Source organism: Pagrus major, chromosome 3 (assembly GCF_040436345.1).
Source record: "Pagrus major chromosome 3, Pma_NU_1.0".
Lineage (NCBI taxonomy): Eukaryota > Metazoa > Chordata > Actinopteri > Spariformes > Sparidae > Pagrus > Pagrus major.
Window position 1 is genome coordinate 18,326,348 of NC_133217.1, and position 72,089 is coordinate 18,398,436.

The following is a 72,089-nucleotide window of genomic DNA, read 5'->3' on the forward strand; positions in this document are numbered from 1 at the left end:
TACAAAAAACAACTCAGTTTTGTTATTATATCTCCAATAACTACTGAGCAGTGATGAAATGTAACTATGTTGCTCTTCTGAATATTTACATCTCCTTATATACTTCCACCCCACTACATTTTAGAGGCAATTATTGTACTTTTAACTTCACTCCATTTTTAATTACTTTACATTGGCATCAGAGCCAAAGTAGTGCATTTTTAAATTAATACATTTTATTGGCAATTGGATTTTTAAAAAGCACAAATTTCAATAATCACAAAAATGCTTTTGCTTTTTTTTTGCTTTTTTCTGTGAAATGATCCTTTAAGCCCTCTACATCTAGAGGAACAGTGTGCAGACCCTTAAGTAATATGTATGAAGCAGTAGAACATATTAATCATTTTCTATTTAAGCTAAATAAAGCACTCATAGCTCACATGCACAATGAGGTCATTGCAAATTCACTGTTAAGTGTAATTATATGTCCATACAGGAGCAAACGGGAATAATAATGATTTAGTTTCACCAGAGGTAGCAGAGTGAGTAAACAGGTGTGACAAGGAAGGTCAGACACTGAGTTTAAAGCAACGGGGGGGAGAACCACCATCTGTTTGTGTCTGACCTTCACAAATACAGTGAAGGTGTTCACCCGTGAATCATCTGTGCAAAGATAAAACTGCTACTTCCCCACACCTTCAGTTTCCACCAGTCCAAACAACAGCAGGCTCATAGCATCCTCCAAGCAGAATGGTTCACTTGAGAAGAGGAATGAATTTGATGTTAATCAGGTAACAGCTTCACTGCACTGAGGGACTGGTAAAAGTGATAGATTCATAATAATCCCAGGACTTTATGTGTCTGCTTAAGAGGCTAATAATTAATAGCATTCCCAGTGCAACATGTTCTCTGTGGCTCTGAAGCCTGCTGGTGGCAGTGAGTTCACTGTGATGCATTGACAGGTTCATCAGTGGGTGAATGGCACACTGTAGTAGTTTTCATGATTTTGTAACACTAAATGATACACACAAAACTAAATGTTGAGAATGAAAACCAGTTTTGACTTTGTTATTAGTGGATCACTGTATTTCTTTGTCTATTTTAAGGTGGTTGTGTCTACAATAGGCCTACACGTGCCTTCGTTATACTATCCTTGTAATAAGAATTACATACGGAGATAAAATAAATCCTTATATTTTAAAATCGAGAAGAAATGACTGAGGGATGGGATTCTATCAAATGACAGGTGAGATGGGCGATACCATTTACATATGTGAATGTGTAGAAACAGTGCACCCCGTACTAAAGAGACATTGGTACAAACCTCTCAGCAGCCTCGGCGAGACCAAACAGCGAGAGTTCGCAAGAATTACATAGGAAGCTGTAGCACTGTGACTTCACAATAAGACAAAGCAAATCATTTCAATTATAATAATAATAGTAACAATAATAATAATGATGTACTAATAATAACTGTACCATGCAATATCATCTTTTAGGTTTCTGAATTAATGAAACTGAAACACAGGCACAATGGTATTCTTGAAGCATTACATCATATTATGGTGGTATTTTTATTGTATTTTATTTATTTATTTATTCATTTTTAGCTGTTTAGCTGTGATAGTATTGTTTTAAGACAACACAATAAGAGCCTCAGGTCAGAAAGAGAAGCCATAATGAAATTATCCAGCCCTTCGGCCTACAGGATGAAGCCTACAATAATGTTAGCCAGCAAAATGTATTTTGAGATCAGTATGCTCTGTGTCTGTAGGTCTGGGGAAAGTATCATTTCATCATTATCAACAGCTGATTATTTGTTTGTGATATCATTTATCTGTTGCTCATGTTGCATTCTGTGCATATCTTGATAGCATTTTTCTGATGTTCCACTTTTCCTCATGGGCTTTTTTTCCTCGACACCCATTCTGCTTTTACTTTGAAGGCCAAATCCCGTCGTTTCCTGTGTGCTCCGGGCTGCGTGCGTGCCGCCTGACGCTCCTCCCTGTTGCTGCTGGGTATGAGCGCACAGTGAAGCGCTCGGCTGTCCGTGTGCTATCGGCGCTGAGTGGTCCAGTATGCCTCGGGTCCGGCGGTGTCAGCTGTAATGAAGCAGTGTAACGTGTCGCACCGGACGGACCCCCTGACACCTCGCACTTTCTCCTCTTCGTCCCTGCAGAAGATGGTGGCTGGCGGCTAGTTCCAACTTCGGACTCATTGTTTTTTGTTTTAATTCCTCGGCGAAGCGCACTGAAATCAGTTGGTGAGTGTCCGTCGTTGCGCACATCCACTGTCACCTGTTCTGCTCCACAGGTAGGACACCAGGCTGGCTGCTGCACTGCACGTAGACTCAAACAGCCAGAGGAAAGACTGCTGGAGAAGAAGCAGTAGATATAGACAGGGAGGAATCAATGAGGCGTGCTGGAGCCATTATCTGCATTTAACAAAAGAAAAATAAAAACAACAGGAGCTGAAACAACAAGTCACCATGTGACCAACTTACCTGACAGCACCAGTTATATCAGGCATCAGCTGCAGCTACACTGCCCTAGAGTTATGTTAGAACCAGGCCGACAGTAGGCTGCTGCAGTCAGCTCCAGCAGTCTACCTGTCACCTCCATGTGGACTCACAGCATTGTGTGTGTCAGCTGTTCAAATCAAAATGCCACCGGCTCCCAACAGAGAGCTCTATGGCAGCTGGATTATCTGCTCCGCTTTGCTGAAAGGTGCGTGAACCGTGACCTTCAGATGAGAGCATGATATGGTGAACATGCTCACAATTCATTCAGTCTGAAGCTCATATTTAACAGTTAAAATGTTAAACGTGCAGGGAAAAATCAGTGATGAGGTGTTAAAAGCATATTTTTGGTTATTATTTCACTCCAACAGATTAATATGACATATAGACAATAAGCCTGCAGTTAAAAAGTGGTTTAGCTGGTCCAGTCAGTATCAAATCTAACAGTCTATGGAAGGTGTTTTCTGCCAGTATTCAGTGTTTTAAATGTGAAATATAAATTATTTCTAAAATTTAGGGCTGGGCAATGTATCCATATTATATCGTTATCGTTATGAAACTATACATCGTCTTAGATTTTGGATATTATTATACCGTGATATGAAATAATATGATAAGTGTTGCATTACGGTAAAGTGATGTCATTTTCTGAACTTACCAGACCGTTCTAATACTTGCTTTTACATTATATTTCATTATATCCATAGATAATATTATATACAGATGATTATTAATAAAAAATCTCATTGTGTTAAAGGAGCTCTGTGGATCTTCTGTCTTGTGCTGGAAGCCAGTCGTTACTTTATGTTATCAGAATCCATTTCTAAACTAAAGTTAGCAAGTGTTGCTCTCTGTTGGCGGCGCAGAGAGAGGCACTGGAGAACATGCACAACGTCACATCTTTTGGAACTGTCCGGGAAAATCCAACCCTGAGTCCTTCACAAAAAACTTCACAACAACTTAAACAAATCGTCCACAGGCTGGGGAAGGTCTCATTTTTCATAGCACGTCACAATCCACTCACATTTGGCCAAAACAATAGAGATTAAAACATGTGAATTGCTGCAAATTGTTACATAGAGACACTTTAATCTAATTATGTGTCTGTATGTTACTCACATATCTCAAGAACCGTTCATTCGATCTACTTCACACCTGGCAGGTTTGTTACTGATGACTCAAGGAAGTGCAGGGTTGAATTTGGTGTATTATTAATATAATTAATATTAATAAATCTTGAATAAACAGAGATAGTACTGTTGTAATCATCCAGATTTTAAATAAAAATATCAAATATTTTTGATATTATCATAGCGCCCCTGTCTGTGAGCAGTACAGGAGGTTAAAGACTGGACCTATAAAACTCTCACGTAACCAGATTAACTGTGCCGAACAGCATGTCTTAAACAGGCACTGCACTAATATTTGTCAAAGTACCAATACTCATCACTAAAATATTGTCACAATATAGATATTGAGGTATTTGGTCAAAAATATCATGATATTTGATTTTTGTATCCCAGTCCTAGCAATTATGAAGTGCTTATGAGGCGTTTTGAAAATATCAAGCTGTATATGGTGTACCAACACAGTGTGTGTGTGTTTTAGCCCTTCATGTCCTTATCCTTCGGAGAGCATCCATCTCCTTTCAGACGAGTGCCAGCTCCACATGTGTGCAGAGGCCTTGTACAAGCCTCAGTCTTTATGCTTTGCTGAATGTGGAGCAGGAAATTTTTCCGAACAAGAACAGAATTGAAACCCCTGTTAGGGCTTCTGTCTTTGTGTAGTTAGTTGTTTAAAGTCTCGAATGTGCTCTTCGGTGGATACACAATATCGAGTAAGGAAAATGAAGCCTGGGTCTGCTGGGGTAGCAGCAGCTCCTCCCTGTTTTTAATTTTCGTTTTAGCTCCGAGGCACTTGCTTTAATTCTGTGATTTCACCCTATGTTAATTACATATCCAGGAGGTCAGTTTGGGGATTTCAGTCTCATTTCTTGGTCTTGGTTCAGTGGCAGGCTGCTGTGTGATGCAGTGATCACCTGTCAATCAAACAGCGTGGCCAATACTAGGACTGATCCTGCCTTTGATTTCTTCTGTGCTTCTGTGTTGAAATGTGTATCTTGGTTTGGTGGCGCTTCTCTTCTATCATGCCGCCTCTCCACGCTAATGCTAACTTCCGAGTTCTTTTAGAAAACAAACATATAAACAGCAAAAACATGATCGTAAAACACAGCGCTTTTTCCTCTAAAATTCAGCCTAGAAATATTGTCAGAAAGGTATAGGGCTATAGGTTCAATCACAATGTTTTTTACACCAAGAGTTATCAAGTGCAAACATTTAATGTAATAACAGCGGATCATGTATTACTTTTAAGCTGCATTAAAGCAGCTACAAGGAACCTTCATTTTTGTTGATTCTGGTGGCCCCTGTGGACAGAAACGGTATGAGCACCACTTCCTCCTCTGGTATCTTGATCTACTGCTGTGTGCATTTGTTCTGGAAGCGAGGAAAAAAAAATAAGAAGATGCACCTTATTTTAAAAACTGTTTGTCTTTTTTAAACACAGCTGTTTGCAGGATGCATGGTGATGAGTTGATGTATCTGTTTGTAGCTATGTAAGACTTATAATTGTAATATGATGATGGTGAAACAATGTAAACTTTGTGTTAGTGCCGTACCACTACAGTGCAGCTTCTTACTTCAGGCTGTGAGACTCCTCAGTTCATCCTCAGCACTCCACCATTCAAAGTAGTTTAATATCAAGACTTGTCCAAACCTGGCATTAAGAATAACTACAGTAATCATATAGAAAAATTGTCGGCTTACGTAGGTCATATAAAAGCATTGGTATTAAATCGAGACTATTTCGTAACCAATTAAAAGTTCCTTGTAGTAGTTTGAAGTTATTTTTTGGTTACTTGGGGGCAGCAGAACAAGCTGTAAACACAACATTGACATACTATACAGTGTATAGTTATGCCTATTTATAGTCAAAATGCTAAATAATAGCTAAATGCTATCTCTGTTGTCTGTTTGGTGCTAGTAAATACAGTATACAGTGGGTGGACAGCTGGAAATGAGGCTAATGAGCAGCAGGACTAAACCAAAACAGCACATTTGTGGCAAATCAAAACAAAAGCTAAAAGAGGCTTAAGGCTCCATATAGCCTAGCTGAAGAGAACTGTAGAGTTGGGCAATCATTTTTAGTTGATTTGTCTCTATGAGCATCACCTTCCAACTTGCACATAACAGCTTGATCCATTATTAACCAAAAAATAATGAGCGGTGCAGCTTTAAGTTGACCTATAATATATGTTTATTTTAGAAGAATTTTAGATAAACAATGACACATATAGACTCAAATGTGCCTGTGTTATTGTTTTGAAGGTACGGGGGAAGCAGCAGTGTTGTAGTTATGGGACACAGTCATTTCTAATAATATTTAAACATCCTTAGTTAATACTTTGTTCCTTGCTCACACTGTCGGCGCAGACAGCCTGCTCTGTTCAGTCACCCCTGGCTGATTCATCTGACTTCCTATCATCTGTTCTCTTTCCGCATCCTGCTCTTTCTTGGAAATCAGGCTTCATGTCACAGCGAGTTATGCCATGATTGCAAGACAGATGATGACATCACACCGCGTGCCCCAACCCACCTATTCTGATTGTGCAGTCCCGAAGGTGCCAGACGTGACTGGCTGCTCAATCCTTTATCAGTAACCTCCTGAACAGCCTTATCCTTATCTTTTATACAGAACAAAGGCCAACACTGTAATCAGTAAACAGGTAACTGCTTTACCTATAAAAATCTGTTTAATCTCCGGAGGCATCAACGCTGCTGAGCAGCTTATCTTCATTGCTGTAGAACACTTTCCTTCATTGAAGGGCCAACATGTAAACACATACACATGAGCTGTGTATTCAAGTAGAGTTTAACCAGTTTCTATGTTTGTTTGATACATTTGTTTTTGGGCTGAAGCGGTCAGAGACAACATCCAACATCCATTTGCATTTCAAAAAGCTCCAAAAATGACAACTTTGGTGCTGACATACTACTGCGGTGACATTTAATTGATCATTGAAAAATAATCAACAACAATTCTGATCTCTGATTAATCATGCAAGTCATCTATCAAACAAAAACATTTACAGCTCTAGCTTCTCAAATACGAGGAAATGCTGCTTTTCATACTTATAACTTGAATATCAGTTTCCTGGACTGAACAGGTGTGTTCACACTGAGCACAAACAAAACTTTGCATGATTAGCATTAATTTGTTTGCAGGACTGTTGGTGTAATCCATGTGTATTCACCACAAATAGCCAGTTTACGGATTATACAGAGGCTAGCTTTAGCTTGCTAGCAATGTAAACACTAACTGTGTGTGTGTGGAGTTTGCATGTGCTGTTTACGTGATAGTCAGACACTGCCAGGTAAGACTGGTGCATCTCTAACAGACAGATCTTTGCCTCATTTGCACCGCTCACGCTTAACACTCATAGACACATGAGCAATGTGGAGACGTCACCGTAAGTGTTGGATAATTGTGATTGGCATTTTCCTCTCTTATCTGACATTTTATGGACTGAAATTTATAAAATATAAGCATTTACACCTTGTTATTTAGTTTTAGTAGTAGTTTGGTACTGGCTGAAATGTGTCCATGGTGCCAAGTATCTAAAGTGAATGCGATGGTTCCTGATCTAAGTCATAATTTGCTAGCCTGGTCCCAGACTTCTGATTATGATGATTCGATGATGATTCGTTCAGCTATTCATACAGGTCTGGAGTTGTCTTGTGTAGTGTGCACAGATCCCAAAAGCACTTACAGGTGCTGAATCAAAAGCCAAAAAGAAAACACTGTATTGATAGCTTAAATATTTCTGTATTAATAATTGTCAATTTTCAACCACCCCAGATAGAACAATGCAAGTAAGAATAATAAATGATGTCATCTTTGCACAGCCATGAGAATGTTGAATTGACTGGATGAATTAGTCGACTTCACAGAAATAGGCACATTCCTTCATCAAAGTTTCACCAGCTGCTCTTAGCAACTGCTGCTGCTCCTTCTCTGTCAAGTGAAAAAAATGACGTAGGCGATTGGAGATACTCATCCAATCACTGCTGATTTGGTTAGGGCAAACCAATCAGCAACAAAACAAAAAACAGCTGACAAAAAATGACAATTTAGTTGGATTATCAGACCATAATTTTGCTACTTTTATATATATATTTTTTTTAATTGAAGCTGTTGTACAGCAGCTTCAGACAAAAGTTTGGCTTCTTTTGTCCAGTTAAAAAAACAAAAAAAACATTAACAAATATATCACGGCATTTTGATATCAGACCACTAAGTCATCTGTTACGTCGGGCCGAAACATTTCAGGTGCTACCCAGCCCTACACGTCCCTGCTACAGACTTGTCGAGGAAACGTTTTAGCTGTTTTTATATCTGTTTTTTATGCCCGACATAAAAATGCTATTGAAGGGGAGAAAAGTGTTCTTCACTTGTGAAATCTGTCTCTTTGCGGCGAGATGAACGACAGCAGAGTGCCGCCTGTCACTTACAATTTTACCACCCGACACCAAATCCAATTCCCATTGATTGCGGGCCTGGCCACTTTGAAGATGGAAACTGTAATTTCCCGGGATAAATTCTAGTCATTCATTATTCCTCTGTATTGACCAGTGACCTATAAGAGTTTAGTTGGAGCTGGTGCGTCTATAAAGCCCATTGCCCTTTACTGTGACCTATGGCTGTCTGCCATTTGGCCACCGCTACTTTTATCTTTCTGCCATTAAAACGTGTCACTCAGTTCTTTCCCCACCTGAGTCTGGAGGACTCATAAGACACGTTCTGCAGAGATGTAGAGGACGGAGGATGATAATGGGAACAGAGGGGACCTGTTTCCTAAGAAGCTGTGTTAGACTGTTCTGACCTCAACCTCTCCGTGCCCAATTTCCCAGCAGCGCAGCCTGACGAGAGGCAGGGGGCTGGCAACATAACTCAATAGACTTCCCCCAGCATGCCTCTGCCCGGCTCTATGGGAAAGGACTGTGGTTCGTCAATGTCATGTCTCCTGCTGCCAGCCTCTCCATACTGATTAGATGGGAAAGGAACAGTAGGTGAGACGGGCTGGTTCCTCGGTGAAGACAAAGGGTGTATTGTAATTCGCAAGGCATCCATTCAATCTACAGATCAGTGACCTTTTCAGTGTATCAGACCACACAATAGAATCAGCTGCTCTGCTTTCCCCTGTAATTACCGCGTGGAATCCCGTCTGCCCTAGAAACAGGCACGGCACCTCAGAACGGTCTGTCAGACATCAACCATCTGAAGAGCTCACGCTGTTGACTGGTAAGTGGAGAGGCTGAGAGAGGGTGAAAGGTGCCATCGCTGTTTGAATTGCATTTCAATGCGAACATCAAACATGCTTTTCACTCAGGATGCCTCTCTTTAGCTGCACCTGGCAGCTTTGCACATTTGCATCTTTCAGTGACAGCAGGAGGGAATTGTTTGAAAATGTTTTAGTATCACCAGTTAGAAATCAAAATAATCTTCATTCAAGTCAGATTTACTGTAGTTGTATCCAGACTAGACATGGGAATACAAGGTCACGATTATCTTGGACAAAATATTTGAGCTTCTTGATATTATTCCAGTAATCATGAAAATATGCTTCAAACTCTGAAAGTGGAACTAAAACACACTGGTATCATTTCCATTTTTTTTTATTGCATCACAGATAGAAGACATCTTTTTTTTGGAATACATCCTTTTTAGTGAAAAATCTTAAATAAGGTTCATAAATAGAGGATGAATAAATGGTGGCTCATCTCCCTGTTGTCCTTTACTTTGGACTCCATAGTATTTAAACACATCCTATAGACACTTTTCACAGCAGACATTTTGACTTGTCAAAGCAGGAAGCCCTGGAACTGGCTCACCTAAATGGCATGCAGCCATCATTAATGTTGTGAATTCCACCTGTAGTTTTCCTGCTCTCACAAGTTCAAAATGTCTGCCGTGGAAAGATTCAGTGTAGGCTTCCTAGGCCCGCTCCACCTTAAGGCATTTCAAAATAAATCAGCAAATCATTATAGGACTGTACGTTCAACACATCCTTATACTTAAACGACTGTATAGGTGGATTGTCTGCGTTTCCCAAAATGACGTGACCGTTGCAACGAGACTACTTGGTTAGGTTTAGGAAAACATTGTGGCTTGGCTTGTTTTGTATCTTCACTCCATTAGTAAGTTAAAATAAGTCATCATTGAGGTCTGGTTTCAGGCCGGACACAGACAGTGGTCTTCTGAATGACAGTCCTGTGCTTGTCTAACCCGGCCATCCATTATCGATCTCCTCCCTATGTGGACTTTTCACTCTTTATACTTCTTCTCCTGACTTCCTCCTTTGCAGCTGTAATAATTACTACAGCCACTAGAAGTCGGCATCAACACGAAACGTAAATATGGGTTGTAATAAGCTGCTCTCGTTGTTTTTCTGATGACGACATGGCACATGATTATCTTGATACACAATTATCGTGTTAAAGGAAATTCACCAAGATGAACTTTTTAAAATCGCCGTTCATGATAAAATCCTCCACATCCCATTCCTTGTCCAGTCTGGAAGGAGTAGAGGATGATGGTTTTATTAACACTGGCACCTACAGTATATGCTGTGGCAGACATTAAAGCTGCACTAATCAATATATTTCAACAATATATCATCAAATATCATCGACAATGGTTCAAATGACTATGTGCAATGTTAATGGTGTGCCTAGTGATGACAAACCCACATAGAATTATCAACCAATTGGAGTTTCTCTTTGCTCTAGGTAGATTTTCAGTCTTGTTTAGCTCTTTGTTTTGGTTTTCTGGTACAGAACTTTTCTTTCTTCACTGAAATCAGACAAAGAAAGTTCTGATGAAGCCAGCATACGCTTATTGTCCTGCCCACCAAATGACAGACACAGTTAGCAACTAGCTGGTGAACATAGTGGAGCATTCAGCAGCTAAGGACGCAGATATTTGTCTGGTTGACAGAAACAGGACTCCAAGTGCTCCATGTGTGCTAGATGTGTAACTAGAAACCTTTTTGCAAACTTGTTTTTGAGTTTGTTCTTCTGCCTTCAAAATCAATTAATGCAGCTAAAGGTGCAGAACAAGGCAACTCTGCACAACAGTGACATGTTAACAGCTGAAACAAACAATAATAATTGATGAGTTGATAGACAGAAAAATAGAAAAAAACTAATTTGTGGGTCATTTTTTTACACAAATATGGCAGATAGTCTCTGGTTCCCAGCAATTTTGAGGATCTCCTACACTGCATCATCATTGTGTGATGATTAACTTGATATCGTTGTGTCTTAGGTCTGTTGGTCAGACACAACAAGCAATCTTCATCATCTTCATCTTTTTATTATGTTTCAACCCAAAAACGTAATTCCTTTTAGATAAATAAAAAGAAATGACCGATTAATCTACAGTGAACGTAGTTGTTAGTTGCAGTAGGATTCAAATCTGAGTGCAGGAGCTCTGATGTTGTGGAGTTCAGTCCCAGAACAGACATTTAGGACAGCACGTCCTGTCTGGTCTGGAAAAACCTTGAGATTTTCCAGGAGGAGCTGAAGGAAATGTTTTGTATGTGAATGTGAGTCCTCTGTTAATGTTGTATAGATGTGGGAAAATGGCAGGATGAATAGATGGAGCGAGAGTGGAAATTCTACGGGTGGAGATGAAATCCTCCTCTGCTGCTGCTCCTCTTTTATCCCCATTGCTGAGTGCAGCCTTAATCACAAACACAAACACAACAGCTTGACACTTGTGCTGATGCAGGGTGGCAGTGTGTGTATAGCAGTTTTATTTGTGTGTGTGTGTGTGTGTGTGTGTGTGTGTGTGTCTCAACTGATGCCCCATTTGCCAGGGTTGTTGTCGGAGAGTGCCAGAGGCCCATGGGTGGTAGCCAGCGTGCGGGAGCAGCACGTGCAACCGCAGCCACCCAGGCGGCATCGCTGTTAACACGATGGTCTGGTTCTGAGAGAGCCCCGGGTGGAGGACGGCCTCGGTTACACTCTTTCAAACAACAAGCTTCGTGCTGAAATATTGATGTGACGGCAGCCCACGCTGTCCTCCCGGTGTCACACATGTATCGGACATGTGTGACACATACAGTAGATTTATTCTCTTGGCCTTGCCGCTGATACAAGGGTGCGGTTGATCTATGGGTTCTGTAAGACGATACTGCTCGTCTGAGATGGACTACGTGCTGAATAAGACAGGAAATGATTTGTCACCATTCTGATAAAAAAGATGGCCAAACATTTTTGCTTGCAGCTACTCTAATGTCAATATTTCTGTTTTATACGGTGGTAAATTCAATATCTTTATGTTTTGGACTGTTGGTCGGACAATGTTAGCTCTTTAAAGATGTCACCTCGGGCTCTGGGAAATATTGATGGCCATTATTCACTATTTTTGAAATTTTTTGATGAAGGGATTAATAGTCAGACAGAATAGCTGTCATTTCCAATCTGAGGGACATTATCGACCCTCAATACTTGGAATGTCTGGTCAGATTGTTCCTGGATTTAATAAATAAGAATGTTTTAGGCAAAGTTCTTGTTTGGCTGCTGGCGTTTTGACATTCAACATCTGAGAACTCTGGCTTCTTTTCTTAAATGAAAGAAGCTTTTGTAGAAAAACATTTTTTTAAGTATTGTAAAGTTAGTTATCATCTTGGCACCATCATCAAAAACTTTTAAACAGCCGCCCACGCTTTCTGCCCTAGATTGAAACTTTTGCTCGCAGCCCTTTGATATTTTCAAGATTGCAATATTTTCATTATTTTTTTTTATTATACAATCAAAACAAGTATTGAGCGTTTTTCCAGTAAAGTCATTTTTGTCTTGCTACGACTTCTAAAACTAATAATAACTATTAATATTACAGGCTTTCTGTGCATGTGTGAGAGTGCAGTCAGACACAATAATGTGCGTCTATACGTAACATATTGTATAATAGGAGTGTAAATCAATTAAGATGAGCTTTCAATTTTGATTATCAAAAATCAAAAGCAGGATCCACCTCACCCCTGCCTACTTGTGTGCATCCAAAGAAAAAAAACATAAAAAATAATCCACTTCAGAGACGACACAGTTACCTTAACAGCAGCCTGCAGCTGCACTTTCAAATGCTTATCCATGAAGACAATCACCTGACTGGTTCCAGGGGTAACTCTGACGTTGTCGGAGATGTTGGCTTTATTTTTTTCTTCAGAGATCCTTTTTTTGATTTGTCTGGGAAGAGGGTTCACTCGGGACACATCTGAGAAGCCAAACTTTGTATCAAACTGACTTTCTGTCATTTATTGTTAAATCCCTGAAGGGCGATATTGTTTGTTGAACTCTGGAATCTTCATTTTTTGGGGAATATTTTTTGAACTTGTCTAACCCTAACCTGCAGGACAGGATAAAGTCAAGCTGTTATTGTAAAAGACCCCTATAAAACCTGTGCTGTGCTGTAGTCGTATGGGTTATTGAGCTTAAAGTCAAAATTCAAATCAAATGGAGGAAATGGAGAATTGTGACACCCATATGTCTAATACTTGTACTCATAGTTGGAGTTTTCTAGCTGTGTCTCACGTCACTACTTCATCTTCTGTTGCAAAATTAAAGTTGCAGTTTAAATGATTGATAGTTTGAATCACTCTTGTATGAAAGAGTGCTGCAGTGATTGAGTGTTGCACTTGGAGAACTCGCAAGAGGCAGATGAAAAAAGAACAGTCAAAAATCGAGGCAGCAGAGGCAGAGATATGGTGACTTTTATTTCCTGGTGTGGGTCAAGCTCCAATAAAGTTACATCCTACACCTCCCATAATGCATCTCAACAGTCTCACTGAGTGTAGACCCTCCCTGTCTGGTACACGGCCATGCTTTTCAAATCCCAAACTGTGGGGGCAAGAGTGAAATAACCCTGATGATTTTGATTTTTGATGCCTTAACAAAGCTCAAGTAGACATAATACAGCTGTTTCACAGCGGTACTCCTAGTGACAACTGACTTTGATATGTAAATGTTCTTCAGTTCTGAAGAAGCCTCTTGGATGAGAGGTGAGACTGAAACAAGTCCAGTTGCCTACGATACAGCACTTAGAATTACCTGTAAAGTACTCGATTGAACAAAACAGGTAAAGACGGAGTCAGAGGCCGCCGATCTACTCCCGCTTTCACTCGGTCTAATCAGCAGAGCTACATCAATGGCAGTTCTGGTGTCACGTGTACAAAAATAGGACATTCTGTATAGTTAGGACAACGTGGTGTTTCTCATACGACCTTTCTCACGGAGCAGATTCCTGTATGATTAGTTTAATCAGAGTTGAACCAGAACATTGTGAGTGTAAAAGTCGTACGTCCCCCAAAACAGACTTCTTGCTCGACATGTTCTGTTCTTCAGATCGTTCCTGAGGCCTTCTGCCAGCCATTCTTTACTGCTCTCTGTCAAGTGTGCTAATTGCTGTAAATAGCTGGGTGCTCTGTTGTTGTGATTGACCCTGATGAAAAGCGGCTCAGTCTGTCTCATATTTGACAATGTGGAGGACACTTGGTTGGCCTCATTTCGTTTAATGGCTTGTTGTTATTATTGCACATTAAACACAGTTAATTACAGAGAGGGTGGTTTGCTTTTACGTGGGTGCTGTTTGAATGGCTGTAAAGGTGCTCTTTGGACCTGTGTGCCGGCAAACTATTAAGCTCAATGACATCAGTGAGTTCTGGTAACTTCCCTCTAGTGTTGTGGGTAGTTTCTGAAAGTATGGCTTTGAAGTTCTGTAACAATACCAGTACTGAGCAGATTGAGAGCAGGTCATTGTGATACTGATGAAAAATGAAAGACAGCTGACCTTTAGCTAAGCCTGCTACACGTGTCAGACTTTCCAATCTAGCACAGCACTGTGCGCTGTGGCTGATGTACCACTTTAAAGTTGTGGTCATTTTTAAAATAATTAGGCCTTCAGTGTGAGGCAGGAGTTAACAAAAGCACCATTGATTTTGTCGACTGAAATGACAAGTGTTGCTGGCAGAGTGTAGCAGCTTTAGCTAGCTAGCTGACTGAGGCTACATGCATTGGCTAACATTGGAGAGCTAGCTCTTCAATATAAATGTACCATATATCATTGCTTTATTGTTGGGGTTTTCAAACAGGATTAATTTATTAGCAGTGTTGGGGGTAACGCGTTACAAAAGCAACACGTTACAGTAATATATTACTTTTAGCAGTAACAGAGTAATATAACGCGTTACTAATGATATTTCAGTAATCTATTACTACAGTTATGTCACGTACGTACACTTTAATTTACATTCTTGAATCACATGTGTTCCTTGTTCTGTGGACTAAAATAAAAAGGCATAGAAGAAGAGATTTTTGTCATTATAGGCTACATTATAGAAGGTATAGGTCTGTTGTGTTTCATATGACAGCCTAACATTAAAAATATTTATTCCTATCTCACAATATATCTGTGATCTGACTGTGATCCTTTGTCTGCCTGCTCATCCAAGGACATTCCTTTATTTAAAAACATCTCAGCTATTTAATTGTTCTATGAGTTTATTTTGGCTTTTTTAAAAAAAGTAACTAACTAGTAGTGTAATAAGTAATGTATTACTCTACGCAAAACATAGCATTTGTATTTTCAAACACAAGAGAAAAGGATTTAAAAAGTGAGCAGTTATCGATAAGTTTGTCAGACATAATGCTAGCACAGGTAAGAAGTGTGACTGGAGCTGCGGGAGTGTAAACTTTGTCCAAATAAATAAAGAGTGGGACAAAGCTGCTAACGTTAGCTTAAACTCTGACGTGGCAGCATTAGCTCTCACGAGGCGGAGGTTACAGCTCTGAACTGAGCTTTACTAACATAGCCACAACAAACCCCACAAAATGAACCTATGCTCCTTTGCTTTGGTAATGCATGGTTACTAGCCTCCTTCAGTAGCCTAAGCGTAGGATGCTAACATTTGAACCTTACCCGAGACCAAGCGCTTTCTAGACAACTTTATCTTGTGTTTTTGTTTTTGGAAAGAATAGAAACACCCCCCTACAAACTCCGTCTTTCTGCACGTGGAACAATCAAAAGCTTTAAAGACCTGTCATAGCCAGTTTATGGTTGCTAAGCTAGGTTTGGACTGGTGCTGATGGGGGAAGGTGTTTAGCAAACAGCCAGATGAGTGATTCCTTCAGAATTTGATCCATATTCAGATCGAAAGGCCTCTGAGACATTCATACAACCACAGAGCATTAAAAGTAATAATATTTATCATAATAATGACAAGAAAATATGAATCCATCAGATGATTTGAGAAACAGGCAACACTGACTGGTTGATTTCTAATAGACGACCTGGGGAAATCTTTCATGTGGAGATAATTCGCCCACCAAGGGAATAATCCTGGTTATACAGTACATGCACAGACCTGTAGCACAAGACCTTGACGATTGCTCTCTCAAAAGATCCCTCCCCTCCCCCCAGAGCAAATTATCTACAAAGTAAAAGCCTCTGCTGATACATTTTTTGTCTGCCAGTCCCTGGCTTCTGAAACATGAAAGCAGGCAGCCATAGCGAGAAAAAGGGCTGCACGGATCAGCAGAAAAGACGGGAAGACGTGCCCGGGATGTTTGCGAGATCTGAAGGGAGGCTGTGATCACGCTGTCTCATTAGATCAGTCTCCACTCGCTCTGCCTCTCTGTCTCTCTCTGCTGCTACTGCTGCTCAGGAAAAAAAAAAAAAACACAGCTTTTTTGCAAAATCAACTGCTGATATCAGAGTCGTGCCTCGCCTCCCAGCTTTTGTGCATATGTATGACCTCCTGTGCACCTGTTAATGTTAATGTGAATGTGACAAGGGAAGCCTGTTTCCCGTCCGCGACCTTTTTCTCAGTGGCTATACTTGCATGTAATATTATATTTTCACATCACATGCTGCAATATTTTTTCTATTTAATTCTACTGATCACATATTCCTAGTTTTTATTATATTACTGTCATTTTCATGCTTCTACCTGCAGCAACAATCCCAGTTTCCCCCCGAACACATATATTAACATCAAATCTGACATCATCATAACAAAGGACATCTCCACGAGCAGAAAACAACAAAGCCAGTGCAGTATAAAGATAGTCTGCTTCTTCCTGGCTCCCCTCCTCCACTATATAGCTGACTTTTATAACAATGGTGCAGTTTCCATGGCAGCTAGAGCATGTTAAGCTTTAGGATAACAGTGAAAAAAGTGGGGAGAAGGACAGGGAATAATCACAGGGTATGAGGGACTAAAAATAGCGAGGGACTTAATCCCAGGCATTATTTATTCATCTAAAACTTCTCGTGTCTGCGCCGGCTGTGTAAACATCATTTCTTCTGCAGTTCCTCGTCGACCTAAGCCCCCACAGTCTTACTGACTGACTAATACTATGACTGTAGGAGAGGGTTGGATGCAGTTGTAACACAAAGACAATGCACCGCAGACGGACGTACAGAGGTTGGATTTGATGTGGTGAGACTGTCTGGTGAGAGAAGCTAGCTCTGGATTACTGCAAGCACATGAATGTACGAGAGTAAAGAACAAGAGTGCATAGTAGAGAGTGAGCTGGGCACAGAGCTATTGCTTCGTCACTGAAAAACATTCAGCGACAACTTGTCTATTTGTAATTGAACATCTCTATAAATGGTGCCATACATGCCAGAAAAATGTGCCAATGTTTAACTGAATCACTGCCAGTTGATTTATTGTATGTGTTGATTTATAGTGTAGAGGCTGTAGTGAAGCTGCAGTGAAGCTGTACGTGTGCAGCGACTGTGGCTGCTCCTCTGTGTCTGTCACACTGTGAGTGTTAGGCTGATGACGAGCAGAATAGAGGTCAGCCTCAGGCAGCAGGCAGGGCCAGGCTGCTTGGCTCGCTGAACTGATATCGTTCATTGTCTCTTGTTTGGAGAAAAGAAATCTCAGACGGATATGGCTTCTTAAAGACCATGGTAGTAGTATTCTATATGCTTAAACATATAACATACTTTTTAATGGCTAAATTCAATTCATTAAAGTACTGTTTCATTTGAGTAGCCACTCTTAAAATCTTATGATATTGCAGTTTCTTTCTCCACTGTAAAATGTCCTGCTCACTATGTATCTATGTCACTAAGTAGACAACCTAAACTAAACGCAAGGCGAGTCGCTTTTGGTCTGAACGGAACATAAGGGTACCATATGTCGGTGATGATCGGTCCTTCTATCATTTTCAGAATATTTTAGATCAATATCTGTATCAGCCTGAAAAGTTCAGTGTCCGTTGGGCTAGAGCTGGGGCAATATATCTATTATATTGTTAACATGATATAAGATGGTCTTAGATTGTGGACATTGTTATATCGTGATATGACATAAGTGTTGTTTTCAGTACTGCATTACAGTAAAGTGATGTCATTTGTTTTCACAGCCTTTCTCAGACTGTTTTCATGTAGTTCTAGTCAGTGATGTATGACAGTAAAGGCTGATTCAAAACTATATAATAGCAAAACACAAAATCTGTGTGCAAACAGTGGGCTACCAGTGTGAGATGGTCTCACCATAACACATTTTCACTCCAGCAAAATAGAGAGTGCCTGAGATTGTGCAATTCACTTCCATTATTCGGCATCTTAAAAAATGTAATGTTGAGGCTTGTGAGTGAGACATAGGTGTTTTCCTGACCCACTTAGAGAGTGGTTTTCTCAGCACTGTGTCCTGGTTCATTACTAAACACAATGCTGTTTCTGTAATGACTCGGGGAGAAGGGAATGCAGAAAACTTGTCACATTAATTCTGACATACCCACCGACTGTAATGGACGTGACATTTACAGACATCTTCTTTCACGCACTTTTTTTGTACAACAGGTGGATTCTTAAAAGCTTAATTTGTCCAACTGTAAACAGCAGAAATGCTCCACATTGAATTTACTTTTGATATTGTACCTGATTGTTCATAATATATTTTTATTTAAGCCTGAAACAAGTAATCTTATCATTATGTTCAAAACTGTTTTATATCTACTATGTTCAAATCAGCTTTATTATTTAGAAAAAAAAATCATTGCTTTTGTGTTTATGATAGATTAAATGGTAAATCAAATGACTATGAGTATTGTGAAAGGTATCGCTCATTGATAACACAAAAGTGGAAAAAAAAAGACCTGATTGCAGTTTCTCTCAGGTTTACAGCACATTTTAGTGTCTTTCAGCTCATTGTTTTGGTATAATGTCAAAAACAACTGTACTGTTCTGATAAAGTGTTACTATGTGCTAAGCACCAAACAACAGGCAGACAACGTTAACAAGTAGCTGGTGAACATAATAGTGCAATTAACAGTTGAAGAGACAGTTGGTGGAGACCAAAACAGAGATACAAGGAGGGAGAATACTGAACTGACATTCAGGTGGACATAAACTCTACTCCAAATAAATGCTAATGTTGCTCTGTGTCTGCTGGACGTGTAAATAATAAACTGCTATTATTAACTATCAACTGATAATATGTCAATGTTGTATTCACAGACCTCAAAGTGGCCAAAAAATCAATTAATGCAGGTTTAACACAATGCACCAACAACTGATTCACAATAAGTCAAGACTATCAGGCCAATATAATGATATAATATCATATCATATAGCACTTCGTGTGTAATTGTTATAAGGTCTAGGAGTTGAACTTCAATACTGTTTTTGGTACGGACCAAAATATTTCTGCCAAGTATCAAAAGCTGGCAATGGTTGTTCAGATTTGTATTGTTCTAGCTTACTCAGAAAAACTCTGATTTAGTTTATTATTTTACCAAATATAGTCTGTATTCAGGCAAAGTTACTGTATGGACTCTTGTGTTTAGACAACAATAACAAAGAGAGAGAAAACGATGCGTTTGGTTCAGTGTGATGTACTGGAGAACATGTCACTGTGGTGTACAGTACTGTAGCTGCTAAAAGTTGTATATGTGTCAGTATTGTACAATTTGAAACAATACCTTGACCAAATTATGAAATATTCTACCAAATGGTACAAATTTCACTCATTTTAGTCTGTAAGAAAATGATGGAGAGCTGCTGGTGAGTTGAAGCTAATGGCTGCTGCTCTACACAGAGTCTCAGTGGCAGATGTTTGTTGGAATGATTACCTAACCACTTCTAAAAATTGAAACTTGAGTGATATAAGAGCTTCTCGGGGTATTAGTTGGACTGAATTGAGGAACTGGATCCAGACTGTTTCTGAAAGGTCTCCAGTCAAGTTCAACACGATGTGTTTTTATTTGTTGGCAACAAAGGACTATTTACTTGCCAGGTTCTTGAATAGAGTTTGGTGATGACATTTTCCACACACAACAGAAGGCGCAATATGTCTGTGTTGGTTCCAAGGTTGCACAGAGTCCATGTTATCGAGCTCTCAGCATCTCCTCCTGCTTGTCGCTCCTGCTCCCTTTCCCTTGCTCTGTCCGTGGTGCTGAAAGCCTCCATTCACCGCTGAGACAAGTATTTCCATTTAGAAAAAAACAGGCGCTCTCTTAAAAAGGCCAGGAAGGCTTCTTCTGAATAGAGCTGCTTTCACCGGCATTGAGAGCACTGTTAGGTTTGTTCAGAGACAATACTCGGGGCTGTTAAGTTCAGAGATACAACAGACCTGCTGAAGACGAGGCTGAATGGGGCTTTTTTTTCATTTGGATATAACCGACAAGACATGAGAGGATCATTTCAGCAGTGTGATTGTTTACACAGCAGCCCTGCACGACAGAGCATGTTTCAAGTGTATCCTGTATAATTTGTTGCTACATTATCAGACGTCACTGTGTTTAGAAATAGCCCAGGTAGCAATTTGCACCATTAATTAGCTTCTTCTAAATTGCAGAGCTGTCACATGCTTGCAGTGTTAAAGAAAAGAGGGCAGAAAGCCTTTCTATCCTCTTATTTCTTGCTCGGCATCTTTGCACCATCTCTGTAAATAACCCTTGACCTCCGACGGCTCTTCAATCAAAAGGCTTTTATAACTCCACCTCGTTGCGTAACGCACCTGCAGCTTGTTCCTGTGTCTGAGTGAGCCGCGCAGGCTTTGCAGTATCTAGGTCAATTTCCTTGACAAGATAATCCCATGTAAACTGTTGTTGGATTATCAGCTAAAATAAACCTGTTCAGATGATGGGTCACTGTCTGTTAAATGTTTAATCCGATCGCTTAATGAAAGTTACCAAGCAGATGTTCTCATTAGGGCCAGACTGACAGCGGAGGCTATTAGTGACACTGATAGTTTTAGATTAAAGCTATTTAAATATGTTATATGTAGCATTCCCTCATTTACATGTCTTAAAATGGCATTGATCTATTTTAATGAGATGTGTACTTACATTCACACAGCTGTTTCCAGCAACGTTCAAACGCAGAAATACTTATGTTATTCAAAGTATGTATTATGTAAATGATTGTAGATAGAAATAAAAGTGCAGATACATTTTTGTATTAATTTAAATAACATTATACACAATAAGACATTGCGATAACCTTAATTGTTTAAAGTGAAGTTACAAAGTGTTGATGTGTGAAGTGCTCGACAAAGTCCAATAAATAAATCAGCCTAAAATGTTATTGGGGTATTGTATAAATTATTATTTGAGTTCAAAGTTTAAGCTACTGTTAAAATGAAATGTTATACTTTTCACACTAAAGCACTGGTGTGCCTGCATTTCCCATGTACAGTAAGTGCACTGTGGAAGCAGGTTAGGGGTTTCTGGTAGGGGTCGACCGATATGGCTTTTTGACTACTGGCCTGATAATCGTCCAGGGTCAATAATCAGTCCATCCCTAGTTTCTGGCACGTCACCTAGCATCTTCCGCTTCAGGTTTGACAGACTAAAACCTCTAAAGCTGCAGAAGAAAATCCTCCCACATCCCAGTGGAAGCTGTCACATCTGCAGTGGACGGCCCGACTGCTAGTCTCAGGTACTAAACAGAATGTCAATATAGACCTGAAGTTATTATTTCAGCCAACGTCCGCAGTAGTTTTAATTATCCAGATTAATGGACAAATCCTCACTCTTCATTGATAATCAGTTGCTCAGCTTGATAATACTGTCAGATAGACTGAAGCAGGAAGGAGAGATGTGCCGTGTGATGTTATTCCTGCTGCTTAGCCCTGATTAGACTCCTATTGTTGGACTTTCAGTTGAACCGTTGCCATTGATCCGGGACAAAGAGCAGCTTTGTCATGCAGGGCAGAGAAGGCTGCCCGGGACGCCTACACTGGGTCCAACTGAAAGGCCAAGTTTAGTACTGTAGCTATAATAGTTCACCAGAGAGCAATTCAATTCAAAGACCTGAAATTGGAGCGGTTGTAGAGGCCACTGAGGCCGCGTCCTTTGTGTTTTATGTGAAATCCGGGTGTTTAGCAACATGGAGGCAGTTCAACGTCTACAACTGAAACATAATCATGGTGGATTAGGGTTAGCTCTGTTTATTTGAGATTCAAAACCTACTTAAAAATAGAAAAAATATCCATAATAATCTGTTTGAATTCACAGTACAATCCGTGTTTTGTACTCCAACAGGTGGGGTGTTCCCAAATTACATTATCTATCGGACTTATGACTTCCAACAACTGTTCTGTGAAAAATAGGAGTTAGCACATTGAGATAAACAGTTTGTGGTCATCCCAGTGTTACAGCAGTCATCAACAGAATTCATATACATGGGTACAAGTTGTCCACCCCTTTTCGTGACACACAGCATGAGTTTAAAACAGAAATGTGTGTCATCGAATCCTAAAGATGAAATTTTGTCATTATTTCCCTAAGATGCAACGAGGTTCATGTCGTGGTTCATCACCCAAAGATACCTGGCGCAGGCACAAAAGATAGTTGTGCTGAAAGCCCAAAAATGTATAAATTAACTTAATAATTGTCTATAAATCCTGCAGGTTATAGTTCATGACTGAATTAAACAGGCTCCAGGCGAACCTCGTCTATTTCTGTTACACTTTGTCACATTTTGCTTTTATTGATACAACTGTCCATGTCAGCCAAGTGTAAAAACATTTTTGTGACATTTTATCTATTTTTCCATTCAGGGTTTTTTTTTTTGTGCGTGTTCAAATTGAAATAGTGCATAAAAACAGGTGAATGGAATGTTACTAATAGACCTGCTGCTGCTAATGTTTCTAACAAAAAATGGAGTCAACGAGCAAAAGCCAGCGATGTTTGGAAGCATTTGATGCAAAATAAATGAACCAGTAAATGATTCAATAAAGGCATTTCTCACCCAGAATGTTATTTTGGCAGTGTAGAGGAGTCTGTGAAACACCATTTCGACCTTTATGTCTGGAAATATAAAAACTAAATATATCCAGTGTTATTATCACCATATCTGTGTGCAAAAAGTTGGAAAAACGAGAGCAGATGATAAATAATCAACAAACAAATAGCTGGCTAAAAACATCCACTGGGGACCAACTACAACTATTAGATCTGTCATTCAGTTACTTTTTACTTTTTTTTTTTTTTTACATTAACTGTGCCCAGAACTGCTCAGGAGCTGCACCTAAGCCTTATGATGAAAGGGAAACCCGAAAGGAAAATTGAACAATTAACTGAAAAAAATAAAGTTTGAAAAAATCCAATTAATTATGAAATGTATTTATCAAACTTTTGGTTTTAGAAGATGCTGACAGTGGTGGGGGTTGCGCTGTGAGGACTCTTGACCTCAGTATTTAAAGCTTTGCTACGGCCCAGACTGGACATCAGGGCACAACATTAAATATACAATATGACATCTATAAATCATCACTGCATCAATTAGTGGAGTTTGTCCTGTATAGTATAGTACAGGATGCTGCGGGGGGAGAGGAGGGTGGACATAAGCTCTCTGGGTGATGTCATACATTTCAAAACACTGACATTATTTCTGCCACACAAAAGCTACAGTTTCATGTGCAGAGTCATGCTCTTAGTTAACAACATGTGATTATGTGAAAGTGTTGCAGGAAACATGTTTATGTTCATGAAACTATTTAAAAAAGAAAAATAGGCCACAATTCACTACAATGTCTCGTATGAGCTCAACGGCTCAGCTACAATAGCGCTCGAGGCTAACAGATGGCCAACCTGTGGCCCCTTTTCTTTGAGAGCTAGATTGCAAGTGTGTGCGCAAGCTCGCACGAGTGTGTGAGTGTATAGCTGCAAGTACGCATTACCTCACATGTCATTCCTTTGTTGAAGGAGAGCGATGGGAAATGGGTTTCTTCTCCACAGAATGGTGTGGTTATTTAAAGGGAGGCAACACAACAAAAGAGGGAGGCTGGGGGGAGAAAGTGAGATAGTGAGAGAATGGGTTTGAGTCATATGTTTACCTGCCAGTGGTGCTTTTTCTGTATTGTCGCCATGGCAACAGCGGCTCGCTGTATTTGTGTGTGTGCTGTGAATCTGTGTGTGTGTGTGTGTGACAAGGGATGTAATTCTGCCTGTCACCAGTGTAGCCTAGAGCTGGCTCCCCAGCTGCTGGTTGCCATGAGACCAGACAGACACATCCTCCGCTTCAATGATAAATCTTTTCTCTTGACGCTCAAATCACTAAACAGATTAGCTACATTTTGTTTGAGATGTGTCCAGATAAATGGCCACTGCTGTGCTTTGTATTACTCAAAATCACATCAATCATATAAGTCACTTGAAAAGTAATTGAGGGAAAAATAGTAGACTTACTAGATCATTTTAAATGCAGGCTTACTTAGGTGCTGTAGGCCTGCAGGTTTTCCCCCATAGGCTACGTGCTAACGAGACAAAGGCATGCAGACTAATTGGTTGGCAATAAAAACAAAACTCTGAACCCCTTGTAATTTATGTCAGTATGTTATAAATCAGTATAAAATGCACTTATTATGCAGTTATTCAACATTATAACAATTCTGCTTCTTTTGCGAGCTAGCTTAGTTAATTCTAGCCCTTAGCTAGCCTAGAGTAATTAGCTTTTTGGACAAACCAACCTGACAGCTCAGTAATGTAGTAAGCTAAATCAATTCAGCTAATCTCATAAATAACTTTCCATGTTGGTGACTGAACTACACATGGGTTCGCATGCATGCAAACAGGACAGAAGCACAAAAAAGGTGCTGAACTATGAGTTATAGACTCATGAACATGATGTCATTTGTTTAAACATGTGATACTTCAAATACACGTCATATTCCACATTATCACAGCTCTGTTTCTTTTGCTGTATAGCCACGGAAAGTAGTTAGCAAGAGCTAGCTAGCTAACAAACCAAGCAAACAATCAGTAATACTGTCGGCTAACTGAAAGCCGATGTCAATTCATCCAATACCACAGATAATTTGAGAGTTTACATTGAAAGTAGTTACATTAAGATGAATTAACTTGATGTTTCCTTCACATTTTAGTTACTTTACTATAAATAGGGTTTTCTATGCTTGGTTTAAGGGCAAAAGAACATGAACATTATTGATAATGAAGATAAGACACTGAATGTTAATTTCTGTCACAGTATGATGTATCATATCCTTCATATTCAATGTGTCTTTTTCTCGTAGCTGTCGAACGAAATCACTTAAATCACGGCTAACTTTTATTTACATTGGTATATAGTCAATTAATGATAATCACATATATATATTTTTTTAGGTTATTATGAAATATATGTTATTCATAAACTTACAAATGTTCATATTGTAAAAAACAAGGGGTTGGTTTGTTGAGTTTGAGTGATTAAGAATTGCAGCTTGAACTGAACCAATACCCCTTTTTTTATTTTTATTGTAGGGGCGTTCTGAGATGACGGAAGTAGAGCCAGTGTTGGACTTTGCCTCCTCGGGGCGCTCGGGGAGAAGAAATGCCCTGCCCGACATCCTGGGCTCTCCGGCGGGTGTGAACCCTGGTGACCTGCCTCTAAAGCTGGCTGAGCTGTCCCTCAAAGGTGAAGCGCCCCATGTTTTCTTTTTCATTATTACAATACTGAGCACAAGGCAAATTCAAACTTGTTGTGTGATTTCTGACATCATGCACAGTTCAGTCATGAAAGACTCTGAGTGCTTTACTGTGTGAGAGGTTGCCTGCAATGAACTTTGGTCTAACTTTTATATACCATATCTTTTTTATGGGACATGCTGTATATATTTCAATAGTGTAAGTCTTTTAGACAAAGAAAATATGATGGGGCACACTTGGAAATGATCTTATCGAACATGATGTGGTGTCACTTATAATTCAAACTCCAGGCCGGACACTGCTGGCTGAGCCAGGTAGCAGAGCACAGTTGGCAGTGTTTGGTATGTAGTCCTCTTGGCCCGGCTCTCGTCCATATACAGCAATGATTTGGGACTTAAGACTTACGGTTGAGAAGGAGTTCCCGTTATACACATTTGGGCCAGATTTGGGCGAGGATTAACACTTGGGAATTGGGTTTAACTTGCTGATCCCCTTCCAGAATCTTCCCAAGTCATTTATCACGACTCTGGCAACAGTGTGCCTGCCAGGCGCGCCACATTTAGACCACTGTTGGGCAGTTGAGTATTTTTGGCAACATTGGTACAAAACAAATGAGCATGCTGTTAAATCCAATATAATGACGCAATGTGTCTTCAAAGCTAGTATTGTACTTGTACGTGTATTTTTGAAGCATTCCTCACACTTGTTCTGTCCTGACATCTCTGTGCACCACATGTTGCAGACTATAAACAGTCCACTTCTGATACACGCACACTCAATATTTTTATTACCACTTGTTTCCCCCTGATCCTAGAGTTCTGGACAGCATGCATTTTCCCCCAAAATAGCCCCAACTTAGAAACACACTTGATTTTTAAAGCAGTTGGTCCTGTTCTTAGTGGTTTAGAATCTGGCTTTGCAGCAGTTTTTTGCAGGAGCCATAAAATGACTCAAAGATCTCAGCATGCAGTGTCATTTCATTGAAGTCATTGGTATCGATCAAGAATAGCTCTGGACAGCCTCATTCTTTCTTTTTATCTTCCTTTTTGACCTTAAAAGTGACTGCAACATATTTCTTATGGTGCCTCTTTGGGTTTGTGCGCAGATGGTCCGGGAGGGGCCCAGTCACCCACGGCGGAGGAGCCTCCAGCGCTGTCGGAGAGCTCGGAGGGGAAAGAGGGATCGTAGGGACTTGTTTATTTACCTCCCCGGAGACCTGCGAAGATAACCTGAGAGACGGGATGAGGAACGAGATAGAGGACGACCTGTGGGAGAAGGAGTGATTATCTGTGGAGAGTCAGTCTGTTTGCGAAGCAGCTGAGCCACGGAGGGAGAGTGACGGACCGACTCCCACAGGACTGGAGCCAGGAGCTTAGGACTGTTTGGCACTCAGACGTCACTTAGTTATGAACCAATGAGTGTGTGTGCGTGTTATACACTCACTTCAGACACTACACTGAGAATCAAAGGGACCATGACAGATTGTATACTGTACACTATTTTTTTATGATTTATTTAAGACTAAAGAAAAACAGGAACTCAAAGTCAGACTGTACCATTACCTTGCATTTCCTGCTGATTTTTGTATGATAGTGGTGTGTGTTATTTAAACTGACAATAGTAGGAGGGTGTTTGGTAGCAGCATTTAGTGGCTTGAAGCTTTTTAACCCAACGGGATGCAAAATGGCTCATGTGACATAAGAAAACAGTAGATTTAAGAAACAATGGGAAGTCTTTGTGTCGTCTCGCTCACTTCTGCTTTCACACTAAACGTGTACGATCTGCTGTATGTTTTCAAACCTGAGGCTGTTGTACAGTGTATCTACATTGTAAATGTACAGTTTTTACCCCACACCACCAGACTGTTTTGATCTTAGCAACAACAACAACCAGGGATTTGATCCATTTTTTTTAGGCGTCCATATGGTGCGAGGTGATAAGTGGAAGAGCCGTCTGCATCTTTCAGAGACATTCCTTTAGAGAATAGTGTCCCACTGCCAGCGGTGTACACACTGCTTCATTATAACACTGAGAAAAGTCAGAGATTTCCTTTTTTGTTTTTTCGCTCAAGGCTGCTTTTAAAAGTAATTTTCCAAACCTCTGAAAATGTGCCTAGTGGCAGTTCACAACCCAAAATCTGTGTTGTGTTCTTTCTCTGTGAAGTACTGTTATTGACTATTTTGGGCTACTGATATTTCCTCAGTTTTAATAGGAGGTATCATGACACCTCTTTACTGCTTGAACTGTAAATGAAAAGAAAAAAAAAACACTTTTGTAACATTCTGCAGGAATGCGTCTGCAGATCCTGCACTCTGTCAGGAAAGGCGGTCAGTTTTGCGTCGACTTCAGCAGGGCTTTTTTTCTGCAGCGGGGCTCCTCGCACGTGCTCCTTCCAGCGACGGCAGCATATGCCCGCGGACTGGCCGCGGGAGCGAGCGGCAAGCGACACCGCCGCCACAATGTGTTTCGAGCTCCGAACGTGGCAGCACGGAGACAAGTCTGTTCACACTCATCAACACATAAGCAGAGCTGTGAATAGGATGCAAGATGGAGAGAGAGAAGCACAGCGAGAGTCCGTGTTCGTCAGCTATCCACTCACTGCTACTGTATATACTGTATTGTAGTATATAACCCCTGTGTGTCATACATGCTGCTTGTATGATTATCATTGTACCCACAGAGAAATGATGTTCTGTAATTGTCTCTATTTGAAGATGTGTTGCCGGTGGCTGTGTCTTTATGTGGATGTGTTTCACAAATGCAACAGGAAAGCCTGATGTGCTGCTGCCCAGCCTCTGTTTTTGATGCTGTTCTACTACTAATGCTGATGAGAAGTGTTCACGGTCTATCTGAAGCTGTATGATCAACACTTTTTTGGGGGCTTGATGAATCAGAGGTGTATTTTGTAGTGTCCTGATCTCTTAAGTGGTGCATATATTTTACTTAGCTGGATTGAATCCCGTGTGTTGATTCTATCTGGTGGTGAAAATTGCCATTAAAACCCACAAGCTTTACATAAACACCTGTGTGTTCAGTAGTGTCATTTCTATGTAAAGCCACCAGTCCTAGAGCTTGAACTTTACATTTTGCATTTCATAAGACATGTTTGAAATAAGGATAATAAGTAAAGGACCAGTGTGCAGGTAGATCTAGCAGCATCTAGAGCTGAGTTTGCAGATTGCAACCAACTGAACACCCCTCACTTCACCTTCCCCTAGGGTGGCTGCTAAAAATGTGAAGGGCCTTCTCTAGAGCCAGTGTTTGCTTTGTCAATTCTGGGCTACTGTGGAAACATAGTGGTGCATCATGGTGGACTTGCCTTGCAGAACAAAACACACCCATTTCTTGGCGGCAGAGGAAAAAGGTCATTTTGTTCGCCTCCCCTTCACTTTCCTTCCATTATGATATACTACTGATAATATTGTCAGCTATTTTATCGAGTTGCATGTTAATAAAATGTTTTTTTAATTTAAATTCCCTCCCAGATAAGCAGTTTACCATTATGTCTAGGGCTTTTATTGTGAAAGGTACAAAAACAGATGCACTGCAGATGACGTGAGCAGAATTCCCGTCTCATGTCAGACTATGGAGCGTCGATATTACTTTATTATCTTCTATTATAAGTTCTGCAACATAAAGCCCTGGGCTACATTATTCATGAACATCAAAATGTAGTTTTTGGTCTCATGAACTCCATATCTGGAAGTTCAGCTTCCTTCATGTTCTTGCTGCGGATGCAGCCGGATGCACTTGGGAAGAGGACCTGCTCCCTCTGATATAAAAGGCTCATTATAAGGTCGCAAAAACACGATTCTTCATGTCAGGGGTTTTTACGCTCACAAAAAACATAATTAGGAATATATTACATCTCTGCAAATGAATCTCCCTGAATTCCCCTAAATGCTACACAGTGGAGTGTTAAATGATTTTGATATAATTTAGTGTAAGTGCCACACTGGCTCTGTGGAGGGCAAGGTCAGTACATTACTGTGGTGGAGACTAAAGTAGCTCAATAACTATTGAATGGATGGCCATGGAAACGAGTACAGACATTAATGAACGTTCCCCAGAGGATGAAGCCCACAGACCGTGCTGATTGGCTGACTTTTCATGTAAGCTGACAGCTAGCTTAAATTTTGTCCAATGCTTTGATTTACTTAATACCAGCAGTAGTAATGTTTAGAGCTGATTAGCAAATATTAGCAACATGCAAAGCTAAGATAACCATGGTAACAGTACCAGCTAAATACCAGCATCTAAGCATGGTCATTGTGTGCATGTTAACATATTGACATATGTTCCAGAGCTGCTTGTATGGTTGTTGACATGCTTTCTCTACTAAACATGGACCAATAGCTGATAAATCCCCAAATACATAATAACAGCTGACACCATTTTGAACTCATTTTGTTGACATCTGCACAGTAAGAAGATGCTTCATGGCAGGAGGAGCAGACAGACATGTCAGCTCAAGGCAAACTTAAAGGGGATTTTGCTGATTATGCAAATCACAGTGTATTTACAGGTCTCGAGGAGTACTACTGAAACTGACGACAGGAAAAAGTTGTCTAAAGCTTTTTGCGTCTCCAGAGGGAGCTGTGTGAAGTCCAAAACCTGCCCTCAAGAAAGACGTAACCTTTGCTGTAATGCAACCAGGTCAGGTCAGAGCACCGCCATCAGGCCAGATGTTTCACAATGTTTCACAGTAGAGAATAAGTAATCTTGCACACTGTCAGTGTTTCATCAGATAAAATGAATGAATCCATGATCATCAGGTAGATTTAAAGAAATCATAACCAACATATTGTTCTTATTCTTTCACAGTCAGATTATGATCTGATGAATGTGTCTTTAAGACTTAATAAGGAGCGAGAGCTTTGTAATGTCACTGATGTTGTAAAAATATAATTGACAAATATCCTTGAAAGACTTTGTGCTCCCCAGAGGACCAATCCTTTCCATTCTGCCCTCCAGAGACAACATTTCTTTGAGTGAATAAAATGTACAGTACTGGAGTCACAAGGAGGTGGCTGGGCTGGATGGTGTGCATGCAGAGCGCAGGACTGTCACACCAGAGTTCAGTCTTCACATCCAGACCACTCTGCAGTTAATGCTCTCAGGGGGTCAAGTTAAGGTTAGTGAAAGATCATAATTTTGGTCATATGTTCAGGTGAGTGCTAGCCAAAGAATGTTTCTTTGCTTTTATTTGTCGTTGTTAACTTTGACTGATTATTCAATAATAACTTATACCACCTGTTGAATTCATACTCCAAACAAAAAGGGGGCATGACATCACCGGAGTAACTGCTAACTGTAGCTGCCGAAAACTAGTTAGCTCAATTAGCCATGCAGCTAGCACTCCTATTAGCTTACTATGACCAGACTGGGAGCTTAGAGCACTGGGGGAGTTCTGGTGTTGTTTACTATCAGAAGAAAGTGTCCAGGGGGCTAGCTAGTTAGCATGCTAACTTCTGAAGATATCTCTGCAACATAATACGTATACGTAACACTGTCATTCATTTTAGTTAATTATTGAATGTTTTAAACTTAAATTCTTACATAATGCGCCCTCAATTTGCCTGAATTAGTTGATCAGACACACCAGATTCCAGATGTTATAGATAGTTACAGGTTGACCACACAAGAATGGTCAGTAAATACAAGAGAGACACCAGATGTTTTTATGATGGAATATGTAGGTATAACAGTGGTGCTGGTTGTTTGGTGGCTCGATGTGATGTTTTAAGCTCTTGGCAGATTGAATGACAAACTAAACACACACACACACAGACACACACACAGACACACACACACACACATACACACACACACACACACACACACACACACTACATTTTCTGCAGAGCACTACATAGCTCTGTTCCATCTGATTACAGACACCATCTCTGATGACAGGCGCTTGAAACGGAGACCAATCATTTTTTACATCTTCTCAAGTGTAAAGTAAGAGCGTTTGAGAGCACTTGAAGGGAGCACAAGGCAAGACATGCACTCCTTCTGCTCTTTCCAGAAAAGCCAGGCATGTACGCTCCTGTTACATAATGCAGCAGTTCCTGCGGGTGTGCAGCAGATGGAGACATTCACTAAATTATCATTCACCCCACATCATGCTTCTATAGCGACGGGTGAATTTCTTTGTTATGTCTGATACAAAGAAAATGGCTAAAACACCATTTTTACAACGATGTTTACACAAATACCTTTAAATTACACAACTATTGTGACAAAAATCATGATGTGTAGGTTCAGGGTTCACATTCCTGCACACCATATTCAATTTTAAACCCAGTGGAGACTTTGACTTGGACACACCCTGCGTTGTCTAGCTGCTCGTTCGGCAGCAGGGAGTGATTCGACGAAATTAGACACTTTTTGAATCAGTTTCTTGTCAGAATCGTCGCGAATGCTGCCCATAACCTGTGGAGGTGGAGGTTAACAATGAAAGGGGGAGGTTGTTGCACAGAGTGTGTTTGTAAGCCATGAGTTGAACCTTTGTGATCGAGCAGGCTGGTAGTCTGGCAGCTTCCCAGCATCCCTGCTGACAGGAGATGAGACCATCCCATACACCCAAGGGCTCTTTGTCTCTCTGCAGACACAACCACAGCAAAGCACTCGGGTGTAATACATTATGTTTGCTAGCTGATTCTGTGGCCGGTCGATTATGTAACAAAAAAAGCATTATTTATTGAATACTTAGCTATGGCTCTACTACTGTGTAAGGCACATTTATGTCTGAGCAGTCATCATTTATTGAAGCAGAACAGAAAAGTGTAATCCATTCGAGACTTCTTGTTTTTGCTCAAACATCCCTCTTAGTCTCCACCTCCACTCCCAGGCATCCTCCTCTCCTCTGAGGTGGCTCCTTTGCCAGGCTGCTGCTACGTAACTTGTTGCTAGGGTAACCTAGCCTTGGCAGAAGCTTGGGCCTTAGTGCTTTGTGTGCACCCGTGCTTTATTAGAGAGCGAGAGCAGGTCAGGGATTGATTGGAAGGCTTTGCCTGCAATGAGGACAGGAGGCATATGCACGATGGAAAGTGGATATGGCAAGGTGTGAGACCCTGTTAGCCTCAAGTGAGTGAGCACATTTGACCTTGTAGTGTTTCATTATTATATTAAAGACAGATTTTTAAAAAAAGGACAAGAAGTCTGTGTAGAAGCAATATCCAAAAATAGCTCGCCAGCCCTAAATTCTAACATTTATCTCCTCCACGGTGAATCTGACAAGTCGCACTTTTACAAATCTAAAATAACAAGCCAGCCTGCTTCTAATTGCACAGAGCAGAAGAGCAGCAGAGAGGAAAGCTCTCTGTTAGCTTACATAATTGAGTAGCATGGTATAAGCGGTTAGCGATTGGCTTTCCTCAAGGAAATTGTTGTGTAATTGCCTCACACAAATGCACAGTGGTTCCTCCTACAGCCAGGTTAGAGCCAAATGCTGTTATCAATCGAAGCTAACTGAATGATCAGCAGCAACGGACTTTAAGGAGCCCACCACTCTCTCCTCTTCAATCTGTATCTCTCTTTGTCTCTCACCCCCTCCGACCAGGCCGGCGAGTGATCGATCCAGCTGCCGTGGGGGAGACAGGGAGTGTTAGAGAGATGTATACAGAGAGAGACAGAGAGGGAGGGCGGGATAAGAAGACTGCCTGTGAGACCATGCAGACGTGGGTCACAGAGAGGATGCCAGGCAGGAAGGCAGGCAGGCAGGCAGGCAGGCAGCCCAGCGAATAGAAAAGCCTTCACGTGGAACCCAACGTGCCATTTCCGACACAGGAGCCTCGGGAGGAAAAAGATGGAGAGGAGAAGAAGAGATGTAAGACATGAGAGAGAGCGGGTGACAGAGAGGAGAGGAACACAAGGTGCAGGAGCTGCTCGAGCATCAATCCAACAAAACTCCTCAGCTACGGCAGTCGCAGGATTTGTTGCTGGCATTTTTCTATAGTTTTCTTATTGTTAACAAATCCCACGTCTCCTGAATCTTTAATAGCAGCTCGAAAACATATAGTTTCAATTTTTAAAGAGGCTCAGTATTTTCCTGAAACAGCTGGGCACTGTAGTGTTTAGCAAACGTTAGTGAAACAGGAGGGAATAGAGTTGGGGACTGTTTTCAGCTGCAGATAAATACACATTTGGTGCTCTAGCGAGTATTTCTGGCAGCAGGTGGCTGTATGCAGGATTGGCTCGACATAGATATAGTGTCCATGTTCATCATGCACTGAGGTTAATCAGAGATGTTCACAAAGCTGTTTCTTTTATACTTGAACATAAAACCTTTAGTCTCTGTTTTGTTTTGACCCCGCCTCCTCACAAGAGTTGAACCAATTCAATCAATTAGCTTGTTTAACGCATGCCTGCAACACAAAAATCTGCGTGTCAGCTTCCCTGTGAGCCTCCGCGACCTAAAATTACCGATTAACACTCTTCTCTGTTTCCGTCTGAGGAAGTATTTATGTGTATCTTCACAAAAGTATTATTCCTGTGTCTTCCTGACAATCAATTCGTCATTGAGTGTTGGCCTTATGCTTTAATTTTTGGGGACAATATGTACTTATTTTGTCAAGGTGATTAACTATTAAACACAGGTCACCTAACTTACATGTGAGAGGAAGGTCTTCATGCTGCCATAGTGTGCTTTTCCCCATTCATTATTCCTTCAAATGTGTTTCTTGTGAGTTCTACTTGATCATGTATCATTATCACTGCACCCTGTTTTGTCTAATGGATGCTTAGGGTCAGTTTATGCTAGAAAAGGACTGGTATATGTTGGAAATCGAGAGAGGATTTAAAACAAATGGATTCCTGTGGATAAAAATGAATGAATGTCTGTTTCTGTTCATGTCACACAGAAAAGCCCAGAGATTAAGGACTTGAAGACACAGTATGTAACATCTCTGCATTAAAAAATGTCCAAAACAACCAGACCTTTGTTTTAATATTGTGTACTTACATTATCCCCAATGTTTCACCACCTGTCACTAAAACTCCTGGGTGAACGCTGGATGATACATCAGACAGTGAGTTGGCAAGTGTGACTAAATGCATCATAAAACTTTAAAACATTACTCATCTGTGAACATTTTTTGCCTGAGTCACGTCAGAAAGATTCTCATCAGCAATGCTGGTTCTTAAAAATAGACTGCATTTACAGTATACAGCACTTTACCGGTCTTACCAACAAGAGTCAGCATTCACCCATTCATACACTGGTGGCAGGGGCGACCATGCAGGCGCCACATGCTTATCAGAAGCAATAGTCATTTACACTGTCACACACTGGGAGCAAATTGGGTTCAGTATGTTGCACTTAAACACTTTGATGTAGACTGCAGGGGCCAGGGATCGAACTAACAACCTATCGACTGGTGGACAACTGCTCTACCTGCTAAACCACAGGCATATCAATTAGGACAACAACTCCATAGCTGGCCATACTCTACATTTTCCTTTAAAGGAGACATTTTCTGCTTATTTTTCAGGTTCATCATTTATTTTGGGTTAACACTAGAATAGGTTAACATGCTTTAGTGCTCAGAAAAGACCTCAGTTTTCTCATTCTGTGCAGTGCTGCAGCCCTGTACTCCCCTCCTCTGTCTGAAACGCTCTGTTTTAGCTCCTGTCTCTTTAAGGCCCCTCCTCCGGAATAACCAGTCAGCTCTGATTGGTCAGCTGACACACGCCTTGCCCAGCAACGCTAACGATGACAGAGCAGCCATGCTAAATCAATTCTTATGTGGCCAACTAGCCACCAGGCATAAATAAATTCTGCTGATTTGTGACATGGTGACATAGTGTGATGTCACAAAGTCACAAAATTAAACTCCAAAACTATTAAAACACATCAGTGGGCCACACTGTTGCACTGGGTGACATCTTCCCTCATTACTATGCATACACAGATTGTAGTTTATTTTGACTCAATCCCCCACACTCCATCTTGCTGACCCCAATACTCACTATATCACCAAATGTGTATTGATCCGCAGTTGAAAATAGTTCCTAAAAAATGCAGTTTCCTCCTGTTTGAATAACACTTGTTATAAACTACAGTGCCCAGCTGTTTTGGGAGAATCCTGGGCCATTTTAAAAAAAAATGAAACTATATGTTTGGAGCAGATTTAAATCTTCAGAAGGACCCTATTGAGAGATAGACTAACATGTTGTTGCTTTTGCCTTTCCAACAGATTTCCTAACAATAAGACAAAGGTAAAATAACGGCATTCTTTCAAGAACATGAACCGTAAGCTGGGAAACAATCAACTGAGAGCATGTGGTTCCTGACAATGAAGCAGACTGACAGCCAGTGATTAGACTTTTCTCACTGTGTAATCTATGAACAGGCTGCTGAGCAGTGGCCAGACATCAATCGAGTTAAGTAAGTGCAACCAAAACATCATTTTAATCTATCCTCGACATATGGAAGATACCAAGACTGTCAACAAATGAGGGGGGTTGAAACTGAAACCTAATGGGCTAAAAAATAGGTTACTTTGTTCATTTCCCCATCAGATTTTTCTAAATTCGCCTCCTTTCTTCCTTTTGTCACTGCTGTATCCAAGCTTGGCAGTGGCTTCATTCTTTGTCCAGCGATTGATCACAAGGCTGTGAACACACACACACACACAAGCACACACAAGCACACACACAAGCAGACATATGACATCATCCAAGCAGTGACGGGGCGGAGACTGGCGGCGTAAGCCTGGCATCACACACACAAACACAGCAGGATAGCACAACTCCTCTCCCTCCATAAGCTCTCTGTCAGACAGCTCAGCTTGGCATCACTCTCGCCCAATAAGATGAAACGAGCTTTAGCCTGACCCCGTTCTCACACAGACCAAGTCACTTTGCACAGACAGTATGTGGTGCTATCGCTGTGGTCTGGCATGTCTGCCCTCTCTACTATCCCATCTCCCTCCAGTTCTCCAGCATATTCTTCATAAATAAGATACTCGGATGAAAGAGACAGACTTTATCCAACCCCTAGATCTCCCTGTGTTTCAGCTGAAGCCTGGTCTTAATTGGTTATCTTCGACTCGGAGGGAGGACTGCCCCTGTCCCTGTTCCATCTCATCAATATTCTCTGTGCACAGTAATAGGTCAGCGGATTCACTGTTGGCTATACTCTGCAGACCGCCTTTTATAGACTTTTTGTTGGCAGAGCACATTGAACCACTCTTATTCTTTGTATTTCATGTCTTCTAACTGTGAGAAACCTGGCTGAAGTGCCCTCTCAAAGAGACACCAAACACCTCCTGCAGGATATCAAAAGTCTGCCATGTCTGACGCTCTCCAGGAGTTATTTCTGGATGAAGTGTCAGAATTTAATTGTCTCTTAACTTGACTGGCCTACATCTACTTTGCCTAATTGCCAGCATTTCCCATAATGCTTTTCAATGCCCAGTCTGTAGCCAGGGACGGTTCACCCCCAAAAGCAAAAAATCGTATTTCCTCTCTTACCTGTAGGGCTATTTATCCATCTAAATTGTTTTGGATGCAGGAACTATTTTCTTTGTACAGAGCTACACCCGCCAACTGTATAACCATGCAAAAGGAAACGTGCAGCTGGTGCAGCTGGTGGAATATAATGTGTTTGATATCCTGAGTTATTGGTGGTTTTGGTAGATGGTACATTTCAGTTTAACGTCTGCCACAAAAGCTTGATTTGGTACAATCAGATGGCTGAGAGGATTAGTCTTTATTTTTGAATGGTCTGTCCTGCTTTTAAGTTGCAGAATGTCCTCTCTTCAGATAGATGATATTTTGTATAAAGGGTTTGGCAAAGATAAGATATTAGATATTTTGCAGGCAAAATGATGTTCAAGACACCTCTCAGATACCTCTGAGCAACAGGTAAATAAGAATGTAAGAAAGCAACAGTCATTGGTAAGAGAAATTGGAGGATTAGCATCAAAATCTGTTTGGATTTGAACAGGAACAGGTTTTGTTTCAGTGTGCAAGCTGGAATTAAAAGGCATGTTGCTTTAACAAAGCTATTCTTTAATAGACTCCAAAGTAATAGGTCCAAAGTGTGGACCTTCAAAACACAGTTCAAACCTATTCAATCTAACCACGGAGGGCCCAAAGAAAAATGTCATGCAGCACTGTGGGGACGTCAACTAAATGTTTTTTGGGTCAAAACTATTTCAAATGTAAGTAATACATTTAGTGTTGGAATCATACGTTTATTTATTTATTTATTTTTTTATTATCTCTGTTTAAATATACATTATTGAAGGAAAGAAGAAAAACATCAGTTCCACAGGGTTAGGGTTAGGGGTTTAGACTTTTTGAACAATAATGTACTAATGAATCCACTGCTGCCATTTTCACCTGCCATGCCTCATTGCAAATCTACAGTGGGGTCCAAAAGTCTGAGATCATACTAAAAATCTTAAATATTGTCCTGTAACCTGCAAATAATCAGAAAAATGAGAAAGTGAGTGAAAGTGTCAGAAGTCAAATTGTTTTTCTTAGCAAGGAGGATCTTTCTCAGTGACAAGATATGTCAAGACTAAAGGTTTCTAAGGGACAAGTGCATAGAACTCACTGAACAACACTGGCTTTGCAGAAACTGGATAAGATGTAGTGTTTCCTGAGAGATAGACTTTGTCAGGGATATAGAATTTGCTAATCAAATAAAAAGCAATCAAAAGAAGGCTGTCTGACAGTGAAGCGGCTCAGTCTGAACCTCTTCTCAGAAGGGAAAACAAGGCCAAACGTTTGAAGTGGGCAAAGACCAAAGACCTTGGATTCCTGGCTGTCATGGACTGTCCTCTACAGCCACCTGACCTCGGCCCCATTTAACATTTATGGGGGCACTCGAGGGCTGAGACAGCCAAGCAGTCTGTGACATCATGAGAAGCTCTTAGGAGTTTAGCCAAATCATGCTGGGATAGCATGAGTCAGCAGGTTTTTTTTTACAAAAACTTGAGGAGTCCATGCCAGCTAGAGTGCATGCTGTCATCAGGGCATATGAAGGGGACACACCAAATAATGAGACATTCTGAAATTCATGGACATTTTTTAAAGATTAAAAACTTGCACTCAAGTTGTTAAGATGATGTTAACATCTGTAATGTAAAAAAACTTGTGGATCTTACTCTGTCTGATTATCCAAATTAAAACTCCTAATCTAAGATCTAATCTGCAGCGTGTCACAGAGACTTGTCGGAACATAAATTACAGTACAAAACGCTCACACAAGCAGCAGTCAAGGTTATCTGTTGAGATTAAGATAACGAAGGCCACACTGGTTCCTCCTTCTGCATCTTTATTTCATTCCTTACATCAATTAAAGACAGCTGTATGGGATGCTTGTCATCTCACAACGTGGCTGTAAAGATCAGCATCATGTCTGAGAGCTGAGCGCCGAGCACTGACGGCGGCTAAAGCGCTCGGACAGTTGGGGATAATGCTCCGAAATGAACTGCGCTGAGCCTTGCATGCAGACATCTGGCTTGCATGTTTGGATGTTGGTAGGATGATATCAGGATAACACTAATCGCCCAGATTGGGTTTATGATTATCACTCGCTAGCGCACAAACAGAGTTCCCTCTGTACCTCAGGACTAATCTAAACATGTCAGTTTCAAAGAATGAGGAGTTTGGGCCAATCAGCAACATGTAAATAAATGTTTTAGCATCACCTCATTGAGCCAATCAGTGTCATGCAGAAGAAATCAATAACACAAAGTCACAAACTAATTTCATCATGTGTGGCAGAGATCTGATTTGCAGCTCTCTAATACGTCTCCATTGACATCCAGCCTGCAGCTTTCAGCAGCCATCTGTGGATCATCTCTGCAGGTCTTCTTTGTTAATCCCTCTGTGGTTTCCCCTCTCCACCCTTACCTCCCTATCTCCTCCTTCTCCTCCCTTTGTTTGCCTCTCCTCCTCTCCCTGTCCTGGGGCTGACATCACGGTCCCAGAGGAGCCCTGTGATGGTAACAAGCCCTGATTCAGCACCAAGCAGTCCCATCTATGCCCCCGCCCTGCATCACTTTTCTGTCAGCGGTTGCTCTGTATCTTTATTGCATCCCCCTCTCCTCCTCTTTTATCCTCCTCCCTACATCATGCCACCCCTCCCCAAAATAACCCCACCCCCACCTTAAGCAGGCTCCGGGGCTCAGGCTGTTTTTACTGTGCTGAAAACAAGCTCTCCCAAGTGGGCAGGGCTCTCCTTTCACCATAGGCTGTGCCCGGGACAGCTCCAGTACATTACTGAGAAACATCAGGGCAACACCAAAATGAAATATTTATCCAAAGCATGAATATGAAGGAGGACATCAGAGTATTACCTTCTACATTTCACCTTCATTTCAGATAAGATTGCTTCCCATTTTCTAGTCAGAGCATTTGGCTCTCAAGAAATGTCAACCAAAGAGTAAAACTGGAAGTTAAGAGCTCTGAGGGCTTGAGTTGAATTTTTAAAAACGCTGCTTTAAAGCACCTTCAAAATGGAAGGATCCTGCTCACTGGCCAGGAAGGGACCCAGTGTGCCAACGTGAAAAGTAATTTAATGTGATATGATGCAGAAAATAAAGACAAAGAAAAGTCTGACCAACCCTTAAAGTGAAGCTGTAAATCATTATCGTCTACTGGCCTGCAGCACCGCCTTAGTAATGCATTCTTAAGAGACTTTAGGAATATTTAATTGTATAAAAATATTGTGGTAATGAATTGTGACTTAATTGGGGGGAGGAAATATTTACAATATCTTAAATGAACGTGAAAATAAACATTAAAGCATTTTAAAATAATCTTTATAATCTCCATGTCCAAAATAAATTTGCATTCATTCATTCATTCATGTACGATTTACATAATTATAGAACAATTATAATAACTTACATGCATGAGTAAAGAGATTAACAGTATAAAGCATAGACAGGACTACTGTATTCTCTTGTCTTATTACTTTAAATTCCTAATTGAACTACTTAATTTAATTTACAAATATTTAAACAGATAATTTAACATTATGGGAAATGCTTTGTTTGTTCCCTCCTGATGATATTTTAGACTCTCATGCCACTTGAAGCCTGAGCCCGGAGCTGATTAGCCTAATTTAAAGCTGGATTCAGGGCCGATGTGAGGATCAATAGGGGGGATGTGAGGACACTATGATAAGTGTTATCAAGAGTCACGTTGTAGATAGTCATCGATATTTGATTTCTAGTCGAGGACGGGATTTCACCCTTTGATATTGTAGATACAGGAAGCACACATCAGCTTCTGCCTGGCCTCCAGTGTCAGTCTTGGAGCCTGTGCATGCAGCCACCATATGGCATCGGCTTAAGTAGAAGAAAACAACTAGCTCCATAAAAACAACAATTTGTTATTTGTCCAGAGGCAAACAGAGACTTCCTGGAGTACTGTCATCATGCTGAGGTTACCAAGTGTGGAGTCATTGTGTCCGTACCAAGACCATAGACTGTGGAGTTGATACTGAAACCTGCGCTCAGCAACTGGCAACACTTTAGCCACATATGCTTCACAAAAAACGCTGGGTGCATGTATTAAGTGTTGTTGTCGAGAATTATCCACCACATATCTTCTCCTCAAATCATGTAATTTACCTCTCTGTTTGTGTACATGTTAAACAACCGAGATACAACGTTCTGAAGGAAATTACATTGGCATCAGGCTATCTGTTTCCTCCGATTCCAGCCTGTGTGCTAAGCTAGGCTAATTGCCTTCCAGCCGCAACAAAAAATAAGGACTTGGCTCACAATGTTTACACTATATTTGTTATATTTGTTGTTGTGCTGCCTTGTCATTTGTTACTTGAGGTGGGTTTTGTCAATCAGCATCGACTAAATATTAGAAACTGCCAGTAAAACCTATAGTCCAACAACAACATAGACTAAACTGCAGCCTCCTGAAGTTGACCATCTCTTACACAGAGAAATAAAGAAGAAATACTGAACAATATAACCTTTGAAAAGATTTATTGTACTGCTGTATATTTTTTTTAGCTAGGTGTGTCACTAGAAACAAAGCTTACATTTGAAAATCCACTTTAAAGTTAGGTTGCATTTAATTCATACAGGATCAATACATGTCTGAAGGCCAGGTTGTTAAACTGAGACGTCTGCTTTCAGAAATCGCTGATGAGGCCAAGTCAACACCGTGCCATTACTCTCCATGCTGCAACATGCATTATTAATTCCGTGATTTAAAGCTAATATCAACCACTGCCTGTTGTTTTGTTCCTGGCTGACTGTCTCTCTCTCGTGATAGCTGTACAAACTGCTGTACAGTCACGTGCTGCACTGTTGTTCTCTGTGGGACGGTGGAACAAAAAGGTTTATCACTCTGGCCTCTGTCCCTGCCTTCTCCTTCAGCAGGTGTGAGCCCCATCTGTTGGGCCTCATTAAGGAGAAAACCCAAAACAGGACTATTATGTGCATACTGAGGCGACAGGACAGCGGGAGGTCGATGGCAACGTGGAGGGGTGGGTGGTGCTGAAGGGGTAATGCCGGAGGAGTAATGACACAGTGAGGCAGCAGGATTAGCTAATGGGACAGCTTAATGCAAGCCACTGAAGGAGAGGTGCTGGCTGAGGTTGGGGGTCTGAGTTTTGACAGGAGCAATAGCTTTGACCTTGAGAGGCAGCAGGTGCAAGTATCTGTAAGAAGCCATAAAAACTCACCTGCTTATCAGCAGGCCAACTTGTATTAAATCTTCCACCTCTACCTTCCAACCGGCAGAGTTCAAAACGAGCCAATCAAAGCAGCACTGAGTCAGTCCTCTTTAATCATCATCTATACTGAGTCAGTATGAAAATGTATATTGTATGTAAATATCATTTAAATGCATATTATGGAACATTTCTAAATTAAAATGTCCAAAGATGACTAGCACTATGTTGTTGAGTTTTGTACTTTTATTGTCATGGTGTCATATCATCTTTACCCCCCTCCAATGGCTATAACTTCCAGGTAAACATGGGAAACTCTATATGAAATGTGAGAGTAAGGAAGGTGGTGGCTAACCAGCTAGCTGCTCTATTGCTTGCAATTGTTTGTGCTGCTCACTCCTGATTGAGCACAATTATTCATTTTTTGTCAGTGGTGGGTTTTTTTTAACAATGAAGACAACAACTCCCATGATTCCACGCTACTGCACAACGTGACAGTCCAAAGGATGTGACTTTATGCACATCCTTAGAGTCTGGGCCCATGTTGTTTTAAATTCACCTTGACCGCACTATATGTTAGCAAATTCAGTTGCATCTGTTAACTAGCTTGAATAGTAGCTCAACCAAAACACTGGCAGCACAGTTGTGCCCTCGCCCTATGAAAATTGGAACAAACTTCTAAATGAAGACTTGTAGATCTTATGTAAAGATGTAGCTGGGTCGCTAATTTCTCAGCACAGATTTGTTAAAAACAGATTTTTGGTGGACTGTTTAGTTTAGTTTGAACGTTTAGTTATCGCAAGCTGACTTCGTACAAGATGCTCAGACCCCATTGGCTTACAGAACGCTGTCTCAAACCACAGACTGTATATCGAGCCAGTATGTCATATCCGCCCATAAACGGCGCCCAAGTCATCTGCCAGAGCAAATGAAACATGAGCTCACAGATTCATCTGGTTCCTCAGCTTCAAAGGTATAGTCAGACTGAGCTGACCATATGGTACAGTATCTATGACCATCATACTGCTCACTGGTGGAAAAGTACGTTCAATTTCACTCTGACTTTGACCATCACAGTTCCATAGGATTCCTGTAGACCTGTCTGATATTGTGTTCTCCCTGATAGAACAGTGTGGGGGACAGACCATTTGTGATGCGTTGAGTGTGGTGTTTTTATGTTATTATTCATCACACAATATTTTTGTACTTGTTGTGATATATCCAAGAAAAACAACAAGATTAAGAATTATCAGTTGTACCACAAATATTGCCCGATATCATATTTTCATTGATTTCTGCTTTATACTGTTGGACAACGATTGCATTAGCCCCATTGTTGTGAGTCAACAACACAACATATTTCTATAGCACATTGTGCATATGCATACGCACACACACACACACTTCTGCACACACACAAAGTGCACACATGCAGAGCAAATGGGGGGTGGGGGCAGGGATGCTGAAACCACTTCTAGACAGCCTGCAGCCTCCCGGAGAGGAGAGCAGCTGAGTTGGTGATTATGTAACTAACAGTTACATAAAAATTATCGCTACTCTTAAAGATGGCTGGCCCATAGATTAAGCATCGTGGGGACAGGGGACATACTGTATCGTCTTGCGTGCAATATTTACAGATAGGGGCTTTAGTGTTCTCCGTGAACCAGCGTTCGATTACTCAGAGGGTTGAATTCTCAGCTGTGCCTTATCAGCGATCATCACAAGCAGCAAATGTCACTGTTTTTCTTACATGTTCCCAACACTTAAACCTCAATGGGACATGTGTTATTGCTGTGTTCTGGCTACCTGCACACGTAACAGCCTCCTCTCTGCATGCCCCAGAGGCAAACATTAAGCTGCCAGGCTTCCTATCTGGACAATTACAGCACAAACAGATAGAGGAGCAGGCTGGAAACATGGACGACTCACGGCACCCCCATTTCCCTGATCTGAACACTATTGGATCCCACCGCCTCTGTGGATGGGGGAAGGGGGGGTGGCCCGCTTCGTGTTTGTGTGGACTAAAAATGGGTCAGGCTTCCAGCTCCAGCCACAGCACACACACACCAGCATGGCTGAGTGCTTCTGAAAGGAGGGTCCCACTCCTCTGCCATCTTAGGAGGAATGCTTCCTGTGGATCAGCTGCTGATGTGTGTGTGTGACACAGTGGCAGCCCAGTAGGAGATGCATAGATTAATAATAACCCCCCGTGTTTCCCATCATGCAACCACTTGTCCTCTCTTTTATCACAAAGCTTTGAAATCTCCATGCAGTTAACCCCGTGCACTGTTTCATCGGACAGCATCCGTCTCCGGCATGAAAATGTTTTCCAACACTTTCACAATGCAGGCGACTGATATCTGAGGAGACAGCATGAATAATTCAACGCTGAACTTCTTGTAAACACATAAACTCGACCTGTTATTAGAAAAAGAAATCTCTGAGCAAGCAGATTGTATCTCCCGACGATCAAATTGGACTGGGAATCATATCTGCCAGGCTGTTTTTGGAAAATTGAGGCACTAGTTGTTGAGAAGTTATCGAAAAATGCAAATGAGTACGCAAATATCCCAATTCAAAGCAGTGACCTGAATAGCAGAACTGCCTTTTTTAAGTCTTAGCCACAAGGCTGAATAGTATGAAAAGATAATCAGCAACGCAAACACACACACAAAGTCTAAAACCTCCGTCCACCCGACACCAGACGCCGATACTTTACCAAGACCCAAATCCTCTTCCACACACGCACACATCTGCAGATTTTGGCTGATGGTGCTGCCACTGGACTGAGCTGACAGACAGCCCTCTTGTGCCTCCCCCCTGCCCTCCCCATCTCTCTTTCTCTGCCTCACATTCATTTGCCTGTCTTTGTCCCGTGAAGCACCAGATTCAGTTAGTGGGGGAGACTGATGCTGGCAGGCCGTGAACACCATCTGCTCCTCTTCAATAAGACAGAGCAGCTCGGCCACACTAAACTGACTGGGACTGAACACAGGACGCTACAGGCTGCTATTGATAGGTGAAAATACTACAGAGAGACTATGTGACACCTAGTGTGCTAATTTGAATAATTCTGTGTAACAGCATTTGCAGAAACATCTGGGTCACGTGATGAACTGTAACGTAAAAATGGTCTATCTATAAATGAATCATTGCTGATTAAAGTAATAGTTTGCCAAGTTTTGTCGAGGAATCTCATATTTGTACAGTAAATGTGAAGCTACAGCCATGACACTGTTAGCTTAGCTTAGCATACAGATTCAAATCAGGGGGAAACAGCTAGTCTGGCTCTGTCCAAAGGTAACAAGAGTGTCTCCTTCTCCCCAACCTTGCCTCCAGACTTAAATATATAATATATCAGCTTTTGCATTAAAATATCTGAAAACAACTAGACCTTTGTAATATATTTTGTTGAGTTGTGAACTTATATTATCCCAAATGCTTCCAACATAAAGAAGTCCACCACTAGTTGGACTACTTGAGGCCATGATCATGACATTTGGTCGCCTGTCACTATAACTTCTGGGACAGAGAGAGAGAGTGAGGATACGCTCATGAAGTTAAGTAGATTTCCCCTCAAGCTAACAATTGAGGTCACCTCCATGGAGTCAGGCTGATAAACGGGAGTGAAGATAAATCTTCTAAATCTTATTTTATTAAATCTCACTTATAAATCCCAGAAGTTAAAAAGTCATCTCTGAGCGCTCCTTTCATCTGTAAATGGCTCCGGGTCAGAGCAGAATGTGATGTGACTCTGGGTGTTTATTCCTCCTGAAGCGCTGGCTCGGCACCACAGTCTCTCCACCAGAGTGAGAACATTTTGATTAAGAGACTCCAGGCAGCAGAAATGACATATTGCGTTTAATGCTAAGCTCACAACACTAATCACTACTAAACAGTTATATATAACCACTGAATGTGGTCAGACTGCGAGTAATGTTGGCTTCCAACCCAATTGTGTTGTAAATCTAGGGTTCTTCAAACCACGGACATGTTGAACATTTCTTTTTGTTGCAAATTTACATTTCTTTAGGTTCAATTTTCAATTTTAATGTTGTGATAATGCTATGCTTATGGTCCGGTTAGGTCTAAGCACAAAAACCACTTGGTGAGGATAAGGAATATGTCATGTTTTGGCTTTCTTGGGTTGTGTTGCCACAAACATGAACGAAAAGTTTCTCAAAGTCTCATTAAAAGAATCTGGTTAGTTGCCACTAACCCGACTGAAAAATGTCCCAATGTCTCATTAAAATATTCAATGTTTTTGAGTTTATCATTAAGTAAGTTTTAGTAATGACAAGTTCCAATTTTGTCCAGTTGAATGCCATTTATTTTCTCACAATCAATATCTTCTATCTGGGGTTCTTTTTTAATGTACAAACTTTTATTTTGATGTATATTTCATCATTTAATAACCCGTCACCAACCAATCGCTGGTTACCATTTCCTAAACATAAGGAATGACTTGCTTTGCTGATGAAGACTTTAGGATACAAAACCTCTCTGAGCTTTAGTCTTAACTGATCAGTTAGTGGAATCAGTAGATGAAAAGATCATTTGGACTATTTTTTAAATGTGCATTACACGCATTCACTTCACAATTTCACACCAGGATCTGTCCAGTAAACAACTCCCCTCTCCCACTGTGCAGGTCCTGCAGTAAACATCTGCATTAACAGTGGTGTATGCGCTCAAAGGCACCTTGCCCCTTATCTCTGTGGGTGTGTTGCTCTCTCAGTTTTTCCCACACAGACCCAGGGGACTTGTACCAGTGACCTTTGGAGAATGAAGAATCATGTCTGGGTGCTGATGTGAGTAATTATGTTTCCCCCTCAGAGTGTGAAACCATGCAGCCCTGTTGGTGACTCTGCTACTTTAAAGTGTGAGACCCAGTCAGGCTGTCTGTAACCATCTGATCAGTCAGGCCAGAGCTTCACTCTGTGACCTGATGGAGGAGAGGATGTCGTGCATGCCTCCACTGTGCAGCATGGACCCATTCCTCCCTCTCTCTGAGCTCCAACATCCCACTGTGAGCGCCTTCAACAAGAATACAAATCAGTGGCCTAAATCACAAGTTGAAATGACATCCACATGGCAACAGTAAAAATAGATCTAACTGTTAGGCCCTGGCTACAAATATTTTCAGCACAGCATCAATGTGACTGAACAAACGCTGATCTGCTCCTACTGCCATCAGAATGAAGGTAAGCTAAAAATAGTCATGAATCAAATAGTCTGAGTTAGGTCGATTGAAGCTGAAAACAGCCCAAGCTTTGGCATTTACATAACGCCCAGGCAGTTTTATTGGAGAGCAGTATGAGATGGCAGCGCAGTAGCTGCAAAGATTCTGCGATATCACTTAAAACCTGCAGTTTAATGCTAAATTGGATTTGCACATAAATAAATTAAGAAGGCAGCAGCAGCAGCACGAGGTACTTTAACTTCCTGGAAACATAAAGGAGCAACAGCTTTGATAATTAATCAGATTAAAGGGGACAGAGCATTTTTATCTAAGAGGGACCAAGATCAGGACAGCAACACACAGTTGAATCCGGTTTATGACCACTTCTTTGCCAGAATATAGACAAATAAGGAAAGGGATGACAGTGGGATAAGACCACAATTAACCCTCTTTAATTCCCATCCACTTTTACTCTGTGCTCCAATAACAGCTGAGCAAGCTTGGTACCTGGATGAACCTCACTCAACTTTCCCGTTTCCTGTTAAACTTACGTGTGATATGTGCTGTGTTCATCTAGTTGACAAGGCATGGCATGTCACATTCACATTAAATGCTTATCAGATGACATTCACATCACGAGGTGGAGGGGACGAAGGTGGTGCTGATACAACCGACATGGGTGCCAAACTGCCGGCTGCGGTTCAAGTCACACCACTGGATATTTTTAAGGACACCTGGGGACATTTTCACCCCTTTCTCATGTCAAAAGCAGGTGTTTTTTAAGGAGCATTACGGACATTTACAGCAGTCGCTGTGGCATCAAAACTGGCTATTTTTCACGGGTAGTCGGACCATCTTCATCTGTGATCATGGCATCCAAAACAGGTATTTTAAGCCAAACCATAGGGTTTTCCTAACCTTAACCAAGTGAATTGTGCCTAAACCTCAGCAGAGCATAAGAACAGCGTTGTGACAAGATAGAACTAGAAAATTGAACCCAAAGAAATGTAGGCTAAAGTTGCAACATATATATCCTTCCATTGCTAATTATTGCTTCATATTGTCATGATCGTCCGACCTATCAACAGCAATTAAGGGGGGTGAGACTTTCGATTGGTCAGTTGTATTCCTTTTCTGAAGCAGCTGTTCCCGACCTGTCGTTTTGTATTTCGAATGTGTAGATCTTAAGGTTGAAAGGCAGGGAGTCTAAGGTGAGTTTGCTTTATCACTGCTGAGCAATCATTTCACCAGAAGACATTTTAAAAACTTTGCTCCCACGTCCTGCCAGTTGTATAAAGTGCAGCTGTCGACTCCCTAGAAAATCACAATGGGTCTGTTTCTTGGGTCATGCGGTCTTTTAAACTCCCTGACATCCACGTGAGCTTCTCGCCTTTAAACAGTGGAGATAAATTGGTTGTGACAGACTGGGCTGAACAACTTCTCTACTTCTAACACTACTGTGCATTTTGTTCCTCCAAATCTGGCCATACAGCCCAAATCATGCACCAGTAGTTAGCAGAGGGCTGCAGCAGACTGCTCCCAATAGATTCCTATACGACAGTTTGCTTTCAGGCCTTCTGCTGTCTGCATGTCTCTGATTGTGCCAGGAGTGGAGGCTAAGACAGTGATGTCATCATTTCCTTCAAAATCTTCATATATTACAGTGTTGAATTTGTCACTTATAATTATGTCACAATTTACATGCAAGAATTGTAAAACAGTTCAGTGTAAGACGACATTAATCTTACTCTATTTTCCCTGTTGACTCCCCACCTTCTTCTCTTCCTCCTCCTGTCAGAAGGGTCAGAGCTGATAGGGATGAGGTGTCGTTACCATGGCGATTGTTTGAACCTGCGTTGTCTGTCGTAGGAGTGGTCTCTTCGAGGTTTGAACTTTTTACTGACTGCTCCAACTTCTAATCCCCTAAATCTTAGACCACTGGATAGATCTCAAATACCAAACACTGTATATCAAAATATATATTTTCAGTGATGGTGGGTATAATTAGTTCCCAGAAATATTCTGAGGAGCTGGACAACAGGTAAAGCACTAGATTTAAAAGACATAAAGTAGTCATATTCTACACCCTGTCTATAGGTATGTCTACACCTGCTACCCTGAAATGCTTATACCTTAAATTTGACTTTTTGCCATGTTACATGTCTCCTCTATGCATGTTTTGAGATATATATAAAGGCTATATTGAAAAATACAACATCGAAAAAGGATTTGTTTGACAAGATTTTGACACAAAAAAGATAAATTACTTAGTTAAACAAATCTTAAAATAAAATGTACTTTCTTTTAGGATAAAAAGAAATCCACAATCAATGATTATGCAATTTTTTTTTTTTCAAAAGACGTCTCCTCAGTCACATAAAATTGTATTTCCATGTATGTGAAATGCTTGTGAACCACTATTGGCCTCCAGATTTTTGAGGTGTCTCAAACATCTGTGACAGTGAAACTCCCCAAACCCATTACATTTGGCACTGGGTGGAGCAGTGGCTACAATCACAGTAAGAGGGAACAATGAGCCTAAAATTGCCATTCTGTTTCCCCCCCCCATTAACTGCTTCCTAATGTATTAATATGTATCGCTGCCTCACTCAGTTTGCTCTCCGTTTAGTTAGAAACGCTAATTATGAGTTTTGACTTGTGGAATAGCTGAAGCTCATTGTCTTAAAGTAAAGCCATAAAAAACTACAATTTCCAGGAGCACCTCGGAGTGAGGAGCCGACCAATTATTGGCGGCTATCGGCGTGACGGCACTCGCGTTGGTCCATTTATGTTCGCGCTTGGTACGCTCGCGCAGAGGCTGATTTCTGTGAGCGAGGAGCAGCATCCGCAGCTTTGTGAAGGTGGGTGTGACAGACAGCATCTTTACAGCAGAACAAGTCCGCAGGAATTATTTATTTTTAACCGTCTGTAAATACGAGTAATGCTGAATAACCGACGTTTTAACGAGATGAAGACGAGGCAGGTTTGATATTTTAACGGAATCGGTATTTTTTGGGGGGGTGCAGCTTGTTAAATGTTCCTTTTAGGGTGTTTTTTTTGTTATGAATGGCTTCTGTTAGCGTAGCCACGTGAGCTCACACACATTATGACTGACGACTTGTTGGAAATGTTTTTACCTGTTGAGACGTTTTTTTTCATCGTCGGGGATCATTTCACCGAAAAGACTTAAGACGGATTCGGTTGTTGGTTCTGCTCTTTGTGGCGGCGGCTTGGCGGGCTGTTAGCCTATTGTATGGTGGTAGACACTGGCACAGTTGGCACCGACAGACAGACAGACTCAGACAGACACAGACTGACAGACAGACAGACGAGGGGTAGACATGGGGGACTTCTTTCGTGTCGGTGACATTTTGTCAATAAGTTCTTGTTCAGCCCTCAGCGGCGCGGCAAAGCTGTTATTATTCGACATTTTGTGAAAACAACCTGCCGTCTTTGTTCGCAGCTGCTCGTCGCCTCGCCGTCAAAAGGCGCCTTTGTTTAGCTGCCGCTCGTTACGCCTGAGCTAATGACACAAAGATCTGAAAAAACTGAATGTTAATGGAGCAGCCATGCTGTCATTGTGAGCGGGGACATTGTTAAGGCGAAGTCAGGCAGCAGTTCACTAAATGTGAACACCCGTGGGTGTAACGTTAGATGTGGTGTGACAAGGTGTGGGCATTCACCAAACCCCACTGTAATTAAGTCAAATCCAGATGTCTGTAGTCTGGCCATTGTAATATAATAGAGAGCAAACCTCAGCCTACATATGCCATATTTGACTAGTTTGACTAGGAGCCTTATCGAAATATTTGGGGAGGGGTCTTTTCTCTCAATAACCCCATCGTTTACGACTCCTGTTAACCACTTGACCAAATGACATGACAGCTGTTGTTGCTCCAACTATTTCTCGCATGTAAGTCGATATTAGGTTTTTATTTTTATGTTTTTATATGATATTACTGGCATTACATGTGATCATAATGATCCACCCATTCGAGCTCGCCTTGCGTGTTTAGTCTGCTGTTGTGGTACACTTGTGTCCCTCACCCCTCCCCTCCTGCGGCTCAGACACATGGTGCAAGGAACAGGTGCTCCCTGATGATCATTTTTCCCCGGATATGCTCATCGCTCACTAATCCCATTTGAGATGGTGCATATTGGCTGTGTAGCAGGCCGTGTCCAGGCCCGCCTGCACCTGGCACTGCCTGCCTGTACCCACCCTGATCACAGCCTTTTGTTTCCACAAAATGTGCCTTGTGTCCTTCATTCCCAATCAACGCAGTGGTAGGTGGGGAGGCTTTTGAGAAGTCCTACCCTCCTTTTTTTTTTTTTTTTTTGTCTGGTGAGGTGGTTCAAATGCTCACACATGGATCTGAATGTAATAGCAGCAAGAAGTTAAAAGAAACAATGGTGTGTGTGTGTGAGACATGCAGTGCCGTTTTGTGTGGATTGATGGGCGGTGGTTGCTTGCAGTGCTGGAGACGACCACAGGGTGTTCCCACTGTATCTTTGTTTTTAGCTTGGCTTATTTGGATGGAGGACGTTGAAAAATGGTGTTAAACATCCACTAGAGGTCACTAATTTTCGAGCCATCTGCTCATATGAATTCATAAGAGACTGTAAATCACAACAATCTGACCTTTTTCCTTTCAGGTGAATTGACCTGCAGTGCACTCTAAAGATGGCATCCGCTGAAGGTGAATTATGCCCCTTTTTATTTAAAATTTAGTGTAAATTATTGCTGCATCATGGTTTCTTGTGTCTTAATGCATTGTGTACTCTTTTGTGCATTCAGATATCCAGGTCAAGGAGCTCGACAAAAGGGCCTCAGGCCAGGCCTTTGAGGTCATCCTGGCCACTCCAGCCCCAGATGCCAAGGGCAACTTCCCCCTGTCTCCTCCCAAGAAGACTGACGTCTCACTGGAGGAAATTCAGAAGAAGCTGGACGCTGCAGAGGAGAGACGCAAGGTACAAATGTATTCAGTGCATTAAACCTTGAGCCCAAACCTTAACATACATTTTAGTTTTAAAAAAACATTTTTTTAGTTAATCTTACACACTGAACTAATCAGTATTAAAATGTGGGGAAATGAAAATGTGATGGGCCGGATACTAACGTTTTCGTTTTTTTCCCGTCCTTTTTCAGAACCATGAAGCTGAGGTTCTGAAGCACTTAGCTGAGAAGCGTGAGCATGAAAAGGAAGTGCTGCAGAAAGCTATGGAGGAGAACAACAACTTCAGCAAGATGGCTGAGGAGAAGCTCAATCAGAAAATGGAGGCCAACAAAGAGAACCGCACAGCACTCATGGCAGCGATGAATGAGAAATTCAAGGAGAAGGTCAGTGCTTCGGTTGACATTAAATGTACTTGCACTGTTTTTCCACCAGGACGCTGTAACTTAACCCTTTATTTTTTTTCTGGTCTTTTAACAGGACAAGAAGCTGGAAGAAGTCCGAAAGAACAAGGAAACCAAAGAGGGAACTTCGGAAGACTGAAAGTTGAAACTGGGGGATTGTATAGGGTTTTTTACGTATCCAAAGATTGATTTATTTTTTGTTCGGCCAGTATTTTTGTTGTGTTCACTACCCACCTTTTTGAAATAAGAAATCCAAGTTCCACTTTGTGACTTTTTCAATTTTCCTGCTATAAGTGTACTTGCGCTGGTTTTACATGTGGATCAGTCCCCCCCCTTGTTGAGTCTAATCCATTTGATATGTAGCTTGTCAGTGCAGCTTCTGCCCTTTTTGAGAATTAGCAGTGTGTTCTTATCCTTTTTGAGGAAGCATGTTTCTATGCATAGGTCTTTTATCCCTGCCTATTTCATAGTGGCTTTTGAAAATGTTCCTGTGAACCACACCTGTTCTCGGCACTTACTGTATATTAAAAAAAATAAAAAAAAGTAGCACAAGGTTTGATCAAGGCGTCGGCTGTTATACATGCGGGTGTTTAGTGCAGCTTTGCTACCCAGAATCTGCTTGTTTGCTCCTGCAGGTCATGTTTTGTGCCACTGCTGATTTCTTCGCTTTTGTAAAAATATGGAGTAGTCTCAAAGCACATGAAATCATGAAATCTTGCTGTATAGCTGTGAATTAACATGCCAGACATGTAAATGGGTGCCATCTTGAAGGTCACTGAACGGGGGCCAACACATGGAATGCAACTGAGCAATACACTTTGGCATCTCAATAGATACAGTGGCTAGTTGACTTGAACTGTTGTACTAAAACAAATAAAAAAACTGGAAACACACCGACTGTTTTGCTGGTTCTTATTGGTGTTATATACTCTCTGCTTGATAGTTGTGCTTTGGAAGGTGGCAGGTTGAACAAATATGTAACAGTCACTGACCAAATCCAGTTTAAGGTTAAGCCTAATGTTGAGGCTTCTGGTCAATGTGAGTACACTTACACTGTATCTTTAATGGGCTTCAATAACATGACAATGAACCAAAAGAATAGCCACCTTTGTGTACTGATGTCTCCCTGCAGTGTCATTGACTCTATGGTTTTTGACCATACTGTGTCTCCAATAGTTATAGTGGGCTGTTATGTATTTATTGCATGTACAGAGTGGATCATCATCACAGATCCAGTGAGTTAATACTTGTTGAAGAATCCATTTTGAGGACTAAGAAGCCCAACTTTTTAAAGACCCATTTCATGTTTCTGGTCATATATTAGAGATGTCTATCGGTGACATCACTACACATGATCTCAACGAGTCCATTCTGTCGATCAGCTTCCTATAAACTGCAGTCTTTGTCTCCCTCTGCTGGTGGGTTGATCAAAGTCCCAGGTATCACATAGACTTCTTAAAAAGCTGAAGCAAGGCAAGTTGCTCCAGATAATCAGCACTGAAGAAGCCTCTTGGATGAGAGGTGAACCGTCTTCAAGAAACCTTCAACCTTCATCAACAGCTAATCAGATTTGATAACACCCAAGATAACAGAAACAAGTCCAATTCCAATGATATGACTGGATATTTCTTTTGTAATCAAATTGTCTTTAAATGGACTTGGACCTGATCTCTAACCATAACCTTCCTGCAGTTCTGTTTTTGTCAGGGTTTTGGGGTTTTCAGTTGGGCCATTTCCTGATTTATTTTGTAGTTTTCATCCTCAAGTGCTTTGTTTCCTGTCTTTGTCTCTTTAACTTGTAATTACCCTGATTTGTTTAACCTGTGCCTGACCATCAGTCCCTGTATTTTCCTCTTTCAGTTGTCAGTTCCTCATATCGCATCTGCGTTTATGATACCTCTGTGTTCCTGGCAGTGTTCCCTGCATTTGATCGGTTTGGTTATTATTTTATTTTTCAAATTTTTTGTGTTTCTTCTGCTGTTTTCTCAGTTTTTCTCACCTACCAGTTTTATTAAGATTCTGCTCTATTTTTCTAAAACTAGCTTTTTCCCCTTCTGTCTGCCTTGAGTCCTGCATTTCGGTTCTTTTGCTGAATCCCTGACAGTTTTACGCAGATATCTTTCCTTTCCTGCTAGTATAACTGTCTTCTTATAACCGTGTATTAAAGTAATGAGGAAATACACCTTCGAATTTTATGCAGCGGACTGAGTTTATTCAGAAAGAGTTTTCTTATCTTTCTCACAATACACACCAAGTATAATTTAAAAAATTAAAAAATACAACTGGGATTTTTTTTCTGAATTCCTTTAAGGACACACAATGAACATTGCACAAAATAGAAAAGAGAGCACTATGGCCTAATATAGCATGTTTAAGTAAGTTAATGTCAGAAAAAAAACTTAATATATACGCACCCCTTATAATAACCAGCACAGAGTGGAATACATGAATACAGAACAAGCTTTTGTTCTCTGTGAAAACCATTATATCAGCATGCCAGGCTCTGACTCCAGTCAAATAACTTGTAGTTGAGCACTTTAAACTTCTGACCCAGTCTCTGTCTTGCTGCTGCTGTATGTGTATGTGTATGAAAATTAGGAACATAGGAATACTACATGCAGCAGTGTGTCTACATGATCCTCTTGGCCTTTTGCGACTACATATTGCTGCTAGTCACTTTGATCATGAAGCTGACACTACACTGTAAAGCATATATGCTCAAATTAAGTATATATTTAAGTATGTATGTATACTATAAGAGGATATTACAGATCCCAGATTAAACTGAGGGAAAAGGCAAAATCAAAAATCTGTCTTCTACTTCAGCACCATGGATTTATCAATAATCTGCACACTGATAATTCCAATGGTCACTGCCAACTAGCACAAACCTCCTTTAGATAAAGAATCAATAGCTGTTACATGGACCTTAATATTCCACTCTTAATCAGAATAATAACCCAATCACAATGAAAATGCCTCGTTTAATCGTGTAGAGGGGTGGTGTAAACCTTTGATAATTTGTTCAATAGGAAAATATTAGCTCCTATAACCATACAAGTACTTCATCTGACTGTTTCTCTCCGGTTGTAATGAAAATATTATTTCCTTTCATGTTCAAGTGGGAGCAACATTAGGTGATGTTTGCTTCGAGCAGGGAAAGAAACATGGCAGTAGGACTGGTCTTCAAGTTTTTTGTTGGAGATCTTAAAAGATTTGAGGATTGTTGAACCCCTCAATGGTCAAAAGGCTAGAAACAATGAGTTGTTCAAACAAGTGTTTGAAAAGATGAACAAAGCTGGATTATACCAAACAAAAAAACAAAATATGGTTCCCCTGTAGGACACAATGTGGGGCCATCTTAAAAATGCTATTATCAGGCAGAGCAAATGAATGAATGGATTCATTTTCTCAGTTCTTCTTCTGTTATATTCCGGTCAGAGTCAAAGTTCAATTATGAAGAAATGTTTTGGGATGTTATGGAATAACTTTATTGAGCATCCATTTCAATAGTTCAGTTGGAGTCTGATCAGAATGACGTCAATCAGATCGAAGGACTGTTTTCCATGTAACCACAGCTAGAGCTTCTGACAGACTAGATTACAACCCTTCTGCCCCTGCACTCTCTGTGCTACAAGGGGATGGAGAGGAGGGATGGCAAGTTAACGAGATGAATGGCAAGCCCCTCATCCCCCCACGAATCACCTCCTGTTATTAATGATTCATTTATAAAATTAAAGGCCATCTTGGTGTCATAGCTACATTATATAGGCCTATCAGTAATGTTCTCAGAGGACTGTACAGTCGTTACACCATATGGTGCCCTCTATCATTAAACTCTTAATTTGGACAAAGACATTTTTTTTTCCCGAACTTATTAAAGAAACATTTGACTAATGAGAGCTGCTGCTCTGACTGAAGGAGAGGAGTATTCAGATCATTGAAGTCTTCAGTAAAAGTTGTAATAGCAAATTAAAAATACCGCATCACAAGTTAACATTGTGCCTTCAAAATCTAGTAGCACAGAAGAATTAACAACACAATGCACTCACAGTGTTAAATGTGAAAGTACTCATAAAGCAGAGTAGCTCTCGTCATTGTTGCAAGAGAAACACTTTGTGTTGAAAAGCAGTGCGGACAAAAGGGCTCAGCTTAAAAAACATTTTCTAAACGGTCTTCAACATGTGTGATTTTAGGCGATGATGAGGTCTGAGCACTGCTCAGTGAGCAGGTAATTGCTGCGGGGGAAAAAATTGCATAATGGCGATTCAGCATTCATTTAATCCAATTTTTAGCACATTTTAAAATAATTATGCTTTTAAAAGTGATGGTCATGATGAATGATGAATGAATGTGCTTTGTATGTAAAATCTGACGAGCAGCTGTAGTTGTTAAATGACTTAGAAGGAGTAAAAAGTAAAGTATATGCACCTTCGAGTATAGTATTTGAGTGTAATTCATCACTTTCCACCTTTGCATTTTGAAATGGGCTAAATATATACACCAACTGTACTACAAAATCTGTTATTCACAGCCTGTGAGTGGGATAACTTCTTGTCCTCGTGTTACACCTCATTGTTCTGCCTTCACATTGTGGGAATTTGAATTTGGCATTTTGCTTTTTCAGTAATCACTCCACCAGACCAGCAGAGGGCACTGTTGTTCTTTACGTCCTCTCTCTTTGTCTCTCTCTCTCTCTCTGAATATCCATCATATCAGGTCAAATCTTGGATGAAATCCATCTGTTTTTCTTTTCACCAAAGCTTATAGTTTTGTGGATGGCAGCAGAAAAAATGTCCAAGCACTTCACTGAGCTGTAATCAGTCGTATTTAATTGCATCATTGACTAACTTTGTTTGAGCAATTGACTACGGACTTCTCAAACATCACATCATACCCTCATTGCATACAAGTTACCACCACAGTAACCCATGTGGAAAAACTGAAGTTGTTGATTTAGGACTACACAATGTATTCACATCTTTTACTTCAGTTAAACATCAAAAACATTAAATTGGAGATAAAATGTCTGTTTTCAAAACTTTACTGAAGTAAAATCACACAAACATTATCAGTTAAATGTTTAAGGCCCCAAAGTATTTTCCATATACATATTTAATATCTACTGTGTATCTGCTGGTTTGTTAGCACTGATGCAGAAACACATAAACATCATGTTGTCCTTGCAGCTGTTCAAAAAGGAACAAAGTGTTTTGACTGCTTTCTTTTTCTGGCCTTTCGACTGTTTAACATTTTTTCCTTGGTGCATGGAGTTTGCTCAGTTGCCATGGAGATAGCTCAGCTGTGATCACATGACCGAAGTTCCAAATTTTGGACAGATAATACTGAGGTCACTCGATGACAGGTGGGCAAATCTGGTCTGCTGACGGAGACCTTGAGATGCAGATGGAATTACAGGAAAAAAACAAGTAAGGGGGAATTTGATTTTTAATCTTTTTATTTATTTATCATCAAAGTCACTAGTTCTTTCAACATTCTTGCTATGAAACTTTCTCTGTGTTACAACTCTCTGATTGAGTTCTTCTTCAGTCTGATATGACATAACCGAAGTGGTCGACCAACTACCTACCAACATCCCTCCTATCCCTAGAACCCCAGCGCAAACATGGCTAATAATGGATCCTATTTAATAAAACAGTAACGTTTTAAAATCTCAACCTGCAGAGTAACTAGTTATTATAGTTCTGAAATAAATTCAGTTGAGTGAAACATAAAGTATTTCTCTCTAAGCTAAAGGAAGTAAAGGTATAAAGTGTGGCACATTGTTTCCCCCCTCTGGCAGCAAGAGTAATTACTGAAACACTGTTAAAGTGCTTATGTAGCCATATGCTCGGCCATACTCCTATTTACTGTAGCCTATCTGTTGTTACAGTATATCCTCAAACCTAAATGACTGAATAGGTCGACCGTCAGCGATTCCCAAAACAACATGACAGCAGCGTACCAGCGTTAGGCTTACCAGACCTTCGTCGTACACTCTCAGTTTGGTTAGGTTTAGAAAAACATTGTGGTTTGGCTAAAGATTCTTTTAATGTAACTTTAGTCACGCAGTGTACATGAAATAACTTAACTACATAAGTAACTTAAAATAACACCGTTGACTTTAGCTCTCATTCTGGGCACAAACCGTGGTCTCCTGGGTGAAAGTCCTGTGCCTGTTCAACCGTACCATCCGTCACCGTTTTCCTTCTCAAGTGGACTGTCACTCTTTATACCACTTTGCCTGACCTTCTCCTTTGCTGCAGTAATAATCACTATGGCCTCTAGATGTCGCCACCTAACAAAAAGGGTAAATATAATAAGCTTTTATCACAGTATACTAAAACACATCGCTACCGGTGTGCCGGCCTGGGACAGTGGGAGAAACTGCAGATTTAAAATCTCTGGTATACTGTGATACACCAAGAGATTTATCTGGTGATGATGGGCTTCATCACCCTGTGTGAACTTGTTTATAAGGCTTGAAAGTAACGGATGTTCACTTTATATTGTTAAAGTTCTGCACTGCAGGTACTTGACGAAGTTCCTTCCCACCAATAAGGAGAGGTAATTACATAAGAGTGGAAACTAGAAATGAGGTATTTTTCAGTGAGTTCATAAAACCTTAAAACACCATCCAGAACCCCTGGGAGTCCCATATTGGAAGCTGTCGTCTCAGCTCACACATTAACTGTAAAATAGCATTTAAATCCCTCAGAATTCCTGTCAAACCTTATAAGCCCATATAAGAGCTCCTCTCTTGGCTCCTCACAGAAAGTACCTGGCTGAACACATGCTGTGTGTAATGCAGCCGGCAATCAGGCTGTCACCGCAAAGCCTGGCAGTTTGTCTGAATTTCGTGACACAAAGAAAGGAGTGACAAAAGAAATATCACGGCTGTTAAAAGTCCTTGTCGGAGAACTTATTCTCCATGCCTGATTTGCTCTGCTGTTCTCGCACAGAAGAGAGTAATTAAGAAAAAGCCATTGAGACTCGACACTGGTAAAGAAAGGGGGAACGTGTGGGTTAAAAAGTTAAAATGCACCATTAGCGTCTCCAACTGTGGCGTTTTAACATGACTAGAAACAGAACCCATTTTACAGACAAATGACCTATTATAGCATATTGTGATTTGGCTTCTGTTGCCACAGTAGAAGTGACCCAAGACAACCTGCTACCTGACAGCTCAATGATACTGTATGCACAAGAGCCCCGTTAAATGCTGATACACACAGCATGAACTGCTCATAATGTTGAATACACATATTGTTAGCTCCACAAAGTTTGATGTAAAACTAGCTTTAATTGGCACACTGCAGGCCCACACTTTGAATGATTTTACTCAGCTGAACAGTGTTGACAGCTGAGTGGGCGCTCATTATGACTTATTGCTTACTAGTGTACTGCCTGCTGAGTACTAATCACATGCAATCATACCAACCCTTGTTTTACTTTGCTGTGCTTGCCTTAAAAAACACAGAGCAGTTCTCTCTGAAGTTTTTGTTCAAACTTTCTTTTTACTGTTCTTTGTACTTAAAGGTCAGTTCATGTCTTCTGTCCTTGGTGGAGGAGCTTTGTAAAATAACACTTGTGTTGAAGTCGACATTAATGCTCCCAAAATGTTGCACAACGGGAACATGGTCTAGCTAAAATGCTAATAGTGGGTATCCAAGTGGTGACTTGTACCTTCAGTGAGGTGTGCTTGGCCTTTTTGCTACTCAAGCTGTCACCGTTTGAGTTGCCAAGCACTCATATCCAATAATAGGTCAAAAATGTTAACACGACCATGTTAGCAACAGTGTGACAGACTGTGCCTTGAGCTAAATGTTATCATCAGTACGCTAACATGCTCACAATGACAATGCTAACTTGCTCATGTTAGGCAGGTGTAATTTTTATTTCATGTTCACCATCCAGTGTCATGGTTTTGTTTTTTTTAATTTCCTGTTTTATTTTGTATTATATCCTCTTGTGCCTTCGCACTTTCTACTTCCTGCTCACCCGTGTTCCAAGTGTTCTGTTTCCCGCCTGTGTTCCTGTGCTACTCCTCAGCTCATTCCTCATTTTCACCCCACACCTGTCACACATTAGCTTCGTTAGCACTGCCCTGTTCCTCGTGTCAGTCCTGTTTTCGTTCACCCGTCTCCTGTGCTTCTGCGCCTGTTCCCCGGTCCTTGTGTGTCTCCTGTGTTCCTGATTTTATTCCTTTTGGTTTTCTGGTTTGACCTCAGTTTCTCTATTAAGTTGCTAGTTACTCTAGCAACTTAATACAATCCACATTTACTTATCTTGTTAGGTGGCAGCCTCTAGTGGCTGGAGTAATTATTATGGCAGCAAAGGAGGAAGTGAGGAGAAGTAGTATACGGAGCAAAAGTCTTTCTGAAGAGGACAGGGATGGACGGTATGGATAAACAAGCACAGGGCTTTCCTTCAGGACACTGCCGTCTATGTCCAGTGTCCAACATAGTAAAGTTATGTCCTGTACATAACTGTAAACTGAACCACTAAACCAAACTGTGACTGTACGACGAAGGTCCATTACGACTGTCACTGGTATGCGACAACGATCATGTTGATTTGGGCACAGTGATATATGTCGTTTCGGGGGTCACTGGCAATCAACAAGTTCAGTTGTTTAAGTATGAGAATGTGTTGTCACCATCTAAGTTTAGCACGCTAGCTGAGGCTGATGGCAATGTTTTGCTTGCACTCAAAAACCAACGTATTAGATTAACTAGAATTTTGAATTTGATAATGACACTGCATTAATAGCTAGAGGATTGCCAAATTGTATACAATTCATCCTGAGGGAGGGCTTGAATGTGTGTTGCAAGTTGCCTGGCAATCTATTAAACAGCTCATTGTGGAGCTAGACGAAAAGTCAGAAGATAACCAAAGTCAACAGGATTAGTCCTCTGTGAGCTATGAATGCCTGTTCCAAATGTTGTGCTGATTCCTCCAGTAGATGTTTCACAGGGTAAGTGAAAAACTTAGACCTGCTGGTGGCATTAGAGGAAAAGTCAATGCATCAAGTTGTTAGGATTCAACCTCTGCATTAGGGTGCAGACCATGAATGTCTGTAGAAAATGTCATGGCAATCCATCTAAAAGTTAAAATATTCCAGTCTGGACCAAAGTGGTGGACCAACAGATTGACAGTGCCATCCATACAGATATTATGCTAGCATGCAAAGGAAATGCAAAGTAATTGCAATGGAATGGAACATCACCACCCTGGTTAAAAAAGACCAGAAAAGGCTCTACTTCCTATAGAAACGTATAAAGGTTAAGGCAAAATTCTGATCGACTTTTACAAATAGAAACATCACAAACTGGCATGGTTCATGCAAGGCCAAGGACAGGAAGGCTCTACAGCAGTTGATTGAACTGCACAGAACATCACTGGTACAGAGAAGGACTCAAGGACTCTAACATTATTAACTTTTTTAAACCCTTGTTAAAAAACAGACAAATAAATTTACCTTGTACCTTGTAACACTTAATGCAGTGAAACATAATTACAACTTGGAAAATCAATTCTTTATTTCATCTCATTTTTCATACATTCATATTGCTTATAAATCTGTTAGCACTGTCTGCACCTGGGCCTGCATGTTGTTTTGCTAGACTGCATCACAAGCTAGGAGCATGGAGTTTGGAGGACATCATTTTTTACTGTAGGACAAGACAGTTCATATTCAAAGATGTGGTTGGAAATGTTTCACTAGTGTTTTCAGAGCTTGACACATGACGGGGACTAAAAGTCAGGATTTATCAGCTTCTGTAGCTTTAGTATTCTTTTTAAAAATCTGTCTCTTGGAAGTCCTCAGGATAGACATGAGTTGTGGGGTACTTGAATCAAAGAGTGATTTTATTTCTCAGTTTGTTTGATATGAGGAATTTTTGGAGGTCTAAAGTGATAAATGTTTCTAATATTTCAGTGGAGAAAGTCACAATAAACATCATTTTTGGTGAATATTTAATTATCTCTACCCTTTTAATCATGTTGTATGTGTGAGACGCTAATGTATGAATTTTGCATCTTAAACACAATATCGCAGTAAATCTTAAAGAATTCAATAATTTCTCTGCCACATTCTCATCTTATCTTCTTCCATTTGAACCTTTTTTCCAACTCCTTCTATTTGTTTAAGGACAGCCATGTTGAGCCTGGTACCCTCACAACAAAGAAGAAAGACGTTCAGGCCTGTATCTCCTTGAGTAAACATAATGCAGAATGAGTTGAGTCTATCCTGACATCATCTTAATGAAAATGTCTGTGGGGAAACAACAAATGGAGCCAGGCTAATGCCGGGACTACAGGGAGCGTCGGCGGTGTGCAGATAGGTTGAGGCAGGGAGGATAAGGCAAGCGGAGCTGAGCGGGGTCAGCGGAGGCGGTGTAGAAGGCACATTAAGGCTGAGAAACACAGATCAGCAGAGATGATGAGTAAGAGTGAGATAAAGCCGGGATAGGGAGGGATGGGAGGTGGAATGATGATCTCGGACGTGAAAATACTATTACAGGGCTGACTGGGTTTTTAATGTAGCAAAGAGACGCTGTTAATATTAAAAGTAGCAGGTGGTTGAACATGCGTACTGATAAGGGGGGGATGTTAGGCTGCTCAGTGGTATCAGCCGGGGCTTGACCGATGTAAGGTTTTAAAAGCAGATTCTGATACGGAGCAGAAACTTTGTAGCTGCCAGTGAGTGGTGTTTGCTGCTGTAATTTAGCCTCTAGAAATATTTCCACTTTCATGTATTGTTTCCCTGGAGAATTCCTGTCCTCAGAGTACTACTGATGCAGTGTTTAAAGCTGGTAAAGCAGACACCATTAACAATTTAAAAAGATATTTTCAGCATAGGAGTTTGGCATGCACAGATCCCATGGCTGCATTAACCTGCCAGGGGGCCCCGGGGCAGACATGAGCTGTCGGGGCCCCATTAAGCCCTGCGATTTTTCCACTCTTTTCGTGTACTAATTTCTCATGTGAGAATACAACCTTGTCCTTGGTTAAACTCAAGATGTTGTAACAAAGCAGGACCTACTTAAAGGGAAATCCTGGTATACCCTAACTCTGGGTATTTAAATTAATGTCAACTACTACGACTCAATGGGTTATGCTGACTTTACACTCACCATCTGAGCTATAAAGCTCATAATGTAACAACAATCACAAATGATTATGTTATTCCCTTAACATTTTTATTACATTATATAATATATTTATTACAAGGCTGCCAAACGGCCGACAGCAGTTTGAGTCACACTACTGGATATGAAGGACACCTGGGGATATTTCCAGCCATTTTTGTGGCGACCACAACCGGCTATTTTTGACAGGATATCAAAATCTCCATCCGTGATCAAGGTGACCAAAGCAGGTATTTGTTTCCAAACCCTGACCTAGTGGTTTTTGTGCAAAAACCTAACCAGAACATAAGCACTGAGAGGTCAAAATAGAAAATTCAACCTAAACAAAGGTAAAGTTGCGACATAAAGAAATGTTCAGTCGTAACTTATCTGTTGTTTTGCAGAAACGTACTTTATTCTGGCGATTGGGTCTGCGGTACCAGCTGCGTTTTCTCATTCTCCTTCCCAACAGGGAAGTTGACACACGAACCACTGCAGTGGGCCCGACTCCTCCAGCAGGGAATTAACTTCGATGCTGTGTTGTTTGATTCACAGTACACAAGCCTTGTTGTATTTATCTTTTAATAAAAATCTACAATTATATGCCCTCAGTGTGATCGAACTCAAGTATCAATATTTCTCAAGGTTTTCAAGTTATAATTTCCACTGTGGCAACACTACCAGTTAGTCTTCATCATTAAATCATTCTCTTTTGTAAAACCAACAACACATATTTTAACTTTCAATAAAATATTACACGCGCCTTTGAGTGACAAGTCTAAATGTGGATAGCCTCAGTAGGTGGGTTTCCGTCCACTAGTTTATAAGTGCATTTTCAATTTGAGCAATGGAAATGCCAAAAAATTCAAAATATGGCATAAAATGTTTTCATGCTCGGCTTCATGCTATGGAAACACATTTGGCATATAAATCACATGCAGCATGAGACTTAAACATCCACCGATGCTTTTTTAAAGCATGTTTTTCTACACCGTTTTTTTTTTTACCACTTGATGTGTTGTTGTGCACTCTTCTTCTGAATCAGTATAATGGCACCCGACTGGAAAATTAGTGCCAACAACGGCTCAATGCACCTGGATGAGACGACAAACACACTTTATCAGAAAAAAGTCTATGGACAAACAACACAAAGGGAAGATTCATGCTTACAAAGAGTCATTTCTGGCTTCGCAGGAGAAAAGACTTCTGCTTCCGTATGCTTTTAATGGAGAAGCTTCTGGGGTAAAAAGTTCAAAAAACTCTACTGTCTAATTTCACTGCTTATCTTTGAAGCAGCTGCAGGTATTGATTTGAAAAAGCTCATAGGTTTCATTTGTTTGTAATCCTCTTTTCAATACAGAAACAAACAGAAAAGACATTTCAGTCACTGGTTTATTCGGGGTGTTTTGGAATTAAAATATAAAATAACTGAAACATCTGTGCTTGTTCCTGTACTGAACAAAATGCAGAATGAATTTTATTTTAATGAGCAGAGTCAGTCCTTGTTTCTATGCACCAACAAAGAGAGAAAAGACAGTCACTGAACTGATACTGAAAGTCATGTTTGTGTAAAAAAAAAAGTTTCGGACATACAAAATGTTCTGCAGGTGTTGTTCCTCTGCTTTATATATTTGAATCTGACCATTTTCATGTCAAAAGTCTCAACTGTTGATTGTTTCCACTACAGTTTCCCTCTTGTCAGAATTAAAAAGCCTTTAAACATGGTCTGACGTCTCCACTGACAGCCAGGCTAATGAAATTCTTTCAGCCATGTTAACGGCTCTTGATGGGTACATCAGGACTGAACCACAAAGAGCTGCTGCTCTGCCCTCTGTGGGCTGAGACTCTCACATGCTGCACTTGGCCCCACCCTGATCGGCAATGTCACAACAGGCATTTCCAAACAGCTGCTGCGTTATGGCTGATAAGGGTGTGACAACAAATTCAACACATTTGTACATCGGTGGCACTGGTAGAGCACGACAGCAGCAGTTTTCTGCTCCTTCTAGACTCAGTGTTTTAGCTTGGTTTCATAGGAGTTGCAGTGGATTCCAATGAAAACTTGAGTCGAACCAATCAAGATCTCAGAAACTCCTCAAAACTCATCTGCATGGGAAAGGAGTCGTAAAGAGTCAGAACTCGAGCACCACTTTTCACAAAGGAATCCGCTGACCCTGATGAAGGCAACAAGCCAAAATACATCTGATATTAAAGCTGTTCTTGACTCTTGACCTCTTTAGGAGCGTTAAATTCAACAATTGAAAAGTAATCGTTGGGTTTTTTATTGGCTGATTCCAGTAAATTAAACATTTGCTGCAACTTGCCAGCAAAATAAACAATAAAACAAGGCACGATTTCCCCACCAGAACAGTACTCATGATTTTGGAATTAAGACCTTAAACTTAGAACCGCTCTCCTCTCTGCTGTCAGCTGTCATTTCAGGCATTCATGCGACCCTCCTCCACCCCACCCTCCTCCAGCTCTTCATCCAGTGGCTTGGTTCTACTCACCTAAATCAACTCCCCTGTCGCCCGATCTCCAGGATCCTTCTTCCTCCATCACCACCACCAGTGTCTAGACTCCATCAGGGGGCTTCCTAATATACGTACAGCTTCATCACCTCCCCAAATATTACTTCATCACGATGGCGTCTAACCGCCAAAGACTTTCTCATTCTCTTTTGTACACATGGCAATAAATCTTCAGGTTCACTCATAACTCACGAGTCTCTCCTGATTGAAATGAGATGTAAAGCTTTAGTACTGTTGCTATGATTCAGGCCAGTCACCAGAATAAAATGTTGCCATTTTACATTTCTGCAAAGGACAGGTACGTTCAAATACGTTATATGTATCATATTCTACAATTCATGTTATATCATGTTCACATTACAGCTGACTTTCATGTCAGGAGGTGGAAGGGTTGTGGTGCTGTGACAGCTGGACTAGCCAGAGACCAATGTTTGAGACCTTTTCAACATTCCTATGTGTGACGCAACTGGATATTTATGATGAGACATTTTCCAGACATGTTTGTGGCAACAAAACTGGATAGTTTGACGGAGCTGTCTCTTCAAGACAGCATTTCAACATTTGTAAGCGTGGAACCACTGGATATTTCCTACAAGAAGTCAGGACTAGTGCTGTCACAACATCAAATTACACTTCACGATTATCGTGGCCAAACAAATTCAAGATAACGACATTATCATGATATCTATGCAATTCTTAAAAAAAAAAATTCGAGCAATAAAATCTATCTTTAAATTTGTTTTCTCAAAATACGAGTGTGGGAAGGTGGAGAGAGAGTTTGTAACCGTAACTGCAAAAGACAAGTGTGCAAAAAGAGCGATTACTACTCAATTAGTAGTGAAAAGGCAACCAGATTAACTCATAAAACAAAAGATGCACAACGACAAACATCTTCGCCGGATCATTCAGACGATATTATCATACGTGTATAATTAACATGATAACAATATTTCATTTTTTAATATCACAGTTATCGAGAATATCGTGATATTGTAACATCCCTAGTCAGGGCATTTTCCAGCCATGTTTGTGGCAACAAAACTGGATAGTTTTAACAAGATGTTGAGACAAATTAGACTGCTGGGCAAGCCTGCTTCCAATCCAGAAATCATTGTTCGAAACAGCGTTTCAACATTTGTAAGCGAGAAAACACAGGTTATTTTTAATGGGAAGAGCCAATAAATGAGCTCTTCCTAAACCTTACTAAGTGGTTTTCGTGTCTAAGAGTAACCACACAACCACCGCTGTGTCAGAACATTAAATTGAAAATACAGCCTAAAGAAACGACAAGTTGTGACATAAAGAACATTTATCCTGACAATCAGGTTGTGTTACCAACAGTTTAATGTACCCTGTGCACTAATTTAAAACAAGTTAAACAAGTGTCCAAAAGTTATACCCAAACATACACTGGAATTATATATAACCAAAAACTGATGGGATCTACAAACCATACAGCTCTTATCCACGCTGTACATGCTCCATCAGAGCTGCTCGGTAAAGTGTTGATATAAATGGTAAATAAATGATGTCAAGTGTAGGAGGATGTTTTAGTGTCTCTGTAAGCATTGGTTTTTGTGTAGGTGTCAGCAAGCCAAGTATCTCTTCACTTGAAGCTGCATTACACATATTGATCTACAGTGCTGTGTGTTTAAAGAGGCCTACAGTGTGTGTGTGTGTGTGTGTGTGTGTATGAGTAAGACATCACCAAGTCACGCACACTTTCGTACTTTTCATATGTAGCAGTCCCAGAGTACAGCAGTGTAGGAGTAGCTAATCCAACCGCCTCAGTGCTTACAGGAGATGACCCACAGTTAAGCAGCTAAAATCTCACCCACTTTCCAGGCACGGCGCGCTGTTGGTGCAATTTGCTCCCACTATTGTGAAAAATAATAACTGATTGTTGGGTCTTATCGCTGTTCAGCCCCTGTGATGAACCTTCAGGGATCACTTCCAAAGTTGATTTATGCAAAGCCACTGTGGAGAAGTCAACTAAATCCTGACTGGTGAATATGCACTAGTTTTTTCTAAGAGGTGAAGCGCGCTCCTGGAAGCGGTGTCAAGTCACAGCAACTCTGAGCTGTGATGATAGACGGAGTCCGTAATGAAGAGCAGATAAACAGAGCTGTGAATGGGAAGAGGGAACTTTACGGGCGGAAATGCCGCTTGATGTTTCTGCCTGAAAATTGAGTTGCTTTTACACAGTGAGGAAGTGAGCATGTGTGTGTGCAGTGTTGGGATTACTTGATTAAACTGGAAGAACGCCTAATTACATCAGGCACAGCTTGCTTTGGTGAATATGTGTGTATCCAAATACACCGAGGCTATATCTGTGAGTTTTAGATAAAGGTTTATCTGAAGAAATATGAAAAGTAAATGTGATTCTAATTACCATCTGGAAGTGAGATTCTCACTTCCAGACTGCAGTTGTGTTTTCTGGACACATTTGGTGACATGTTGTGATACAGTAGAAGCAGTTTAATCTGTGTTGAGGTGTGAGTGTTACAGATGGGCCGCATCTTGCACTTCACTTTTTTTCGAGTTTCTAGTCAACAATTTTAGTCTCCGAGTGAGCAGAGCAGCCGGATGGAGGCTCGGGGTGACTCAGCTACATCTAAATTTAATTCACTTCATATAAGTGTGTCTGTTGTTGCTCTTTCTCCCACAACAATGATTCATACATGCAGTGAAAGCTTTTTCATTGCCAGCTCCAAACAGTTGTGACCGAAAAGTCCTTGCTTTTAGAAAAAGGCAAAAAGCTCCACTGTTGTCTGCTGCAGGGTACAATGGTCGCTGAGAAATTGTGCACTTACAAAAAATATAATAATATAGTGGTCACACCACCAAAGTGGCACAGGAAGATTCATGTGGATGTGACCAACTAAATTCGTGCTAGGCTACCGTTTGCTGTGGCTGCTTTCAATTTCAACAAAATCGACATAAAGAATGACGCTGACGACATTCGAAAGTCAAGGGTTATTCAAAAGTGGCAACAAGACAGCGGTATGAATTTGCACCAAAATAACAGCATTTCCTTTGCCTCCGCAGGTGAAACAACTGATCATGGCGAGACAGCTGGAGTTACTGTACTGTTACTGTATAAATGCTGGTGAGACCAAACCCTTCAATACATAAAGACCCACTGAAAGTGAATAAATTGGGCAACATCACCTCCACCACTCAGTCGTTGCTGTAGCTAGCCAGGTCATTAGCAAACACCATTACCAAACAACCTAATACTTTGGGATAATGTAACTACACAACCCCAACGTCAAAATGCTAGAGACGTAGCTACTTTTCTGCCCATACTGTTGTGCTAATGAGGGCTCCGGTGTGATCGTATCCTTGCCATGAACTGCAGTGTGTTTTCGGGACACATAAAACAAATCCATAATGATTGTGTTCAGTCTTTGAAGCAGACGCCAACTTTTATTATCAGAGCAACCGCCATACGTAACTGCTTTTCGGCAGGCCACAAAACACATTACATTACTAAGTGTCGTAAAACACACCCCTTGACATCTCCCCTTTTTAGATACTGCTCTTATCCACAACATTCAACACTTAATGCAGCATGTAAATAACAATGTAACTCCAAAGTGGTCTGAAAGCACATACTTATGACCCATCTGCATTTTCATCAACACTCTGGTGTCGGCAGGGTAAATCTCTCTCTCTCGACAGTTTGTTTAGTTTCTGCAGGTCAACACAGATGCGTGCCTCACCAGACTTCTTTGGCACAGGGACCATCGGTGCGCACCACTCTGTTCCGTCACAGTCTCAATGATATCGTTAGCTTCCATCTGGTCCAACTCCTCTTTCACTGCACTCAGGAGGGGAATGGGGACTCTACATGCAGTGTATTCTGCATAGGGTTGTGCAGTTTCCTGTAGCACAATTTTCACAGGCTGTGTTTTCAGTGGGCCAAATTCTGGTTCGTTGCTGCTGACCTCCTACACTCGTCGCACTAGCCCCATTGCCAGAGCTACAGGTCTGCCAAGTAGACTATTCGCAGTCACTCCTCTGATGACGTACACTTTCACAGTTTCGCTAATGACACTGCAATCAGCCCCAGTATTTATTTTAAAGTCAACGGGTGTGCTACCAATGTTCAATGTTACTGTCCAATCATCATCATCTTGAGGAGTGTTATTAACTGAGCCCAGGTAATACTGCATGTGTCCATCACCCTCAGTTACTTCGCTCACCAGCCTGCTTTTGCACATCCTTTCCCAGTGTCCATTTTTCCGCACTTGTTGCATGTAGACTTCGTTGCTGGCCACTTGTCTTTTTGGCTATGTGATGTTTTGCTGCACCGTCCGGCATCTTGTCTCGCTGTCACCGTCCTTCTGTTTGTTTTGCTGCGGCCGCCGCCATCTTGGTTTCGCGCCGCTGCCGTGTCGTTGTGTTAGGATGCTGTGTTAGGATTCTGTCCCTTATGTGTTCCTCACGATTGGCTCCAAAATCACAGCGCTCAGACAGTTCATACAATGCACGGATGAATGTGTCTGCACGTTCTCCAGCACGCTGGCCTCGCTGAGTTAAAACATGCACGCTCGTGAATCACATTGCGTCTCTGGATGAAGTATGCGTCGAACTTCGCCATAACAACATCGTACTGTGATTCATCTTTCCCTTCTCCATAGGTGAAAGAGCTCAGAATATTCTCCGCTTCTTTTCCCAGTGCACAGACTAACGTGCTTATTTGAACTGGGCCGTCCTCTTTGTCCAGTTTTTTAGCCTTTCTGAAGCAATGCACATGTTACAAAACTGCTTTTCGGCAGGCCCCAAAACACCTTACATTAGTAAGTGTCGTAAAACACACCCCTTGACGACATGAACATGTCTTCATACCTCAAAGACTGAATAGGTCCATTGCCAAATAGAGTTAACGTTGTGAAACGGTTGCAGTTTGGTTAGATTTAGGCACAAAAACTACTTGGTTAGGTTTAGTGAAAGTTCATGGTTTAGTTTAAAATAAGTACGCTACATTAGTAACATTGAAGACCTGTTACATACACAATATAATTTAGATACATTCCCTAATTTAAAATAAGTCACCAACTGACTTTTGGTTTCGCACAGGACACAAACAGCCAAGTGAAAGTTGTGTTCTTCTTCATCCACCAAACATGGGATTTATCGCTCTTATATTACACCACCTGATTACCTTCTTTGCTTCCCTGAAAATTACTGCAACCACAAGGATACAGCTTACTGTCAGATTTTGGTGTGATCAGGAATTTAGACAGTGAGATCAACCGACATAGCCAACATCACCATCTTCAGCTCCTTTTTCTAAGAAAACGAAAAGAACCCCAAAGACTCTCGTGTGACTTTGTCCTCTGAGATAATAAATTCAAGGTTATGTGACCAACAGAGAGAAATATTCTTATCTGTAGTGCTGTCTGAAAATAAAGAATGATTTACAGACTCATGCCTACATTACCAAATTACATCACCAGATATTTTGAATAAATTGCGCACAGAGAGGGTATGCACATCATATTTTGTCAGCACCGTCCTCCAGGAAGAGATTACTGCAGGGTCCAGGAGAGAATCAAGGGTCACAGCTGCTCCACTGAATGGATTTTCGAGGTTATTATCTGTGTTTACATCCATCCTGTCGAGATTCAAGGTCTTAAATCAAGCCCTAAATCCCGCAACAGACACAGAGAGATAGAGAGAGAGAGAATGTGTTTTTTTCAGTTGGAAG

General features: G+C 40.9%; 2 protein-coding genes across 3 annotated transcripts; both read left to right on the forward strand.

Annotated features, from left to right (window-relative positions):
• The first annotated feature begins 25,353 nt into the window (after positions 1 to 25,353).
• pkib (protein kinase (cAMP-dependent, catalytic) inhibitor beta) lies at positions 25,354 to 26,694 on the forward strand. Its single transcript, XM_073463590.1, has 2 exons — positions 25,354 to 25,495; positions 26,612 to 26,694. Exons 1-2 carry the CDS (start codon positions 25,354 to 25,356, stop codon positions 26,692 to 26,694), a joined length of 225 nt encoding a protein of 74 aa, XP_073319691.1.
• Positions 26,695 to 50,145: 23,451 nt separating this feature from the next.
• stmn1a (stathmin 1a) lies at positions 50,146 to 53,603 on the forward strand. Of its 2 annotated transcripts, none has more exons than XM_073463246.1 (5): positions 50,146 to 50,215; positions 52,008 to 52,051; positions 52,150 to 52,322; positions 52,501 to 52,692; positions 52,787 to 53,603. In XM_073463246.1, the coding sequence occupies exons 2-5, from the start codon at positions 52,036 to 52,038 to the stop codon at positions 52,847 to 52,849; spliced, it is 444 nt and encodes a 147-aa protein (XP_073319347.1). In that variant the 5' UTR covers positions 50,146 to 50,215; positions 52,008 to 52,035; the 3' UTR covers positions 52,850 to 53,603. The 2 variants fall into 2 exon arrangements, with proteins under 2 accessions (XP_073319347.1, XP_073319348.1); XM_073463247.1 differs by lacking the exon at positions 50,146 to 50,215 and adding an exon at positions 50,277 to 50,333.
• Positions 53,604 to 72,089: the final 18,486 nt, after the last annotated feature.

Coding starts and splice junctions, on each gene's coding strand:
- pkib (XM_073463590.1), top strand. CDS start 25,354: ATGACGGAAGTAGAGCCAGTGTTGGACTTTGCCTCCTCGGGGCGCTCG. Junction 25,496..26,611: donor GGCTGAGCTGTCCCTCAAAG/GTGAAGCGCCCC, acceptor GTTTGTGCGCAG/ATGGTCCGGGAGGGGCCCAG.
- stmn1a (XM_073463246.1), top strand. Junction 52,323..52,500: donor CTGCAGAGGAGAGACGCAAG/GTACAAATGTAT, acceptor GTCCTTTTTCAG/AACCATGAAGCTGAGGTTCT. Junction 52,693..52,786: donor ATGAGAAATTCAAGGAGAAG/GTCAGTGCTTCG, acceptor GTCTTTTAACAG/GACAAGAAGCTGGAAGAAGT.